The 70,964-nt window shown below is 46.0% G+C and overlaps 3 protein-coding genes across 18 annotated transcripts in view; 1 reads left to right on the top strand and 2 right to left on the bottom strand.

The window, feature by feature from the left end:
- LOC115408915 (uncharacterized) overlaps positions 1-7,105 on the top strand; it is a 13,635-nt gene extending 6,530 nt beyond the window's left edge. Inside the window, exon 3 of the mRNA XM_030119886.1 lies at positions 7,093-7,105. The gene's annotated coding sequence lies outside the window, so the exon portion shown is untranslated. The remainder of the gene's footprint in view (positions 1-7,092) is intronic.
- Positions 7,106-50,776: 43,671 nt separating this feature from the next.
- LOC115409226 (uncharacterized) lies at positions 50,777-56,427 on the bottom strand. 11 transcript variants are annotated; one of them, XR_003933924.1, is made up of 8 exons: positions 56,197-56,355; positions 56,079-56,117; positions 53,371-53,652; positions 52,700-52,939; positions 52,455-52,634; positions 52,301-52,381; positions 51,815-51,900; positions 50,777-51,337 (listed from the first exon to the last, which is right to left on the bottom strand). XR_003933924.1 is itself a non-coding variant. In XM_030120301.1 (6 exons), exons 2-6 carry the CDS (start codon positions 52,902-52,904, stop codon positions 51,388-51,390), a joined length of 795 nt encoding a protein of 264 aa, XP_029976161.1. In that variant the 5' UTR covers positions 52,905-52,939; positions 53,371-53,630; the 3' UTR covers positions 51,353-51,387. The 11 variants fall into 11 exon arrangements, 1 of the variants encoding a protein (XP_029976161.1); XR_003933925.1 differs by having other exon boundaries at positions 53,371-53,649; XR_003933927.1 differs by having other exon boundaries at positions 52,455-52,468; positions 53,371-56,117; positions 56,197-56,427.
- Positions 56,428-65,321: 8,894 nt separating this feature from the next.
- On the bottom strand, positions 65,322-70,762 carry LOC115408967 (uncharacterized). Of its 6 annotated transcripts, none has more exons than XM_030119920.1 (8): positions 70,653-70,762; positions 70,535-70,573; positions 67,788-68,066; positions 67,117-67,356; positions 66,824-67,051; positions 66,670-66,750; positions 66,301-66,386; positions 65,322-65,892 (listed from the first exon to the last, which is right to left on the bottom strand). In XM_030119920.1, exons 1-8 carry the CDS (start codon positions 70,672-70,674, stop codon positions 65,854-65,856), a joined length of 1,014 nt encoding a protein of 337 aa, XP_029975780.1. In that variant the 5' UTR covers positions 70,675-70,762; the 3' UTR covers positions 65,322-65,853. The 6 variants fall into 6 exon arrangements, with proteins under 6 accessions (XP_029975780.1, XP_029975773.1, XP_029975792.1 ...); XM_030119913.1 differs by having other exon boundaries at positions 67,788-68,069; positions 70,653-70,755; XM_030119932.1 differs by having other exon boundaries at positions 66,824-66,837; positions 67,788-68,069; positions 70,653-70,755.
- Between the last annotated feature and the right edge of the window lie 202 nt (positions 70,763-70,964).

Genomic DNA, 70,964 nt, shown 5'->3' with positions numbered 1-70,964 from the left:
ACACTTCATATTGATTTGACCGAGCCAGTGGAGTTTGCTGTTGTTTTTTTAAGCATATAATAGACTGAAAACTTTATTTATTAATTTTTTGGACTGAGGGGGCGAGGCAGTCTGCCCCCCTTGATGCCTGGTCCGCAGCAGCAGCACGCTTCACATAACAGAAGCCAAAACGTAACTTAAAATTATTTTGTTTTTTTAAATTTTATTCATTTCAGTTAACTGAATATGAATTAACACAATGTGACACACACAAGAAATTATGAATTCTTTTGTTTTTAATAAGAAAAACAAAATTACCCCTCTGACAGCCAGGGGGGGCAAGGAGGCACAGGCGGGGGGGGGGGGGGGGGGGGGGGGGGGGGGCATTGCCACCCCGGACGCCGGGCCTGTAAACACCCCCCACAGTGGAGTCATGAGAAACACCAACATGGAGAACATAGGGTTGTCCGACTTGGAGGCAGACTGATAACTCCGCCCCACGGCTGCGCCGTCTGCTTCATCTAGCTCCGTCTACCTCTGGCTTTGCCATCGTGAACGCACCTGGTGATTCTGTGTTGTCGAGCCATCTCTGTCAGCTCATTGGCCACAGAACGTCAGAGAGCCGCTGAACAATTTACCGTAAGTTTTCAAAAAAAAAGCGCAAGTTCCATTGCTCACGTGTTGACTCTCACAGAAATACGGAACAAAGTGCGTTCCTTTTAAGCTCAATACGGAACGCACACTTTTACATCCAAATACGGAACGATTCCGTTTTTCAAGGAACGGTTGGCAACTCTATGTTGGATCTTTAAAAACTGGACCTGCTGTTTCACTCTGATGAGAAACATGTTTCTCAGTCTGTGGACTCTTCCGTCCCCTGCTGGTGGATCAGGAGAACTGCTGCACATCAAGCTTGTTTATTTTAAACTTCCTTCATTGTTACTGTTTTTTCTTTGCTCCTTTTTGTTTTTTCTCTTTCTATTTTAGAAATAAAGATTGTGTGTGTATATGTACGCGTGTATACACACACACACACACAGATGAGTAACAATTTATAGTGACAGGGAGCAAAAAGTCACAAAGTCTTCCAGACTCAGTCCTTTCACTCTTTTCTTTCTGCTCAAAGCCCCAGAACTGCTCAGAGTCTCAGCAGTCAGAGATTAATGATGATTGTTTAGCTGTTGTAAGTCTTAGCACTGCATGCATGTACACACACACACACACACACAAGACTGCACCTTGCCCCGCCAAGTGTGTGTGTGTGTGTGTGTGTGTGTGTGTGTGTGTGTGTGTGTGTGTGTGTGTGTGTGTGTGTGTGTGTGTTCTCGTATTTCTATCCTTGTCGGGGCCAAATGTCCCCACAAGGATAGCAAAATGTGGAACGACGTGCCTTGTGGGGACCTTTTTCCGGTCCTAAGTAGGAGAAACAGTGTTTTCTTGACCATGTTGTTGTTACTGAAAAAAGTAAAAGTGCAAAAACATTTCTTTAGGGTTAGGCTTTGTTGTGGTGTGGGTTAGGGTTAGGGTAAGGGTCAGGGTTAGGGGCTAGACATGAATGGGAGTCAATGGAAGGTCCCCACAAGGATAGAAATACGAGACTGTGCGTGTGTGTGTGTGTGTGTGTGTTAACCACATCCTAACCACAATAAGTCAAACTTTCCATCTGATGTTTGTCTGAAACCACACAGAGACTCTGAGACCAACGTTTATTCTTCACCAACAGAAGCTTCAGTTCAAATCCTCCTGATCTCTGAACATGTTTCTCAGCTTTTATCTGGATTTCCTACAAAACCAGTGAAAAAACAGAAAATCAGCCAAAAACCAGTGGAACACAGAAACTGGTTGAAAATAAAATCAGAAAACATTAGAAATAAAAAGCACAGCACGTTCAGCCAGCACTTGTGAAAAACCTTCAGAAGGCTGAAGAAAGAACAATCTGAATAAAAAGTTAATTTTTGGTTATTTAATATGAGGAGTGACTGTTTAACCACCAGAGAGACGACAGATAGAGAAAAAAACTGAATACATTTCAATGAAAACTATGAAACTAAATAAACTTAAACACCTGTTCAAACTAAATACCAACAGTCCAAGAAAAAGAAATCTCAATACAATCTTAACTCAGTAATAAAACTCAAGAAAAAGCAGTTGAAATTCAATAAAAAGCAGCCTCGCTTCCATCAGTCTGCCCAGGACAGCTGTGGCTACAGTCATAGCTTACCACCACCCAGTAGGGAAAGAATGAATAATGCAATGTAAAGCGTCTTTTAGTGTCCAATAAAGCGCTATATACAACCTATGCATTATAATTATTATAAGAATCCAGTCTGAACTCAATAAAACTCAATAAAAGACCAATAGAAATCATTATGAACTCAGTAGAACTCAGTAGAACTCAGCAGAACTCAGTAGAACTCAGCAGTGTGGAGGTCTGGGTCTGGATGGGTCTGGACTGGGGGGTCACCTCAGGGAGGAGTAGACCACGTCAGGCTCTGGAGGAATCTCTGAAAACACCAACAGGAAATAAACCAAGTGAAACATTGAGACATTTGATTCAGAGTTTGATCCTGAAGAGAAAAAGTAGAACCAGAATCCAGACTTGATTCAAACCAGAATGTTTCCTGTGAAACAGGAAGAAGCAGCAGGAGGCGGCTCCATCTGTGAAAACACTCTGAGAGCAGCTGATACACACTAAAGCACAGGAGCTGCTTCTACTGGACTCTACTGCTGATTCACTCTGACAGGAACATCTGGAAAGACTCTGCTCTGATCCACTGGTCCACACTTTATCTGAGCTCTGGAGCAACAGAACCACAAGCAGGAGAACCAGGGTCAGACTGACAGGAGAACCAGGGTCAGACTGACAGGAGAACCAGGGTCAGACTGACAGGAGAACCAGGGTCAGACTGACAGGAGAACCAGGGTCAGACTGACAGGAGAACCAGGGTCAGTTCTTACCTGACTTCTTCCCTTGGCTTCGTTTCTCTTTGAAGACTATTTCTCCGTAAGAAACATCTGGAACTCTGACATCTGAATACACTGGATCCACATCTGGAACACAGAACACACACTGTAACACAAACTGAAACACATTGTAACACAGGGCCGGTTTTAGCTATGGGCAATGTGGGCGACCGGCCAGGGCGCAATCTATGTGAGGGCACACTGGCGCTGTGCGCACGAGAAAAAAAAACAAAAAAACGCCAGTTTTCCACACTTGCACTCATTTCCATGTTAAGTTAGTAGCGTGGGTGCTGGGGCGACCTCATTTGTAACGCTTGTGTGTCCGTTCAGGCTGTCTGAAGAGGCGGGGAGTTAGATTGATGCCAACACACACTGCTTCAAAATTAATTGTATTTCATAATTAATACAGACCCACAGAAACTGATTGGGTTATGTGAAAAAAAAATTGAAAAAAAAATCTACGTAAATTTGTTTACGTCACGTGACTCCGGACTCGGGTGAACTGTGACCGGAAGGTTCTGGCGAAAGTTAATGTTTTGATCATGGATCCAAGTAAAAGACCAAAGAAGCTACTGTATCAGGGGCCCAGTTTAGAAAAAGCAGAAAATAAGAACAGGAGAAACTGGCAAAAGATAAAGGTATTCATATTTTTACGAGTGATGTGAGTGAAATTATGGATTTTGCTAATATGTTGCTAAGCCACAGAAGACCACTGTATCTGGTATTTAGTTTTGCTGAACTACCAACTATTGTAACTGAGGCATCATGTCATGCAGCTAATTTCACCCAGAGGGCAGCCTGGTATAGTTTGTGTTTCAAGTACAACAAGAAGTGCAAATTCACACAGGCATCCTGACTGTGGACTTATTTTTATTCCTATCTGCTATATGCTAAAATCAGTAACTTCATAAATTGACATGGCATTTTGTAAGATACATGTGAGATGGCTTTTTAAATAATTTGCAGTGTGTCCTGCTCAGCTAATACGATGTTGACAAATTTTAATAAAATGTGCATTATGGTCATTTCAATTAAGTAACTGATGCATGTGGGATGTCAGTGTGATCTAACATACATATTGTGTCTTAATTGTAAATTCAGGGGCAATTCTGAAATATTTTGGGGCTGGAGCCACTGACCGAGACGAGCACAGCAGCCACAGAGCTGGTCCTGGAGTCTGGTGAGGAGCCATCGACTGTACCTCCTCAGCCACATGTTCTTTGCAGGACTCCTCAGGTGTGTGCGTGTGTGTGTGTGTGTGTGTGTGTGTGTGTGTGTGTGTGTGTGTACACTTGTGCAGCTATAGTTGTGAGGACCTTTTGTGAGGACCATGGGTTTATAACCTTACAAGTGAGGACAATTTTGGAAAGTGAGTTCATTGTTGCTGGTCCTCACTTTTCGACAGACCTTTTTTCACCTTTTTGAGGGTTAAGACTTGGTTTTTGGTTTCGGGTTACAAATGGGTTTAGGTTAAGTTTAGGGTCTGGGTTAGGGTTAGGCATTAATTTTTGATGGTTAGGGTAAGGGGCTTGGAAATGCATTATGTCAATGAGTGTCCTCACAACTATAGCTGTACAAACGTGTGTGTGTGTGTTGCAGATAAACCACCATGACCTGAAATACCCCCTCCACTGACTGAAAACCTTTGTTGCCATGGGAACACTTTCAAAACAGGACAGAGTCAACGAGTGGTCTCTGTGTGACTTCCTGCTTTTGATTAAATGTGAAGTCAGATTACCACAGGCCTTGTCACCACACACACACACGCGCGCTCATATAGAAGCGCTGACTGTGTGTATTTACAAATGTTTAACAAGACCTCTGATCTGAAAAGAACTGGATTGTGACTTTGGACCCTGAATGCCTCACAGCTGAGCGACCTGCAGCTCCTTCACTCCTGAGAGCAACACGATGATCCTTAAACCCCGGTGAAAAAAATCCATCACCGCTCATAACCGTTCACCACCATTCACCACCGTTTAACAGAAGTTGGCCTCCGTTAAAGCAACGCCGTAAACGCTCGGCCACCGCTGATGTTACACCCCCTCCAAAGGCTGCAACGGTCAGCCAGACCATCATACATTGTTTACTGTTTTTGTGCAGGAGCACACCAACAGGTTGTTTTTCTGTAATCTAATGTATTAGAAATTAACATAAATGAACAAAATATTAAGTCAAGAGGATCAGCAAACCTTTTAATGCCTCATGTCTGCTGTATTAATGCCTCAAATCAGGTTTGAAAATTTATTTGACTTTTTACAGCGCATTTGTGCAGCGTCACCTCTCACACTCCGCGCACTCGTTTCCTTGATAAACACGCACACACACACCAACACACACAAAACAGTTGTGTTATTAACCGTCAATAATAATCAAGAACATATTAAAATTTGTAAAATAAGTCTCCCCGGCTGCGCACCAGGACGGACACCTTCCCACACCGTCCCGTCCTCACTCTGTTCATTTGATTCTGGGACTGCAGGCTCGACAGGACAAAGGTATTTATTCAGAAAATATGTTCGTTCTAAAATTAATTTTTGGAAATGAAAAACACTTGGTTTGCTGTGCTTTGATGGAGGATATAATATTTTACCCGAATCTGTAACTGGCCCCTCTGGAGACGCTGCAGTGCTCCAACTACCGTGTTCACTGTTGTGTAGAGATTTATTACATTAGTTTATTTTTTTCACACTGTGAAGGCAGGATTTAATGGGCCGGCCGTCCTGGCTGCGTAACTCGCCCTCACCCATAGACACACTTTATTTGTGGGGTAGCTGGGAGTATGTTTAGTTTGTTTTGTTGTGAAGAATTAGGTTTGTTTATAGGTTACCATAGCTTATTATATTTGGGATTGGCCAATCAATGTAATCATCATCGTCACTCTTATTCTGTATTAACGTTTTCCCATCATTGCATCTTTTTCCGCAGTTGTTATGACCGGGAGAGTCAAACATATTCTTTAAGGACACAGGACAAAACATCGATAAGGGTTCAACTATTTATTTAATGTTCTCCACCGAGTCGGTGTCTTCATGTGATGAGTTGACGGAGCTCTGGAAGAGAAACGAACCCTTTTCACCCATACCCGAAAAGTTACATCAAAATGAAACAAAGTATCAAACGAAAGGAGGCCCAGATGCGCCAGCCAAACTTAAGAAAAAGACGAGTTCACAGCCCAGCTGCGATGCAGCCATCGAAGCTGATCCCTCGTCCAAACTAAAGACAAAACCCCAACTAAACCCGATCAAAAGAAAGGCGAAAACGGGACGGCTGGTCACACCTGGACGGAAAAGACAGCGATCAGAAAAAAAAGGAAAAAAAAAGAAACGGGAAAAACATGAAGCCGGCTAGCTGGCTAGCATGTCCTGGCCAGCAACATACTTGCCTGTCGGAGCCAGAGTCCAAGGCGCACCGGCGAGCGCACCTGGCGACAGGTGTAACGAGGTGGGTGAGCGAGCGAGAGAGAGACCGAACGACAACCAAGAGCGCCGCCTCCACGCTGCTATTTATAGCACGGCGGTGCGACTCGCTCCAATCAAAACCGAACAAAAAAGGAAAAAGATAATTACTTCAGAAAAGTAACAAAACACAAAACAGGATAAATATTCCCTAAATATCTGAAGGGAAAAAAATTGGAAACTGTCTGTAAAAAAAAAACCACGATGTGCCCGCAGCACATCACACCCCCACCCAGAGACACTGAATAGGATCGAGCAAGGCAAAAAAAACCCCCATAATGATCGACCTATTCAGTGCAAAACAAACATCTACAGGTGTGAGAGAGCATCGGCCACCACGTTATCTTTCCCGCGAATATGCTTGATAACGATGTGAAATGATTGCAGCCGCAAAGACCAGTTCATGAGGCGCCGATTTTTTTTCCTCATGTGGTCCAGAAACACCAGTGGGTTATGGTCTGTGAAGACGACTGTGGGAGCACTGGAACCACCGACATAAACTTCAAAGTGTTCCAGTGCCAGGACCAACGCCAGCGCCTCCTTCTCAATGGTGGAGTACCATTTTTGATGTTTATTGAGTTTCTTTGAAAAATATGAAACTGGATGCTCCACCCCATCAGATCCACCCTGCAACAGGACAGCGGAAATCGACTTTCGGACTAAGCAAGTCCGTCAAAGGGCCACAGCCGAGAAGTTTTTACAAAAACCCCTGTAGTAGCCCACCATCGCCAGATACCGGCGCAGCTCAGTCCGTGTGGTGGGAACCGGAACAGAGAGAATGGCCCCCACCTTCACCTGAACAGGGCGCACCTGACCTCCCCCAACTCTTTTTCCCAGATAAGTCACCGTTGCTTGACCAAATTCGCATTTGGACAAATTAATGGTCAGATTAGCCTGACTCAGACGCGCAAAAACAGAACTCAAATGGTTCAGGTGCCCACTCCATGTGGCAGAACAAATAACCAGATCATCAATGTATGCCTCACAAAATGGTAAACCAGACAAAACGACATTCATAAGCCGCTGAAAAGTCGCCGGGGCATTGCACATCCCGAAAGCCATGACCGTGTACTGAAGGAAGTCGTCGGGTGTGACAAAAGCGGAGATCTCCTGGGCGCGTGCAGTAAGAGGCACCTGCCAGTACCCCTTCAGCAGATCCAGTTTGGTCACAAACCGGGCAGCCCCAACATGGTCCACACAGTCCTCCATCCGAGGCAGTGGATAACAGTCCGGCTTAGTCACCCCATTGACCTTCCTGAAATCCGTGCAGAAGCGGTCTTCTCCATTGGCTTTGATAGTTAGGAGACATGGCGAACTTCACGCACTGCTGCTCTTCACAGCAATTCCGTGCTCCACCATGTACTCCACCTGACTCCTCAAACGGCTACGCTTGTCTAGATTCACCCTGTAAGGATGTTGCTTTATGGGTTTAGAATCACCCACATCGATGTCATGACTGAGCACACGCGTCTGAGTGGGAATATCGGCAAACAGCGACTTATAAGACTGGATCAAATGAGTGACGTCAGCCTGCTGAGAAAAATCAAGGTGGGAGAGCAAGAGAGGCAGGTTCTCCAACGCCACCGAATTAGAAAACCGTCCCTGCGTCAAAGCTGCCGAAAACCCGTCAGTGTCAGACTCAGCTGCGGGCAGCTCCTCCCGATTCGCAGCCAAGCTCACACGCGGCTCCGACACGGTGACGTCATCTTCCCGCCCTGCCGCCGAACTACCGGACGAGGAAGACGCGTGCTCGACATACGGCTTCAGCATGTTGATATGACATAAGCGGGACCTCTGTCGTCTGTCGGGCGTGGCAACTAAATAATCCAAGTCCCCGACCTTCCTCTGAACGGAATACGGCCCGCTGTAGCGCGCTTGTAAGCTTGACCCGGGAATAGGTAGTAAAACCAGAACTTTGTCACCGGGCTCAAACACACGCTCCTTCGCACGCTTGTCAAACACTGCTTTCATTCTTGCCTGTGCCACCTCGAGATTCCCCTTTGCGATCTCACATGCACGGCGCAACTTCAGTCTGAAATTACTGACATAATCAAGGAGATTCTGCTCGGATTTGCCGCACAGCCCACTTGTCCCGCAACAACCGTAACGGTCCGCGAACGGTGCGCGCAAAAACCAGCTCTGATGGACTAAAGCCCAGGGACTCCTGAACCACCTCCCGAATGGCAAACATCTGTAAATGCACCCCCTCATCCCAGTCCTTCTCAAATTCCAGGCAGTAAGTGTGAAGCATAGTTTTCAGCGTCTGGTGAAAGCGCTCGAGTGCGCCCTGACTCTCCACTTCCAACTCCTTCAGCCGGACAGATTCCTCTCTGGTCGAGGACAAATGAGGACTTTTTGGGAGCACTTGGGCAGGAATTAAACCATGCTCAACCAGTGACTCAAGTACCGCGGCTTTAACAGTGTTCTTTTTATCCTGCTTCGAAACAAGCACCTTGTAGTGATCAGCAAGCGCCAATAAATCTTCTTTGGAACACTTGTGAATAAGATCTAAATTAGGCGTCTTAACGAATTCCTCAAGGCTAAAAATGAACGACATAACAAAGCCGATGATAGAGCAAAAGCACTGAGAAAAAAAACTATCGCGCAGCAAACTGCCTACTACTCCACAAAAAAAAACTCCACAAACTTCCTCACTCAAACACTCAATACAACCCACACGCAGCCGAAACGGAATGCCCAAAAACCAAAAAGTTACCACTGCACAAAAAAAACCCAGATCACAGGGCCAAAAAAACTACAATGGTAACAAAAGGGCAAACATGGCTATCTGCCAGGGTTTTAAGTTTGAACGAGCCCCCAAAAATATGTTATGACCGGGAGAGTCAAACATATTCTTTATGGACACAGGACAAAACATCGATAAGGGTTCAACTATTTATTTAATGTTCTCCACCGAGTCGGCGTCTTCATGCGATGAGTTGACGGAGCTCTGGAAGAGAAACGAACCCTTTTCACCCATGCCCGAAAAGTTACATCAAAATGAAACAAAGTATCAAACGAAAGGAGGCCCAGATGCGCCAGCCAAACTTAAGAAAAAGACGAATTCACAGCCCAGCTGCGATGCAGCCGTCGAAGCTGATCCCTCGTCCAAACTAAAGACAAAACCCCAACTAAACCCGATCAAAAGAAAGGCAAAAACGGGACGGCTGGTCACACCTGGACGGAAAAGACAGCGATCAGAGAAAAAAGGAAAAAAAACAAACGGGAAAAACACGAAGCCGGCTAGCTGGCTAGCATGTCCTGGCCAGCAACATACTTGCCTGTCGGAGCCGGAGTCCAAGGCGCACCGACGAGCGCACCTGGCGACAGGTGTAACGAGGTGGGTGAGCGAGCGAGAGAGAGACCGAACGACGACCAAGAGCGCCGCCTCCACGCTGCTATTTATAGTGCGGCGGCGCGACTCGCTCCAATCAAAACCGAACAAAAAAGGAAAAAGATAATTACTTCAGAAAAGTAACAAAACACAAAACAGGATAAATATTCCCTAAATATCTGAAGGGAAAAAAACGAGAAACTGTAACGCAGCACATCACAGCAGTCATCAAGTTATGGTATGTTAAAGGGGAATGGTTTATTAGTTTACTTTCTGAGAGAGTGGGGATTAATTGGAGCACCTGTGGGGAAACCATAAAGAGGGAGGTGTGGCTGCAGGTGAGGAGTCCTCTCCAGAGCTTGGAGCTGGTGAGGCAGGTGAGGGAGAGATCTCCGTGAGGAGCTCTTCCTGTGCATCTGTCCTGTGAATGCTGTTTTCCACAATAAAGATCTGCGTCCAGATGAACTTGAGATTTCTCGCACCTGTCTGTTGAGTCGGGACTTGACAAGTGGTGGCAGTGGTTTTGGGAGCAGCGGTGCGCAACAGCAAAACACACGGACACCATGGAGCCCAAGGAGGAGGAACTGCTGGAAATGACGGATCCAGGAGCAAAAACGAGCAGGGCAGTGAGAGTGGCGCTGGAGCGAGGTGAGCCCGCACAGGAGATGTTGTGGAGCGGGTTGGAGACGCTGCGGAGAAACAAGCCGAAACGCGCGGTGGCAGCCGAGCCGATCGACCCGCAGCCCGACCCGCAACCCGACCCACAGTCCGACCCGCATCTCATGATGTTGGAGCTGGCGGAACTTCTGAAATGATCGATCAGACAGAGTGAGCAACGGGAGGAGAGATGGGAGGCTCGTTTACAAGTTTTGGAAAAGACTTTGATGGAACACAGAGACAGCACGGCTGTGCTGAGTGAGGATCAGCGTGGTGCAGTGGGAGGAGCTGTCGGCGGAGGCCCGACTCCTGCACCAATCATGGAGGAGGGCCCGGCTCTTTCCACCAATCAGGTACCTCTAGCGGGAGCTCCGGTGATGTTTCTTCCGATGAAATTGAGGTCTATTTGGCCACTTTTGAGAGACTGGCTATGATGTGTGGCTGGCCGAGAACCGAGTGGGCTATCCGCCTGGTTGGTTTGCTCACTGAGAAGGCCAGAGAAGCATATGTAGCCATGGACATTAACTCAGTGCATAATTATGATCAAGTGAAACGCGCAATTCTGACCAAGTATGAGATAACAAGAGACACCTACTGACGGCGTTTCAGAAGTGCGAGAATGAGAGCCAGAGAAAATCCTCATGAACTGTGTGTGCGTCTTCGGGACATGGCCAGGAGGTGGATTCCTCCAGGAGAGCATACTGTGGACACGGTGATTGATGTGGTGGTTATAGAGTTATAGATGTGGTGGTTGTGCAGTTCCTGCACATGCTCACACCGGAGATGAGAGTGTGGGTGCGGGAAAGAGATCCAAAGTCGGCAAGTGACGTCGCACATCTGGTGGAGATCTACATGTCGGCGCGGCAGGATCCAGGGGCTATGTGGATGCTGGTTCTGCTAGACCCTTTAAGTTTGGGATGCATACTGATGTACTGCGTAAAGATGGCAGAGACCACGCAAATAAAAGTCCTCTACATGCATTTCAGACTGACAAAAAGGAGATTCGCTGTTATTCATGTGGGAAGTCAGGTCATAAAGCAGCTCACTGCCTGTTACACAAAAGTAAGACTAATTTTTGCTACGCGCCCAAGGCCTCCTTACCCTTGCAGAAAGAGAGGTTGTGTGATGTTGAGGTGAATGGTGCAGCATTTAGAGCTTTGATTGATACTGGCAGCACACAAACAGTAATTAAAGAGGGGGTAGTGGGTATGTGTGAATGTGGTTCAGAGGTGCAAATTGAGTGTGTGCATGGGGATGTGAGGCCATATTCCACAGCTGAAATTGTGTTGACAGTGCAGGGTGAGAGGTTGAAGCTTCAGGTGGGCGTGGTTGAAAGGCTTCCATATGATGTTGTGCTGGGAACTGATGTTCCACTGGTGGCTCAGCTGTTGAGAGCAGCACAGCAGCAGTGTATGGTGGTGACACGCAGCCAGGCCAAGGGTTTGGTGCAGCCTCTTCCAGAGGAATGGTTGTGGGTGCTGCCATTTTGGGACGTCAGTATAGCGGGTGAGGATTTACCAAGCAGGTACCGTAAGTCGAAGCGTCAGCGAAGGGAGGCGAAACAGATGGGAACGGTCAGGAAGTTGGAGGCACTACTGCCTTCAGCAGAGTCACTGGGGAAGGATTTTGTGCAGCTCCAGAGGGAAGATTGCAGCTTAGCAGGACTGTTTGACAGAGTTGACAAGGGTCTGGAGAAAGGGACGAAGCCGCAGTTCACAGTGATAGATCAGCGACTATATAAGCTCGGGGGAGGTGTGAAGTAGTTGGTGGTGCCGAAGCAATTCAGGATTTCTGTGATGGAGCTGGGCCACACTATTCCTATGGCAGGTCATTTAGGTCGGGAAAAGACCTTATCACGCATCCAACAAAGGTTTTTCTGGCCTGGTATTACACGGGATGTGGCTGAGTTCTGTAGCTCCTGTCCAGAGTGCCAGGTCACTGCTGGTATCAGAGTGTCAGACAGAGCACCTTTGTGTCCACTGCCAGTGATTGAAGAGCCTTTTTCTCGAGTTGGTATGGATATAGTGGGACCATTGCTACCTAGCAGTTCAGGAAACTGGTATATCTTAGTCATCTGTGACTATGCAACTCGATACCCGGAGGCGTTTTCTCTTTGATCAATAAAGGCCAAACAGGTAGCTAAAGCACTCGGGCAGCTCATCACACGAGTAGGCATTCCTAAGGAGATCATCACGGACCAGGGAACAAACTTCATGTCCACACTGTTAAAACACACTTATAAGTTTCTGGGCATCAAGGCCATACGTAGTAGTCCATATCATCCTCAAACAGATGGATTGGTGGAGCGGTTTAATCAGTCCCTCAAACAAATGCTCCGAAGATTTGTCAGTGAAACTGGAAAGGACTGGGATGCCTGGCTTCCATATCTCCTCTTTGCTTACAGAGAAGTGCCACAAGCTTCCACAGGGTTTCCCCCATTTGAACTGTTATATGGCAAAGCGGTCAGGGTCCCCTGGATGTATTGAAAGAGACATGGGAGGAACCATCAACTACCACCCCCAAAAATGTGATCTCTTATGTCCTGCAAATGAGAGATAAACTGGCCCAGTATGCAGTGATGGCGAAGGAAAACATGGTGGAAGCCCAAAAAGCCCAGAAAGGGTGGTATGACCGCCACAGCAGAGAGAGGGAGTATACACCTGGCCAGAAGGTGTTATTGTTACTGCCCTCCCCGGAGCACAAGCTGCTGGCGAAGTGGCAGGGCCCGTTTAAAGTGGTGCGTAAAGTGGGGCCTGTTACGTATGAAGTTAACATGGAGGAGAAGGGGAGAGCCAATCAGGTGTTCCATGTGAACCTCCTCCAGGCGTGGAAGGAGAGGAAGCAGGCTGTGGGGCTGGTTTGCAAAGTGGAGGATGAGGAAATCGCGGAGGGTTGTTTCCCGTCTGATGAAGAGGTGGAGTCTAAGTCGAGCCTGGATCATCTGTCGGAGGGGAGAAGAGCGGAGGTCGAGCAGGTGCTGAATAGGCCCGGATTGTTCACCAAGAAACCAGGACTGACTTCAGTGGTGGAGCATAACATACATCTGCAGGACTCCACACCAATCTGGCAACACATGTATCATATTCCAGAACGTTTGTTGAGCACATTAAAAGAAGAAGTTGATGCTATGTTGCGATTGGGGGTGATAGTGCCCTCAGAGAGTGCTTGGAGCAGTCCTCTGGTGCTTGTACCGAAGAAAAACGGCGAGATGCGCCCTTGTGTGGACTTTAGAAAAGTGAACAGTGTTTCCCGCTTTGACTGTTACCCCCTTCCGCGCATTGATGACCTTTTGGACCGCCTTGGTCCTGCCAGATTCCTGTCTACATTGGACCTCAGCAAAGGTTACTGGCAGGTGCCGTTAGCCAAAGAAGCAAGACCACTGACTGCCTTCAGGACCCCCTTTGGACTCTTTGAGTTTACAACAATGCCATTCGGCCTGCAGGGGGCGCCAGCAACATTCCAGAGAATGATGGACAAGGTGTTACGGGGCTGTGAGGAGTTTGCAGCAGTGTACCTGGATGATGTGGTTATTTATAGCCGCTCGTGGGAGCAGCACCTGAAACACCTTGAGACTGTTCTGGATCGGATTCAACAAGCTGGACTAACAGTTAACGGTTCTAAATGTGCTGTTGCCCACAAGGAGATCCAGTATCTTGGCTACACCATTGGTCCTGATGGTTTACGACCACAGGTGGACAAGGTGGCAGAAGTTCAGAACTGTCCAGTCCCTCGTGCACGGAAGGCAGTGAGGTCTTATCTGGGCCTCATTGCTGGTATCGTCGGTTCGTGCCAGATTTTGCAGACATTGCCTATCCTCTGACTGAACTGACCAGAACAAAAGATCAGAAACCCTTCCGGTGGACCAAGGAGTGTGAGGTGGTATTCCACAGGCTTAAGAATGTGATATGCAGCCATCCAGTGTTGTCAAACCCAGACTTTTCAAAGGACTTTGTTCAAACTGATGCTTCTCAGGTGGGGCTTGGAGCGGTATTAGCACAGGGAGAGTCAGGACAAGAGAAGCCAGTTCTGTTCATCAGCCGCAAGCTAAAACCCCATGAAATGCGTTATTCAGTTATTGAGAAGGAGTGCCTGGCTCTGAAGTGGGCTTTAGAGAGCCTGCGATATTACCTTCTCGGGCGTCAGTTTACAGTGGAGACTGACCACAGGGCTCTGAGGTGGTTGCTGCAGATGAAAGATGCAAATGATAGCATCACCTGATGGTACCTGGCCCTTCAGCCTTACAGGTTCACGATCAGGCACAGGTCAGGATCATCCAATGTGGTGGCTGATTATTTATCTCGTCACCCAGGCTCCGAGATAACTGATGGGGTGGGTAAAATGTGAAGGCAGGATTTAATGGGCCGGCCGTCCTGGCTGCGTAACTCGCCCTCACCCATAGACACACTTTATTTGTGGGGTAGCTGGGAGTATGTTTAGTTTGTTTTATTGTGAAGAATTAGGTTTGTTTATAGGTTACCATAGCTTATTATATTTGCGATTGGCCAATCAATGTAATCATCATCTTCACTCTTATTCTGTATTAACGTTTTCCCATCATTGCATCTTTTTTCCGCAGTCATCAAGTTATGGTATGTTAAAGGGGAATGGTTTATTAGTTTACTTTCTGAGAGTGTGGGGATTAATTGGAGCACCTGTGGGGAAACCATAAAGAGGGAGGCGTGGCTGCAGGTGCGGGAGTCCTCTCCAGAGCTTGGAGCTGGAGAGGCAGGTGAGGGAGAGATCTCCGTGAGGAGCTCTTCCTGTGCATCTGTCCTGTGAATGCTGTTTTCCACAATAAAGATCTGCGTCCAGACGAACCTGAGATTTCTCGCACCTGTCTGTTGAGTCGGGACTTGACACACACCATTTTATGTTATCATTATTTAGTTGTAAACTGACAGTAGCCTACAGTAATTCTCTATACCTGGAGGTGACGCGTGAGTGCTTCATGCGCCACTGCAGGTTCTGCTGGACTGTCCGACACGTCTCCGCCATCCGATTCCCCCTCACTGACCTCCTGTATCATTGCTAAAGCTTCTTCCACTTTATATCTCTTATGCCTCTTTTTATTGTCTTTTTTTTTTTTTTTTTTTTGGGGGGGGGGTGTTTGGTTGATATTTTTGGCCGTCTGTCTGATTGTCTGCTGTCAGAGCTAGCTCCCTTTTAAGATGCGCGCAAATGAACTAAAACAAATCAATCACAGAAAAAAGCAACACGAAGTGTGTCTTCTTTATCTTTTGGAGGTATAAATGCTTTGTAATATTATGTGTGTCATTGTTAGGATCTTATTTGCTTCAGAAACCTTATTTGCTTCAGAAAAACATACAAGACACATATTTAGGAAAAGTCAAAGAATTAGAAGACAGGGAAATTATTTTAACAGATTTATTTGAATTATAAAAACCCAACCGGTCTGTCAGACCGTCGTGGCTGTTCTGGTGTTAACAACTGTGAAAAAAATACTGTTTTATATATATCACTTCAACCTTTTTCATTTATTATTCCATTCCACCATTCCAGCAACCCCGTGTCCGCCCGTAAAACGCTTACAACCGCTCCACCGACGTTTGTGCAACATTTAATCGCCGCCCGGGCAGCGCAGCGAAGCAGCGGTGGTCCAGCGTTCAAGATTGCGTTGGCCTGGCGGACCCGAGCGTCCACGAACTTGCGTCTAGCGGTGCCAAACTTGGACTGGGCGTTGGTGGAGCGGGGGTGAACGTTGCTGGGGCGGAAAATTCAACGCTCCTCACCGCTCAGAATATTTTGTGCAGCTCAAAACTTTCAGAGCGGTAGGAGGGCCCCTCCGGTAACATCAGTGGTGGCTGAGCGTACACGGCGTTGCTTTAACGGAGGCCAACTTCTGTTAAACGGTGGTGAGCGGTGGTGAACGTTTACGAGCGGTGATGAAATTTTTTCACCGCTCCAGGGACGCTCCAGCAAAGTTCGGGCGGTGTGACCGGGCCCTTAACAGGAAACAGCCAGAAACCCAGAAATTAAACCTACCAGAACAATGTTTCTCTCCTTCTCTCCAAGCCGCCGCTACGCCACTCAGACACTTCCTCTCAGAACTGAACTGTCCGTCAACAACCTTTCCTGTTCTGTCCGATAAGTTCTCTCCTCTAGCTGCGTTTAAGTCTCCTTTCCAGCGTCTCAGAAGTTGAGATCGCGCCCCGCTGACTGATGTTGGAGCACGAAGGAATGGTTCAAAGTGAACTAGTTTGTCAGTGGTGGGCTGGTGTGGGTTTGCTTATAGCCCCACAGCTCAGCCGCCATGTGTTGGAGTTCACCCCAGTGAACCAGAAGGTCTGGTCCCTGGTCCTCCGGATCGGGGACAGGTGCCTCACTGTTGTTTCGGCTTACGGGCCGAACAGCAGTGCAGAGTACCCGGCCTTCTTGGAGTCCCTGGGAGGGGTGCTGGACAGTGCTCCGACTGGGGACTCCATGGTTCTACTGGGGGACTTCAACGCCCACGTGGGCAGCGACAGTGAGACCTGGAGGGGGGTGATTGGATCGCACAGCCTCCCCGATCTGAACCCGAGTGGTGTTCTGTTATTGGACTTCTGTGCTAGTCACAGTTTGTCCATAACGAACACCATGTTCGAGCACAGGGGTGTCCATAAGTGCACTTGGCACCAGGACACCCTAGGTTGGAGGTTGATGGTCGACTTTGTTGTCCTGTCATCTGACCTCTGACCTCGTGTCTTGGACACTCGGGTGAAGAGAGGAGCAGAGCTGTGGACCGATCACCACCTGGTGGTGAGTTGGATTCGCTGGTGGAGGAGGAAAGCGGACAGACTTGGCAGACCCAAACGTGTTGTGAGGGTCTGCTGGGAACGTCTGGTGGAACCAAGCACCAACCTCCGCTCATAAAACATGAAGATAATGTGGAAGTGCAAAAAAGCTGTAATTTTGGGGAAATTCCACAAGGGAACGATGATGTTCAAATTAAAAAAAAAACTTTATTTGTCCCCAAGGGGCAATTCAGAAGGCAGGCAGAGCAGGCAGTACAATAAATGGCATAATAAAATATGTACCTATTTAAAATTAAAATTAAGTTTGAAGTGACAAATACCTTAATATCATACAAGTACTATGCTAGTGCAAAATAAAAATACTGTCGGCAATCCCAAACAGAGTGCAATAAGGCAGAGAGGGAGGTACAGTAATATGTATGATATGTCAGTGCAGATGTAAGATTTCAGAGTGTAAAGTGGCAAAGGTCAAAGGGTCCATGTTAAGTTCCATGTAAAAAGTCAGGGGGGGGGGTTTTGAGTTGAGGAGTAGGACTGCCTTTGGTACGAAGGTAGCCCTTCTCCTCTGAGTCCTGTATGTGGGGCAGCGAAGCTGTTGACCAGAAGGGAGCCACTCGAATGCAGAGAAGAGAGCATGTGAGGGGTGTGCGATATGACAATATAAGATCGTTAAGGATTATAATGTCTGGACGATCTCATAAATCAGAAAGATCATTAAATCGTCTATAGGGCACCTTCTCCTCCTCGTTCTTTTTTCACCTACCGTATTTTCGCACTATAGGCGCACAGTCAATGAATGGTTTTTATTAAAAAAAAAATTCATACATGGGGTGCACCACATTTTAAGGCGCATAGGATGTATAGAACAGTATGAGAGAAATACATATTGGCAGTCTAGGTGGTTACATTCTCGGTTGACAAGTGTGAGTAAAGTGACATATCAGAGCGAGTTTGACTGAGGATCGCTCCTCTTCACGGATGTGCAGCTCAGAGCGGCCACGACTGGTCGAACTCGCTTGGTCACCGGGGTTCAGCCAGCTGCCGTCTCCTGAGTGAAGCGCCCCACCGACAGCTCAGCCGCAGCCGGCCAGCCGCTCCCGGCGGGTGAGCTGTCGGGCAGGGGCGGCCGTTCTCAGAGTTGCAGTGTGCAGGCTGCCGCCCAGCGTCCAACCGCTCCCCACGTGGGCCGGCTGTGCAGCCGCGTACCGTGCTCCGTTCTGTTTAAACTAGCTAGCTTAGCAGCTTAGCAAACAGGGGTTGTGTGCGCCTATGATCAGGGTGGTTACCGTAATTCCCGCAAAAAAGGCGCATCGAATTATAAGGCGCTCTGTTGGATTTTGAGAAAATTACAGGCTTTTACGTGCACCGTATAGTGCGTAAAATACGGTATATATAATAATTTTGGAGTGATGATGTTACCTGACAGCTTCAGATAATATTAACTAAATATTCCCTCTAGTGCAGTTATCCACAAGCATACTAGATACATGCGGAGCAACATTAACGATGATTAAAAAAAAGAAAAAAAAACAAAAACCGCAGCCACAGCCAGTGCTGGGTTCAGGGACTCAAAGGCAGCTAACAGCGAGCGGAGCGCTGTGGAGCTTTTCTGAGCTGCTGCTGGGTGGAGGCTGTGTCAGGCAGAGCTGGTTTACAGCAGCAGTACGGGATCTACAAGAGACCAGCTGCCATAGAAACACCCCGAAAAGCTGGACGAAGAGATGCTGAAGCGAGCAACGATGCTAATGCTAGCTGGCGAGCTACCGCTAGCAGTTCACAAGCTAGCATGAGGGATTTTAGATACAACAAATCACAGAAATGTGAAAAGACACTGAGTGAACACACCATCAAGTTAACAGCTGAAATGGTCCTTTTGTCTAATAACTAGTGGAAAGTCTTTGATTTCATGGGATTATGAGGGGCTGTATTTCAATGGAGACAGAGCCCTCTAGTGGTCATATAGCGCACCTATTAAAACTATATCCTATTAAAACTGCTAAAAAGCTATTTGATATGTTTAATTATTTGTTTTACAAAAGTGTACTTTATTGTTCATTATCTTTTACCTCATTTTTAAAAGGAGATAAAAGCTTAGATCTCTGAACAAAAAATAGTTCTCAAGCAGCTGTATTATTCACTCAGGTTATAGATATTAAAGTTAAATTGTTTTTGTTCTAAATTGTTGCCCTTTAAGAGGTAACCAGCTGAGTTTGCATTTTTATTGACCCTTTTTAGTAATCTATTTGGTGTGTTTAGTTTTTGTGTTACAAAAGTGCACTCTACTGCTGTTCATTACTTTTTATGTTTGTGTTCATTGCACATTTTGATAAAAAAAAACAGCACTATTTAAATTAAAGCCAGTTTCTTTAGCTTAAATTGTCTTTTTTTTTCTTTTAGGGTTTTACATGTTTAAATACATTTAATACGTTTTATATGTTTAACATTGGGTAAATAAATGGTCAAACTTGCAAATCAGTCTAGAAAAATCAATATAAAAAAGAATCGTGATAAAATAGTGATATTCATTTTAAAAAATCGTGATATGACATTTTTGTCATATCGCCCACCCCTATGTTCATACACTGCAGACAGGCTTCTGAGAGGCAGTCCAATGATTTTAGAGCAGACAGTGACAGTTTCTGCTCTGGAGGCTGATGGAGTAGAACCAACAGGTGATGGAGAAGGTGGTGGTGCTCTCTCAGAGTAGTAGAATGTTCTGAGAATGATCTGACTCACTCCAAAACAGCTGAGGTTCCTTAGGAGGTACTGTCTCTGGTGACATTTAATAATAATAATAATAATAATAATAATAATAATAATAATAATAATAATAATACATTTTATTTATAGGCGCCTTTCAAGACACTCAAGGTCACCGCACAACAAAACAAGATAAAAACAGTTTCAAATACATAGGTTAAAACATAAAAAAGTGTTAAAATGAATTTACGAATACAAGTTTACCGGATTAAAACAGAAGGAGGACTGAAGATCAAAGTGAGTAAGCTTGTCTGAACAGGTGGGTTTTAAGAGTGGATTTGAAAATGAGTAATGAGTTGATGTTTCTGATGTCAGGTGGGAGGGAGTTCCAGAGGCGGGGAGCAGCACGACTAAAGGCTCTGGAGCCCATGGTGGTCATGCGGGCAGGGGGGATGGTGAGACTGAGAGATGAGGAGGATCTTAACGACCGGCTGGGTGTGTTTATGTGGAGTAGATCAGTGAGGTACGGAGGGGCGAGGTTATGGAGGGCCTTGAATGTTAACAGAATGGTTTTGTAAATGATACGGTGAGTGACTGGAAGCCAGTGAAGCTGTTGGAGAACTGGGGTGATGTGGTGAGAAGAGGGAGTCCTGGTGATAATTCATTTCCTGATAATCTCCTCTGTGTTGGAGCAGAATTTCAGCTGTCTGTCAAAGATGGTACCCAGATATTTGTACTCCTCCACCAGCTCAACAGGCAGTCCATGGATGGTGGTGGTGACAGCTGTAGCCAGCACCATCTGCCTGTTGGAAAAGGTCACTACCATCTCCTTGTTTTTTTTTATGTTCAGCTCCAGACAGGAATCATTACACCAGTCCATGAACTCCTGGAGGACTGAGCTGTGGGACTGAGATGGTGCTGTCAGCAGAGACAGGAGGACCGTGTCGTCTGCATATTTGACCAGGAGGGAATTTGGCTGTGTGGATCTGCAGTCATCCGTGTAGAGGATGAAGAGAAATGGAGAGAGGACACAGCACAGCCTTGAGCTGTCAAGCTGAAGAAGGAGTCCTATCGAGTCTTGTTGGTTCGTGAGACTACAGAAGCAGCTGAGAGGTACCGGCAGGCCAAGCGAACTGCAGCCTGAGTGGTTGTGGAGGCAAAAACTCAGGTCTGGGAGGAGTTCGGGGAGGCCATGGAGGACTCACTTGTCGGCCTCGAAGAAATTCTGGCAAACCGTCCGGCGCCTCAGGAGGCGAAAGCAGGTCTCCGCCAACACTGTTTACAGTGGAGGAGGAGCTGCTGACCTCAACTGGGGATATTATGGGGCGGTGGAAGGAATACTTTGAAGACCTCCTCAATCCTGTCGCCATGTCTTCGTGGAAGAAGCAGAGGCTGAGGTCTCACAGGTGGACTCGTCCATCACCCAAGCTGAAGTCACCAAGGTGGTTGTTAAGCTCCTGGGTCTCAAGGCACCGGGGGTGGACGAGATTCGCCCTGAGTATCTTAAGTCTCTGGATGTGCAGGGACTGTCTTGTTTGACACGTCTCTGCAACATCGCGTAGCGGTCGGGGATGGTGCCTCTGGATTGGTAGAATGGGGTGGTGGTCCCCCCTGTTTAAAAAGGGGGACCGGAGGGTGTGCTCCAACTACAGGGGGATCACACTCCCCAGCCTCCCTGGGAAAGTCTATTCCAGGGTACTCGAGAGGAGGGTTCGACCGAAAGTCGAACCTTGGATCCAGGAGGAACAGTTTATTTTTCATCCTGGTTGGGGAACACTAGACCAACTCTATACCCTCAATAGGGTGCTCGATCAGCCTCCTTGCTGGCTTCATTTTCTGAGATCAGAAACTGAAGGAGGGGTTATGAATGCTCTGTCCATACAGTCAATAAGACAGACACAGAAAGGGACACATCCACAAATCAGATTTCCCCAAATCCAGACTTTGAATAGAAAGTTGTTGGACCTCTGACACCACGTGAAAGTGTTGAAATGATGTAGAAAATGTAACCTTTATGACAGGGGTATGAAACCCTGGTCCTGCAGGCCCAGTGTCCTGCATGTTCTAGGTCTCTCCCAGTTGCAGCACACCTGAGCTCAATGAGGGCTCATGATTGGACTTCTTCACAAGCATGATGGAAACGTCAACACCAGACTGAGGAGTGCGGAAGCAGGGAGAAAGCTGAACCATGCAGCACATTGGAGGCATGGAGTTGCATTCCCCTACTTCACAGTCAAATATTTCTGGGGCTTTGGGATTCCAGAAAACCACATTGAGAACCATGATCCACGCATGGAGAGGACTTGGAACAGAGGAGAACCTTCTTGAGAGAGGCCTACAAAGATTACTCCATGAGGAAAAGAACCCAGAACCTCGAAAGACTTGGAGGCCTCACTCATCCAGGAGGACTAAACAACCCAGAATGTCTGAAGAACTGTTCTGTGGTCTTGTGAGACAACAGTTGAATGTTGAGGATAGAGTGTGTTCTGTCGCATGTGGTGTACGTGGTACGTAATGCTCGTTTTACATGCAATATATGTTCATACGGCAGTGTTTACTGCAAGGAAAGAAGTTTGATCGGGGGGGGGGGCGGGGGCGTGTGGTGTTGTTGCTAACGCTACTAACGGCTAACGCTGCTAACACTGCCGTGTTCGACTGTCAGAGAGTTTTTTTTTCTCTCTCTCTGGTGGAAACCCTGATACGTCTTCTCTTCAACGTCCCCTGATATTATTTACCGTTGCGTGTTAAAGTAATATGAGGAGAGGACTCTATGTTAGCAACAGTAACTTACGTTAGCTGCCATGCTAAAACCACTTTCAACAGGCTACAACACTCGGAAGGACGATATAGTAAAGCAACATAACATGGTAAATCTTACAGCTTCCACGTTTGTGGCTTGGTCGCGGACAGTTGGAACCGATCCAGGCTTTAGCTTCAGCTTCTTGGCGAATCCTGATGTAAACTGGCCCTCGTTGTGAAAGCAGTCCGGAGTGAAGTGGTGAGCACACACATACAACTTCTTAGGCGTTCTTGCGGGTGCATCTCCCTCGAAAATGAAATGAATCCACTGGACCCTCAAACCCTCAGACGAAGGAGGCAAAAACAGACTGCGGTGCTGGCTAGTGCAGCCGACAACAGAGCAGCTGCCGGGCTTCGCATGTTCCTTCGCCATGTTTACTGAACCAGCAGCGTTTTCCGGGGTGCTGAATAAACATTAGTGTGGCGGTGTTACCAACCCCGAGGAGGAGCGCTTTGGGTTTATGACGTCACAAACCAGGGAATTTCAAAACGGAGCGTTTGAGCACACATTTTCAGAAAGGTGGAGCAAGCAAGAGAAGGAGAGAATAGATTTTTCTCATTTTGGGGGGGGTTTGTGCACAGGCTCAGGACGCATATTACTGTTACAAAACCATTGTAAAGTGGATTTTGCATAATATGGGACCTTTAAAGAACATAGAACCAACAGTCAGACCAGTGAGGAACATTCTCGGAAGAGGAAGGACCGTAGTGGTCTGGTTCTGTTTTGATTTTTCAGGACCTGGAAGACTCGTCACAACTAACAGTATCTGAAGTTCCCCTGTCAGTTGGTGACCTGGAGCTGAAACCCAATGGGGTTGTGCAGCAGAACAGTGATCCAGAACTCAGCAGCCAGTGTTCTAGTGAAGCGGTTCTAGAGGGTCTGGGTGGAGGTCTGGTGGAGGTCTGGGTGGAGGTCTGGGTGGAGGTCTGGGTGGGGGTCTGGTGGAGGTCTGGGTGGAGGTCTGGGTGGGGGTCTGGGTGGGGGTCTGGGTGGAGGTCTAGTGGAGGTCTGGGTGGAGGTCTGGTGGAGGTCTGGGTGGGCGTCTGGGTGGGGGTCTGGGTGGAGGTCTGGTGGAGGTCTGGGTGGGCGTCTGGGTGGGGGTCTGGTGGAGGTCTGGTGGAGGTCTGTTGGAGGTCTGGGTGGGCGTCTGGGTGGGGGTCTGGGTGGAGGTCTGGTGGAGGTCTGGGTGGAGGTCTGGTGGAGGTCTGGGTGGGCGTCTGGGTGGGGGTCTGGGTGGAGGTCTGGTGGAGGTCTGGTGGAGGTCTGGGTGGGGGTCTGGGTGGAGGTCTGGTGGAGGTCTGGGTGGGGGTCTGGGTGGGGGTCTGGGTGGAGGTCTGGATGGGGGTCTGGGTGGGGGTCTGGGTGGGGGTCTGGGTGGGGGTCTGGGTGGGGGTCTGGAGCTCCTACCTCTGCTCCGTCTGACCGGCTGCTGCTGACGCTGCAGGATGTTGACGTCGCTGTAGGTGACTTCAGGTTCTGCTGCCGAGCCTGAACACAGAACGTCCAGAACGTCAACAGTCGTCCGTCTGAAGAGACAAACCTTCAGGAGTCTGCTGCTCACCTTCAGGGTTCCTGCTGCAGAACCGGACCAGCAGGAGAACCAGCAGGAGAACCACAACGAGAGAGGAGAGGGAGATCCACACAGGGAGGAGACGGGAGGAGGAACCAGGAGGAGGATCAGAGGAGGAACCAGGAGGAGGATCTGTCTTGAGGTTCCCTGAAATCAGTCTCAGTTGAAGGAGGTTCTCAGCAGCAGACCTGCAGCAGGTTCGTCCTCCTCACCTGAGACAGAGATCCAGCTGGGTGGAGACTCTCCAACACCTCTGAAGCTACACCTGTAGAGGCCTTCAGCAGAGCGGGAAACATGGCGGAGGGTCATGTGACCTGTGGACTCGGTCCCGATGGAGACGCCGTCTTTAAAGAACTCAGCTGAGAGGGTGGAGGGAGCGCTGGTTCTACAACCCAGAGTGACGTCCTGTCCCTCCATCACAGGGAGGACTGGACCCTGGAGGACCACTGTATCTGGACACAGAGAGCAGAGTCCAGCATCTGAGAGAGACAGAGAGACAGACAGAGACAGAGACAGACTCTCTTACCAGCTACAGTGATGTTGATGCTGATTCCAGCTGCTCCCTCTCTGGACTCACACCAGTAAACTCCACTGCCTCTTGTCGTCATGTGACTGATTCTACAGGAGGAACCAGTTGGGTTTCCCCACCCGTCTCCACATGAACTCCTCTGTCTCCTGCTGGTCTTCCTCCAAACTGTCCATCCGTCCTCCTCACAGCTCAGAGACACTGAGTCTCCTTGAAGGAACTGAGATCTGCTGGGACTCACAGTCAGTCCTGCTGAGAACGCTGAAACAGGGACCAGAGCTGCTGAGAGAGGAACATCTTCATCTGTCTGGAACGTCTGTGAACCTTCATATCATCAATAATGTCACTCTGTTCTGTTCACTTCATGCAGTCAATGCATTTCAAGTCTTTTCCCCTAAAGCGCTTTAATCAATAATCACATTCTCATTGTTAATTATTAACATCAGTATCACACGTCTCTTGAGCAAGGCAGGAATCCTTCTTTAAGTCCTGGAGACTCAGTGTGTCCATCCTGTTTCAGGAGAAGGTTCCTGAAGAATTAAAGCAACATTTCAGGAAAACTTTCAAATAAATGACAATGGAAGGTCTCACCACCAACTCTGTGGGAGGGAGGAAAAACAGTTATAAGAGGGAAAATAATCAAAATAAAATCCAGATTGAAAAAAGATAGATTGAAACAGCAATTAAAGCCAGAAAAAAAAAAAACTCAGAGAGTTGGAGTTAGAACATAAATGGACATCCAACAACATCTGGATTCTCCTTGAATTAAACATTTTGCCCACTCCAGGCATCTCAACTGTGAAAAGTTCAAAGAGAATAACCGCAAAAATAAGACACCCAGGTCCAAGTCAGTCACAGCTAAGCTGACAGAGAAAGCAGAAGCCTCTGCAGAATATTCTGAAAATGTAAAGAGTGACTCATTTTTGGTCAAGAAATTATATTTGGGGGTGAAATGGCTCTTCCAAAGCAAGGCCTCCGAATCAGCCAGGACACATCTCCCATTGTATTCCATGATAATTTGAGGTATTTTGAACCTCCTGTTCTCACAGCGCAGGGCCGAGGGGGAAGATTTAGAAAGCATTCTAGCAAAATTGATTTTAACTCAAACAAGAGACGTTGAAATAGTTCCAGAGCATTCCTTGACCCACAAGGAATGCCACTCCTCCCCTTCCTGACAGCAAGATGGCAGCACACCACTCGTCTCTGTCTGTTCTCAGTGTTTTTTCCTAAATATTTCTATCTGTTTTCAGTGGGATTTTGGAATATACTGTTGGACACTTTTTTCCAAGGCTCTTTGGATATATTGTGGTAGTGGATTGAAAACCTTAACCGTGATATATATTGGATTGGCATTAGGCCTGGCTAGCAGGTATTGCAAAAGTCCTGCTCTAGCTACCAGGCCCAGGCCCAGACTCAGCCATCCATCCACCCACCCACCAGTCTCAGATCCAGGCCCTGCTACAGCCCATCCACCAGGCCCAAGCCCTGCTGTGGCCTACTCACCAGCCCAGGCCCAGGCCCTCGAGCCTCTGCCCCCTGAGTGTGTGGGCCTGTGTGCTAACAGGCTAGCACACAGGCCGAGGACACGGAGCCGAGCAGCTAGCCACCAGGCTACCAGCTACCACCAGGCAGCAGCAGCAGCAGCTAGCCACCGGGCCATCAGCTACCACCAGGCAGCAGCAGCTAGCCACTGGGCCACCAGCTACCACCAGGCAGCAGCAGCAGCAACTCGCCACCGGACCACCAGGTAGCAGCAGCTTGTATCCAGAAGGTGTATTGTGACTGATACATTGTGGTAAGATATCTAATCATATCATGCCTCCCACAGGTGCTAAAGGCCTCTCAGTACCAGAGGAAGAGGCACCTCTAACAATGAGTGTGGTCTCCCAGCTACTTGAACAACAAAAGGAGTTTTACAAAGAAATGTTACAGCAGCAACAGGAAAACTTTAAATGTTGTGTGCAAATAATGATTGAGAGTGGAAACAAAAGAATGGATGATGTAATCAGAGATCTGCAGGGGGTAAAATCCAGTTTGGAATTTACCCATGCAGGTGTGGACGAGATGCCCAAAGAGCACAAAACAACAGTAGCAAAAATAAAACAACTTGACATTGCCATCAAGAAAGTAGAGGGGGACCTGGCTAGGATTCCTTCACTAGACTGTTTTGAGAAACTGGATTACATTGAGAACCAGACCAGGAGAAACAATATCCTGGTGGACGGAATCCCAGATGAAAAGGGTGAAAACTGGGATGAGTCAGAAAGGAAAGTCAGAGCTGTGCTTCAGAGGAACATGGGCTTGGACACCAAAAACACTGAAACTGAGCGTGCCCACAGAGTTGGTACATACAAAGAGGCTAAAAGGCCCAGACCAATGATTGTCAAACTTTTGAGGTTCAAAGACAAGCAGACCATTAAATCATGTGCAAACAAGCTTAAAGGCTCAAACGTCTACATTAATGAGGACTTTTCAGACGTTGTCCAGAAAAAGAGGAGAGATCTCCTCCCAGAGCTAAAGGCTGCCCATGAGAGAGGTGACATAGCCACCCTAAGGTTTGACAAGCTGATCACAAAGCCCAAAGGCGGAAGTGCAGGTTCAACATGAGGCTGAGTTTGATTTATGTGTTGTTTTTGTTTTGTCAAGATTAAAGCCTTACTAGTTCTGAATTCAAAACAATGGATGAAGCTGTTTTAGTCCTAGACCCTGAACCCATGGACTCTAACTCAGCTGACTGCAACATCGCCTTGGAAGATCAGACTTTCAAGCCCTTTGTTGGTCCTAAGTTTGATGCCTACAATGGTGATGTTGACCCAGATCAAAACTGTTTTTACACATTTGACATTTGTAACCTCTGTAATTATTATGTTGAATCTCAGTTCAATGAGTTATGTTCTATGGCTGTATCCTGCTTTTTTAGCTTGTCCAAACCCTAGGAATGGCATTAACATAGTAATAGTTTATTTTTGGCGCGAAGGAAAAGTCATTTTGTGTGAAATAAAAGATTTTCTGGGGCTAATTCTCAAACCCAGAAGAGAAAATGCTCTGTTTCACTGAAAATCCCACCTCTCCCCCTGTGGACTTTGACTGACAGCTACTTCAACCAATCAGAGCTTCAAAACAAATAAGCTAGCTAGCTTTAGCTCTTTAGCTCTAGCTTCTCTACATGCAAAAACGTCTTTTCCTGTTAGAAACTCACCAAGCGCAGACCCTCCAGACCCTCCAGACTCTTGCTCTTGCTTGATTGTTGCTTTCAGACGATGGTTAAAGTTTATCTCCGTAATCAGAGTTAGAAAAAAGCGGCAACGCTGATTGCCGAGGGCCTGCGGGAGGGGGGCTCAGGGGAGCCATCTTCACAGTGTGATGTGAACGTGGGAAAACAGAGAGTTTTCATGGGTGCGGGAGGGGCTGCCTCTCTGAGCAGCACAAACAGGGGGAAAGCTCAAATACGCAGGCACAAAGGAAAAAAATGCTTTGGGGGTGTTTTTGGTGAGTACATAACTATATAACAAGGTTAAAACATACAAAAAGTGAATTTTGCATGATACAGCCCCTTTAAAGCTAGAGTTGGCGATCTTGGAAAACTAGCGTCAGCATGTAGCATCTCCCCAAGGCTCCGCCTAGCTAGCTCCGCCTAGCTCCCACCCCATTGGAGGAGCTCCCGTTGGGAGCAGAGACGAGGAGATGCGGAAACGTTCGCGGCGCGCACGGCACTTCTGCGGCCAGTGCGTTCCTGGCGTAACCTGTCCTCAGCGCTTCGTTTCTTCGTTTTTCTTTATTTCCACTACGCCAAGTTATGGCGCATTGAACGGTAAGTAAAGCCCCAAACATTCTTCTCCGCCATTGTGCAACGACGCTCTGTCCTTCTACGCGCGCACTGAACCAGGGTCAGTGCACGCCATTGACATGTACGCGCAGGGGGCAGGTCGAACGGCGAAGGGATTTGATTGGTTTAAAAAAAGGTGTTCCCTCAAGACTATTGGTTGCTGTTTTTCCCGTTTTACTTCTGCTGTAGATCGTGGATATTTTCCAAGCTACTTTAAGAACACGCTATGAATTGCTTCCCATCGGGTCATAAAGATCATTTTAACCAGTATTTAAAAAAATGTATCTCATTCAAATCGCCAACCCTAGCTTTAAGCGTGATTTTTCAGTTAGCCCTAATGGAAACATGGCTTACAGAAGACTCTAAAGAAGCATTTAAACTTCAAAATTACAATTCAGTCATTATGTAAGAGAAAACATAATTAGAGGGGGAGTTTCTCTGTTTATTCATTCTGATTATGATTTCAAAATAAGACATGATCTTTCTCTGAGAACAGACATGTCCGACGTTGAGTCTATTTTTGTTGAACTTCCTGTCACTGGTGGAAAGAGTATTATTGTTGGAGCAATATACCGCCCTCCAGATTCTGTCATCAAAGACTTTAATGAAGGTTTGCTTTGTTTACTTGACCGTGTTAACAGTGAGAATAAATATTGTTTTATCTTAGGTGACTTTAACTTAAATCTCCTTAAACACAAGTCAGATACCCTTGTTGAGGACTACCTTGATGTTTTGTATTATAATTATTTTTTTCCCTCTTATTCATAAAGCAACACGAGTTAAAGAGACATCAGCAACTCTTATCGACAACATCCTCTCAAACTCTCTGACTGGTTGTATGAAATCTGGTGTATTGCATCTTGATTTGTCAGATCATCTGGCTATTTTTCAGTTTTCTGAAATCAAGACAAACAAAGCTAAAAACTAGGGCTGTCAAAAATAACGGGTTGATTGCGTTAATTTATGTAATCAATCTCGTTAAAATTTTTAACGCAGTTTAACGCATGCGCATCATGACAAGCCTCACCTCTACCAGCGGGTGGCGGTAGTGCACCCGCGTGGAATGCAAGCTGCCTGCAAGCTGCCAGCAACCGAAGAAGAAGAAGCCTCACCTCAGCCTCTACTGATTGAGAAGCTTTTCCGGCACTACAGACTGTTTATCTGCTCCTTTATTACGGCTTATTTAGAGAAAATTAAGCACATACACCGTCAGTACATTATCATCAAGTATTACAGTTTATTTAGCCTTTTTTTCTGTTTCTGAATTGCGAGGGCGGCGCCGGAGCGATTAGTTAGTTTCGCTTCTGTGTGCAGACCTTCTCCTCCCTCCAGACAGAGTCTGCTCTGTTTTTCACCCTTTCCGTGTCTTTAAGTGGAGCCATCAGGCTGTAGCTCCGTCTACTTTCACTTTTACCGTCATGTTTTGTCTGCTGCGCGGACGTCCGCGGATCGTTCCGTGGACCCTAGCGGACAGGAATTCCATCCATCCATCCATTTTCTACCGCTTATCCGGGGCCGGGTCGCAGGGGCAGCAGTCTCAGCAGAGATGCCCAGACTTCCCTGTCCCCAGACACTTCCTCCAGCTCCTCTGGGAGGATCCCAAGGCGTTCCCAGGCCAGCCGAGAGACATAGTCTCTCCAGCGTGTCCTGGGTCTTCCCCGGGGTCTCCTCCCAGTGGGACATGCCCGGAACACCTCCCTAGGGAGGCGTCCAGGAGGCATCCTAAACAGATGTCCGAGCCACCTCAGCTGGTTCCTCTCGATGTGGAGGAGTAGCGGCTCTACTCCGAGCTCCTCCCTGGTGACTGAGCTCCTCACCCTATCTCTAAGGGAGCGCCCAGCCACCCTACGGAGGAAGCTCATTTCGGCCGCTTGTATCCGGGATCTTGTCCTTTCGGTCATGACCCAAAGCTCATGACCATAGGTGAGGGTGGGAACGTAGATTGACTGGTAAATCGAGAGCTTCGCCTTTCGGCTCAGCTCCTTCTTCACCACGACGGACCGATACAACGACTGCATCACTGCAGCCGCTGCACCGATCCGCCTGTCAATCTCACGCTCCATCCGTCCCCCACTCGTGAACAAGACCCCAAGATACTTGAACTCCTCCACTTGGGCTAGGGTCTCTCCACCAACCTGGAGGGGGCAAGCCACCTTCCTCCGGTCGAGGACCATGGCCTCGGATTTGGAGGTGCTGATCCTCATCCCTGCCGCTTCACACTCGGCTGTGAACCGCCCCAGTGCATGCTGTAGGTCCGGGTTCGATGAAGCCAACAGGACAACATCATCTGCAAAAAGCAGAGATGAAATCCTGTGGTTCCCGAGCCGGACCCCCTCCGGCCCCTGGCTGCACCTAGAAATTCTGTCCATGAAGATTATGAACAGAACCGGTGACAAAGGGCAGCCCTGCCGGAGTCCAACATGCACCGGGAACAGGTCCGACTTACTGCCGACAATGCGGACCAGACTCCTACTCCGGTCATACAAAGACCGGACGGCCCTTAACAAGGGGCCCCGGACTCCGTATTCCCGGAGCACCCCCCACAAGACACCACGAGGGACACGGTCGAATGCCTTCTCCAAATCCACAAAACACATGTGGACTGGTTGGGCAAACTCCCACGAACCCTCGAGCACCCTATGGAGGGTATAGAGCTGGTCCACTGTTCCACGGCCAGGACGAAAACCGCATTGTTCCTCCTGGATCCGAGGTTCGACTATCGGTCGGATCCTCCTCTCCAGTACCCTGGAATAGACTTTCCCGGGGAGGCTGAGGAGTGTAATCCCCCTATAGTTGGAGCACACCCTCTGGTCCCCCTTTTTAAACAGGGGGACCACCACCCCGGTCTGCCAATCCAGAGGCACCATCCCTGACAGCCACGCGATGTTGCAGAGACGTGTCAACCAAGACAGTCCCTGCACATCCAGAGACTTAAGGTACTCAGGCCGAATCTCGTCCACCCCCGGTGCCTTGCCACCGAGGAGCTTGCCAACCACCTCAGTGACTTCAGCTTGGGTGATGGACGAGTCCACCTCTGAGACCTCAGCCTCTGCTTCCTCCACGGAAGACGTGGCGACGGGATTGAGGAGGTCCTCAAAGTATTCCTTCCACCGTCCAACAATATCCCCACAGGAATTCAGGACGATTTTTACGTCACGCGGACCAACACGCAGCGCACACCCACGTGGACATGTGAAGCTGGACGGGCAGCAGACAGGAGGCAGAGGAGGCCTGGCGTCGATTCATTCATCAAAACAGAAGAAGAAAGCAATATGGAGGGAGATAAGCCGGCTGGCCCCATGGATTCTACTTGTTTGATTAAAAAAATGTTGAAGCAGTTTTCTGTTTTCCACATAAAGGAACACTGGCTTAGAATGCCCTGTTTAATTGTGCAAGAAAAAAGTGTGGTATCTCTTAGTTTTACTTTTCTTGTGATACTACATTTGTTACAGACCTGAAAATGTAACTCCTGCCAAAAGCCAACTTTAGAGGGACTGTAGAGGGAGCGCTGCACACACAGACATTAGGTTATGGTGTTTATGTTTTAGTTTTTTGAATATTTATTTTATTTGGAGCTTTAAATATAAACACATCATGTGCTAAATATACATAATCACGTCCTGTTGTTTTTTTGTTAATACAATACAGGAAAAAAGGGTATATTTTAGACATAGTTGGACATTGCGATTATTTGTGATTAATCATGATTAATATGTAAGCTGTGATGAATCTGATTAAAAATTTTAATCATTTGACAGCCCTACTAAAAACACAAAAGAAAAAAATTCTAAAAGAATAATGAGCGAGAAAAATATTTCCAAGTTTAAAGACAGGCTTGACTCCAAATCCTGGGATAACATATATGAGGTGAACAATGCTGAGTCAGCATATCAAAAATTCATGGATGTATTCAGCTCTTGTTTTGAGGAATGTTTTCCTGTCACAAGTCTTGTAAAGAAACACCACTCAGATTTCAAAAAACTATGGTTTTCACCTGATTTGTTGAAGTTGTTGAAGAAAAAGAACAAAGTATATAAAAGATATGTCAACATTCCCACTCCTCTCAATCACAGTGTGTATAAATCCCACCGAAATACATATATTTATGCAAGTAGATCTGCAAAACAAAAGTATTTCAGTGATGAATTTAGTAGGTGTTCAAGTAATATTAAATCCACTTGGAAAGTCATAAATCAACTGCTTCAAAGAGAGAGGGCTGCCACTAAACTGCCTTCTGTCTATCGAAATGGTGAAGAATCTTTAAACAACCCATTTGATATTGCCGAAAAGTTTAACGAATTCTTTGTAAACATTGGTGTGAAACTAGCAAATAACATCCCCTCCTGTGACGGAAACCCACTGGATTCCTTAAAAGGAACTTTTCCTGTTATTTCCAGCTTTGAGCTCCCCGACACCCAGGAAATAAGTGATGTAATTGACCAGCTGAAGTTGTCTGCACCTGGACATGACAATATTTCAGCTTTCCTTGTCAAGCAGGTGAAGCAATCAATCTTGCAACCTCTTCATCATATTTTTTCCCTGTCTCTGAAGACGGGAGTTGTACAATATGACGTAAAGATTGCAAAAGTTATTCCCTTGTTTAAAGCAAATGTTCCTTGTTGTTTCAATAACTACAGGCCTATTTCTATTTTGCCATGCTTTTCAAAGATTTTAGAAAAAATAGTTTACAAAAGGATTATTTTTCATCTAAATTCTAATGAAATTCTTTTTAAACATCAGTATGGCGTCTGAACAAATCATTCCACATCTATGGCTTTAATTTACCTGGTTGATAAGATTACATCAGCGCTAGAAAAGGGTGAGCTTGCTTGTAGTGTCTTCCTAGATCTTTCAAAAGCCTTTGATACGATAAATCACAGTATCTTATTGGCCAAGCTGCACAGATATGGCTTCCATAAAGATACCCATCAATGGTTGACAAATTATGTTTCAAACAGAACTCAGTTTGTTTGTGTAAAGGGCTGCCATTCCAACAGAGCACAACTTCACTGTGGAGTTCCACAAGGATCCATCCTTGGTCCACTATTATTCCTTGTTTACATAAATGATTTGTGTAACATCTCAAACATCGTTTCTCCAATTACGTTTGCAGATGACACAACACTGGCTCTCTCAAACCCAAACCACTCTTAAAAAAAATCTTAATTCTTTGGAATCGTTTTGTTAGACTTGCATCTCGATCTGTCTGGGACGGTACTGCTGCTCCCTTATTTAAAAATCTTCAGATTCTCACTATTTATGATATGAACAGTTATCAAATATGCATTTTTATGTACAAGATATTTTCTTCAGAAGACAAGGTCCCTGAGCATTTTAGGACATACTTTGCAGCAAATTCTCATTTTCATTCTTACTCAACACGACAGGCCTCAGCTCTACATCTGCCCAAATGTCTTAACTCTAGAAGGCAATTTTTGTTTAGGTATGGAGGTGTCAAAGTTTGGAACAGTTGGTACCACATTGCCAAAAATTGTAGATCTCTATCCATCCTCAAAGGTCGCGCAAGAGAGCATCTAATTCAAAAGTGTAGCTAAGAGAGTACTTTAGCTTTTCCGTAGACTGCTAACTTGATTTTTTTTATTTATTTATTTTTTTATTTTCAGTGTTGCCTATACTTGATTAACAAAATGTTCATTTTCATGAGCATGTCCTTATACCCAGATAGCATACGGATGTGGGCCACTTCAGGCAACAATCTGGCACTGTAGGCATTCTTCTGGGCCACAAAAAACAGATGTAAGCCTAAACTGGCCCATGTGATAAATACTACATTTGGCCCATAACTCATAAAACAAATATGGCCCATGTTTGGCAAATACGTGGCAGAGTAGGGAGTAGTTATTCTGTAGGTGAACCAAGGCTGGGCCACACATGGTTTGACACACGTGGCCCACCTTTGCTGAAACTCATTTGGGCCACTTTTGGCCAAAAGACGGCAGTCAGCATCGACTAATCTGGATGTGAGCCCACAGTGGCCCACATATGAGAAAACGCGCGTGGCCCACCTTTGCTGAAACACATTTGAGCCACTTTTGGCCGAAAGACGGCAGTCAGCATCGACTAATCTGGATGTGAGCCTAAAGTGGCCCGCATGTAACATGGTGGGGTCCTTTGTGAAGTACAAATGTTGCAGGGCAAGAAAAGACAAGAAAAGCTATGTTAGTTTGCTTCTCTCATTGAACAGCTGTCCACTATTACTTGCTCCTAGTTGTATCTACAATTTCAATTAGCAGACACTTTTGTCCAAAGCAACGTACAACAGATATAATATACAACCATTACACTCACATGTAAAACTAGGGACAATTTAGGGTGACCAATTAATCTAACTCCACACAGAAAAGCCCCAAGCCCTGGCCAGTACTTGAACCCATGACCCTCTTACTGTGAGACAAGACCATTAACTACTACGCCACCATGCATACCTATGCAAACTGCTACTGCTTTTCTTTTGTCCAGATCATCCGTTATCAACTAAACCATAAACATAAGATAAGATAAGATAAGATAAGATAAGATAAGATAAGATAAGATAAGATGACTTTATATTCCTTTTTCAGTGGAATGTTCCATGATGTACCTGAACATATCGCCCACAGTGACAGTTTTTTTTTGTTTTGTTTTATTTGTTTGTTTGTTTGTTTTTTTAGTTAATGAAGTCAACTACTAAGTCTGTATGCCGTGAAGGATCATATCTTTATTCAAACTCTACTTTCCGTTATGGTTTTTCCTGTTTCAAGTCGGAGTTTTCCAAATTACCGAGTCCTTTAAATGCATCATATTTGAATTGACGAATGGGCGCAAGGAAGCAATTGCTGCAATCATGCAGCTGTGACTTCTATCCAGAACAGAAGAGAAGTCATGGTGAGGTAAGTCCCTGAACAAAAAATAAAAGAATGAATTAATCTGTCTGTTGGAAACATTTAGCTCTTATTGTTGGAACGTTACATTGTTTTGTCAGGTTGCCAGTGCTGCAAAAATGTTAGGTAGTTAACATTCACTTTTATGTAAGGATAAAGTGACCAGTGCTGAAAAGGCGTGCCACACAGCTCACATGTAAGTCAGCTACAATACCTGTTTTGCAGTATACGTGTGAAGCTGTTCTACAGCAGAAATCAAGATGAAGCTGTCACCATATGTAAAAAAAAGAAAAAGAGGGTGAAGTACAGAACAAATCTCCCCAATTCTAAATGAATTGAACTCTATGTTTTATTACTGTAACTTCAGGTTAAATGTGAAGTTTGTCAGAGTGTTTGATCAAACTGCTTTACTCAAGTTCACTTGGCATGTATCAGTGCCATCTTTCATTGTTGTCTGAGCGAGCAGATACTGGGTCAGTGATCAGATGCCTTCAGATTCATTTAATTTAAAAAACCTTTTTTTTGTTTGGTTTCATGATAAGGTTTTTGTAGTTAGCACTTCACTGCAACCATGTCCAGTAACCACAGAACTGCTTTACTGAGTCAACAAAATGTTCTTTTGTGCATTTCTTAAAGGGCCAGATGAAGATGAGACGATGCTGGGGCCATGATTGTTTTGCAGTGAGCGTTGGAGGTCAACAAGTGTTCCACTGAGTCAGAATTTTGTTATTTTTTTATTTTGTTTTGCCTATTTTGGGGCACAGGTTAAAAAAAAAAAAAGGATCATTAGTTCTCTACTTTTCACAAGTTGTTTCTCGTGTCTGGTTATTTCTTCATTTCTTCAGAAGGTATCTTCATCTTTGACCCTGATGAGTCCCAAGACTGGACCACTGCATGCCACCATTTAACACAATATCTGGAGGTACCGAAATAATATGTAGCCACAAATTCACACGACACCAGTTCTGCTTCATTTATATGATGTGTTCATGTTTGACCTAGAACTTTGTCATGGTGTAGGCTCGACAAGATCTGCCCAGATAGCAAAAATTTTTCGGCCTATATCTGGCCCATACCGGACATGTTCATACGGCCCACGTACCACATGGAATGATGGCACTTGGGAGGTCCGCTCCTGTTTGCTAAAAGTGGGCCACAACCAAGCCTTCACACTGCCAGATGTCAACCATAAACCGGCCAAATAAACTTGCACTCAACCGAATGTGTGCCACTGTATGCTCTTCTTCCGGCCCATATACGAAATGGAATGATGCCACAAAGGTGGTCCACAGTTGTTTGCCAAAAGTGGGCCACAACCAAACCAGCACAGTGCCAAATGTCAGCCAAGAGGAGACCAAATAAATCAGCACTCACCCAAATTTGGGCCACTGTGCACAAAATTGTTTTGCTAGTGGCCCATATTCGGTTGAGTTTGGTCGATTTGGCCTGTTTATGGTTGACATCTGGCATTGTGAAGGCTTGGTTGTGGCCCACTTTCGGCAAACAGGAGCGGACCTCCCAAGTGCCATCATTCCACGCGGTATGTGGGCCATATGAACATGTCGGGTATGGGCCAGATATGGGCCATAAGAATTTTGCTATCTGGGAATGCTTTTATCTCTGTCCTCAACCCTGCTGTTTTAAACACATGCCCCTTCTGCCATCAGAGAGAGACTATTTAACACGTTTTTACTGAGTGTAAGAGGCTCACAGGCTTCTTCACTCTTTTAACGGCGGTTTTTAGTCTTTTTAGTGTTGCTTTTACTGAGAGAACTTTTATCATGGGAGCTGCTACAGACAAAAAGAAAAAAAACAAGTGGCAGCTCCTCAATTTTATGTCAGGGGAAGCCAAGATGGAGATTTATGTCAGCAGGAGGAACAAGGTTGAGGGCAGAGAAGGACAGGATGTCAAAGAAGTGTGGCAGGTCAATGTCAAATCCAGACTCTGTCAAATCCAAGACCGGTTTTTTAAACAAAACAAAGATATAAATGCTTTTAAGGAGGTCTGGTGTTTTAAGAGCATTCTGTGCTGTATGGTGAAGGGTGAAAAATACAATGGTGATACTCTGTACTGTTAAAAGAAGCTTTTGCTTGCTGATGTGTCCTGCTGGGATGGCAGTGCCTGCACGGCCTGGTACGGGTCATAATGGTACAGGTCATTATGAACCCTGCACAGGCTGCTTATTAAGGATTTGTTTTGCTTAATGCTGCTCTTCAGAAGATTCTTAGTAACTGATGTAATAGTGACCACACCTCAGAGAAGGTATAAGACAGTGATGGATGAGAACCGCTTCGGCTTTTTCACTGACAGACTCTGAACTGTGTGAATCTGCTCCCTGATTGCGCATCTTGTAATAAAAGACATCATTTCTGCTGGACTTCGGCTCCGACTGATTTCATCCTCTCCCAGACAGAGAAAAACCCTTCAATTGGTGACCCCGACGTGATTTTCATTGAACTGATTGGAAAAGAAGCGGTTACTGGGAGGAAGGACGTTCGGTACTCGGCGACGGAGCCCCGACGACGGTCTGCAAAATCACCCGGGTGAGCCTTAAAGGTAAGAAGGATGGGATGATATTGATCTTCCCTGATGGCTCCACCGTTCACTGCAGCCAGCAAACGGACAGCATGCTGATGATGGAAGCGAATGAAGAACTTCCTGAGCCAATGAGACCTTTGGCTGATGTTTACTGGGCTCTGATCGACTCTGCCACGCCCTCCTGGGGTTCATGTGTGGAGCTGCTCGACCTGTGGCGCCCGTGGATTCGCTCGCTCAGACCTTACCTCCCGTTGGTTGACCCATATCACTGTACATTGTTTTATGACAGGAATGAGGATCCAGTCTATGCAGATGAATTCTACAAGGTCGCAGGTCGTGTTTGGCCTCTATCGATACATCAAATGTATATTGGAAAACCAGGTGTGGCATTAGGAGTGACGCTTACACCTACCCAAAGAAAGTGGTACCGGATGGAGGCGCCCCAGGACCCAGGGGTACTTCCCTGTCACCCACACATCTCACTCCTCGTTGCCGCCACACACACCGCGAAAGACTTAGGGCCGTTCACTAAGTCCTGTGTGGAAGCTCCCGATTGGCGACCCACACCAATTCCTAACCTCCTGTACAGCTCCTCTCTTGATGCCTACTGTGTTTGTTGTACCTTTCATAATGTTGATGCTGTTCCAGAACATGTGACCATGGACAGATCTCATGGTCGTGAAACCACCGATACAGATGGAGCTCAGTCCATGTTGGACTCCCTCCCACCTTCGGTTTGGTCATCTTCTCCAACGGACGTTGGATTCTGTAATATAGAACCTGTCACCTTTTCTTTCAACCCAGAACCAGTCTATCAGAAGCAGTATCCCACCTCTCCGGCTGACGAGGAAGGGATATCGGAGACTATTGATGGTCTCCTAGAAGCCGGTGTTCTCGTTCCACTTTCGGAGCCCTCTCCGTGGAACACTCCCATCCTCCCCGTACAGAAGAAAGAGGGTAAGTACCGCATGGTTCATGACCTACGGGCCATCAATGCTGCGGTTACTACTCCCCAACTTCCTGTACCTAACCCATTCTCTGCTCTCGGAGATTTGACCCCCTCTCATAAATTCTTTACCTGCATTGACTTGGCTAACGCTTTTTTCTGTCTCCCGCTCTCTCCGACAGTCGCCCCCATTTTTGCGTTTACCTGGAAGGGACGTCAGTACTCCTACTCGCGTCTCCCTCAAGGTTTTGAACTCTCCCCAGGCATTTTCAACGCCATTCTGAAATCTCTCCTCACGGGTCTGGTTTTACCAGACGGTGTTCTTCTGGTCCAGTATGTCGATGACCTCCTGCTGGCCGCCCCAACTGAATCAACTTGTTTGGAGGCCACAAAATCTCTCCTCCTGTGGCTACATTCCAAAGGTTTCAAATGCTCCCGAGGAAAGGTTCAATGTGCCAGAGCACAGGTGTCTTTCCTTGGCCGTCTCATTTCTGCTGCTGGGACTGGCCTCTCGTCCTCCCATCGCTCATCCATTCTTTCTCATCCTCAGCCAGTCACTGTTAAACAGATGTTGAGTTTCCTGGGTCTTGCAAATTTTTCCAGGTACCACGTCCCAGATTTCGTTTCTCTGACATTGCCATTGCGCCAAATGGTCAATGAGGCTGGTATGCGTAACCTCTCAGCCCCTCTTCAGTGGTCTACTGATGCTCAACACTGTTTTATTGCCTTAAAACAGAAATTGTCCACAGCAGCTGACCTCGCTATCCCCGACTATTCAATCCCATTTCATCTTGATGTCTCTGCTAAGGCGTCCTCTGCTTCTGCTATTTTATATCAGAAGAAGGGGGAGAACAGAATAGTCTGTTTGTATGCGTCTACAGCATTACAACCCTATGAGAAACGACATCCTACTTGTGCAGCCTTTGCATCAGCTCTGGCGAGATTGGTGGAAAAAACATCGCATGTAGTGCTGAAACACCCACTACACATTCACACAGAACATAGTGTTATGCATTATGTCACAAGCAAACTGTTCTCCATGACATCCGGAAGACAAAGGAAGATTGAAGCGACACTGCATCAACCACACATTTTCTTCTCGTCATCCATTGTCAACATGGCTGATCTGATACTGGATGAGGAGGAAGGCCATCCACATAACTGCGTGGATGTAGCTGCAAAACAACAAACAATCAGAGAAGGACTGTTTGCAGATGCCATACAACATGCAGACATGGACATCTATACAGATGGATGCTGCTACAAAGGACCAGATGGTCTAATCTCGTCTTATGCAGTCGTCCAGGACATTTCCCCATCAGCAGACAGAACAGGACAATACAGGACATTACACACACAACTCGTTGAGGGTAAACAATCAGCTCAGAGAGCAGAAATTCTGGCTGTAACTAAAGCGCTCCAATTGGCAGAAGGAAAAACAGTGAACATTTACACAGATTCGGCATATGCATGTACCGTAGTACATGTGGCACTGAGTGAATGGCTGAGGGCAGGGCTTCTTACAGCAACAGGAACACCTATCAAGTACCAGGAGGAAGTGTTGCAGTTACATCAGGCATTGCTGCTCCCCTCAAAGGTGGCAATTGTAAAATGTAAGGGACATTCCAAATCCCGAGACAAGGTCTCTCAAGGTAACGAAGAAGCTGACAGAGTGGCAAAGCGGACTGCAGGCTACAGCCCAGCCGACGCTAACCAGATGATCCAAGCAGGTCCACACACAGAAGGACGCACATCATTCCCACATACACCAGAAGCATTAAAGGACTGGCAGAAAGAGGCGTCTCCTGAGGAGAAGTCGATGTGGTTACGGAGAGGAGCAAAGGTGAGTGACGAAGGACTGTGGACAGGTCACGACAAGCCAGCAATACCACAAAGCCGACTGATCTCCATGATCCAGGAGGCACATCTACCAGATCACTGTGGTCAAAAGGAAGTCAACATTGGTGGCACCCTTTCATGACCCATGTGGTTCATGAAGAACTGTCCAACTGTACTATATGTAAGTGTCACAACTCCAGACCTGCAACAAAACCTACTGAGAACAATGCGAGACCACATCTGACGAGACCTGGACTTGAGGTGATAATGGACTTCACTGACATGATCACCACTTGCAATGGGTACAGGTACCTACTGGTAATTGTGGACAGCTATTCAGGCTGGCCAGAAGCATATCCATGCAGGAGAGAAACAGCACAGAATGTGGTAAAAGCCTTGGTAAACCATTACATTCCAACCCATGGGTTCCCCAAACTAATAAGATCTGACAATGGTACACATTTCAAAAACACACACCTCCAAGAGGTGGAAAAGATGCTTGGGCTCAGGCACAAATTCGGTTCAGTGTACCATCCTCAGTCCCAAGGACTGGTGGAGAGAATGAACAGAACTTTGAAAGAAAAACTGGCTAAAATTATGACTTCAACAGGACTGACGTGGTTAAAGGCGCTCCCTCTTGCACTGATGTCTGTCAGAATGTCTTTAAGTTCTAGGAGAGGAATGTCTCCGTATGAACTTAACACTCAGCGGAGTTTCCCAGGACCGACAGGACCGTTGCCCACAAAGACTGGTGAAGGTAAGCATGACATGGCTGATGTTGTGAGTGCTTATAATTCCAGGTTCCAGAACGCCAGAGGTCCTGAAGAGTCACAATCAACGCCCCATGTGACTGAAGACGGTGGTGCGACTCACGTTCTGCTGAAGGCCTACAAGAGGAAGTGGTCTGAACCCCGTTGGACTGGACCATACGAGGTGACGGAACGTACCTCCCATGCGGTCCGGCTCAAAGGAAAGGGAGACACGTGGTACCATCTAAGTCACACCGTCCCGACTACGCTTCAACCGGACAACAAGGAGCCAGAATAACGCTCCCCTTAGCCTCAGAAGACAAGATTCCAGGAACATCGAGAGGTGAAAGGGGGTGAGGATACCGGAGCGCTCACCCTCCTCCAAGTAGCGTGCCAAGCGACCAACGCAAGAATTAAGTAGGGCAAGGGTGGAAGACCCTCCTACTTTGTATTTTGTTGTGTGTGTTCATTTTTGCAGGAAACTATGAACCGGTACACTGCATTAACGAGCAGATCCCGACCTAGGTGGGCACCTTGGGGTGACCCGTGGCTCACGCGAAGGACAATGTGGTTTGTATTCTTTGTATCTCTGTGTGTGGCTATAGCTTTGATCTGTCTGGAACGTCCCTGGGAAAGGTATCAGTCTACTGATACCGCACCTTCCCCAAGTCCAACCCCAACTACAATTAGTGATTCTGAATTCGCTACCAATTCGAACATAGCAGCCCGTGCTGCTCTCTAAATTTTGATTGGTGATGTTAAATTTTGATTGGTGGTGTGAGGTTCTAGTGAACCTCAAAGGGGGACTCACAAAATCAAAATTTCTGCTCATTTGCTGTTTTCTACTGGAAAATATATAATCTAATGCTCATTGCTGGAGTTGTGATCTGTGGTATTGTGAAGGTTTCAAGTTCCTGGAGGAAAGGTTTTCCATCCAGTACATATGTGAGATAACCCGGATAGAGAAGGCTACGCTTTTGCAACATTTTATATGGCTTTTATAACGCTTTTGTGACATTTATATGGATTTTATAACAATGCATTTTGTATGGGTTTTTTTAACATGCTATGTGAACTTTTTACAAAGTTCAAAGGGGGACTGAAGGGTGAAAAATACACTGGTGATACTCTGTACTGTTAAAAGAAGCTTTTGCTTGCTGATGTGTCCTGCTGGGATGGCAGTGCCTGCACGGCCTGGTACGGGTCATAATGGTACAGGTCATTATGAACCCTGCACAGGCTGCTTATTAAGGATTTGTTTTGCTTAATGCTGCTCTTCAGAAGATTCTTAGTAACTGATGTAATAGTGACCACACCTCAGAGAAGGTATAAGACAGTGATGGATGAGAACCGCTTCGGCTTTTTCACTGACAGACTCTGAACTGTGTGAATCTGCTCCCTGATTGCGCATCTTGTAATAAAAGACATCATTTCTGCTGGACTTCGGCTCCGACTGATTTCATCCTCTCCCAGACAGAGAAAAACCCTTCAATGGACAACAATGAACTTCATTTTGCACATTTTTTTAATCTGAATGATTGATTTTTAGTGTCTGACGCACTGTATCACTGCAATCTGTACATAAAAGCGTGTTTTAAAAATACCCCCCCCCCCCCCCCCAGAATTTTCCCATCTCAACAGAGAGGAAATTATGGTCTATCATGGACTCAGGATTTACCAGATGGACAAAGGACTAATATATATTGATCAAAGGTTTCAGGGACAAACAATGAAATCATTCACTCAACTTCAAAAAGAATTTAACCCACCAGCACATGACTTTTAGAAATTCTTACAACTAAGACATTTCCTACAGAAACAACAGGAGAGGGACAACATTTGAAAAGCACCACCTAAATTAGAGGAAGCACTGTGGTCATTTCAGAGGACAAGACAACAAACAGCTTTTAAACCAACAACCTGAAAGGATCGGACTTCAGGGTTTTAAACCACGTCTTTGGGACCTTCAGGACTGAATGGTTCTCTGTGAGGACTCTGTGATAGACTGGGGGTTCTCACCATGAAACACTGAGAACACGAGATCTGAAAATTGAAAATCAATCTGAGGCTCAACAGGAAGCCAAAGACGACAAGAGAGAGAACGAGGTAATGAGGGACATTCTCGGTGAACCTGTCAGTCTTCTGGCTCCAGAGTTTTGTATCATTTGAAGGTTGTTAAGAACAGCCATGTTGATAAAAGTGAAAAGCAGAATCACAGTAATCAGTTCATGATGAAATCCAAGCCTGAACGATCCGTTCCAGGTCGGACTGGGACGAGAGTTTTCTGACCTGAGAGACGCTGAGAGCTGCAGAGTGAGGAGGAGGAAGCAGACTGACCTGGAAGCGTTGCTGTGTAGATGATCAGAGAGGTCAGAGCTGAGGAGGACAGGCAGGTTAGTCAGACCTCCACCCGGCCTGACGGAGCAGACGTGGAGCAGAGAGGAGTGTGTCTCACCCAGCAGACGTCTGTCCTCCATGGTGTCCGCTCTCACAGTCAGCCTGCTGGCCGCTGTTCAACACAGTCATTGAAGCCCGCCCTCTTCCTCTGCTCTGTGGTTTCTCTCCTGAGCTGCTGAGGCCGTCTCTCAGTCTCTGTCTTCATGTGAGGACAGAGGACAGACGGGCCGTGCTGCAGGGTCCCCGGTTTGATCCCCAGCAGCCTCTGCTGGTTTTCAACCTGTTTTCAAACCCAGAAATAGAGAATCAGAAAAGCCACCAGGGTCCAGGACCCACCGAGGCCGGCGTGAGGGGGGAGGGCGGCGCTTCACGCTGCACAGGCCCTCAGGGTGTTGTGGGCCCCTCGTGGTTCACACCAACTGTTGCTTTGTGTTTCTCTCTGGGGACTCGGACCACTGATGTGGTTGATCTGGTCTCCATGGCAACATCAGCTCGCTTCTGCTCTGGTGGAGCAGAGTGACGAGGATCCAGGTGACTGAGGAGACTCTCTCATGTTGGTCTGGGGGGACGAGACGGTCACTGCTCTGAAGCCTGAAGTCCAGGAGGGAAACTCAGACCGAACTTTGTTCTTGGACTGAAGGGGTTCAACCTGGAAACGGTCTTGGAAGTGGTCCAGGTGCCGGACCGGATCATGTTAGACCTCCTTGGTCCAGTCTCCAGACTGTGACTGAAGGAACAGGATGCTCATTCTGAAAGCGACTTCCTGTCCCAGCCAGGCCTCCACCTCCGGTGGAGACAAAGGAAGCCAACGCTGAAGTGCAGAAAAGCTGTAATTATGGGACAATTCCAGCAGGGGGCGATGGTGATGGTTTAAAAAAGAGCTCGAGATGCATTAGAACCCATAAGAATCCATTGAGAAATGCTGAATTTCACAGTGAAATCATTGATTTCAGGAGTTAAAGTTCAGCATAAATCAGCCAATCACAGCTCCTCCTCTGTCCACGTGATGCAGTCATGTGACAGGCTGGACCAATCACATTACATCTGGTTCACAGTGCTCAGTATGAAGATTTCCTGTTGGAAGCTTCACGATCACAGAGGCCCTTCTAAATAAAGATTGATTTTTTTCCCCCACATTTCTCAATCTTTGATCTTTATTTAATTCTGAAATTAAAAAAAACACACAAAACAAACAGGATAAAAAACAGAAATGTTATCAAAATAAAATAAACAAAAGTTAAATCGAAATCTTTTATGGTCAATTTAAAATTTGTATTTCCAGGAATAAAGAAGTAAAACAGAAGTAAAAACAAACTTCATGTGCAGCAGTTCCCTGAATCACCAGCAGGAGGCAGAAGAGTCCACAAAGTGAGAAACCCGTTTCTCATCAGAGTCAACAGCAGGTCCAGTTTTTTAAAATCCAACATGAGAATATTTTCTAAAGTGGAGGAGAGGAGAGTCAGGAGAGACTCCAGGCTGATTCTCAGAGTGAACCTGACTCAACTTTATGTCTGGTTCTGGATCAAAGTGTCCGTCTCTGAATGATGGACAGAGTGATTCTCCTCCAGGTGAAGTCGATCGTCTCATCACAGTTTGCAGCTTTACATGGCAGAGAGACAGTTTGTCCTTCAGCTGAGATGATTTTCTGGACTGGAGCTGAGAAGAAACAGACAAAAAAAAGACATTTTAGCTTCTCGTATCACCTTAACTCTAATAATATTCACCATTTGTGATTGTAATTTGACAAAATGTGGAAAAGTTGAAAGGAATCAATCAGTATCAGTTTTTCTCATTTCTTGAAACAGAAACTAAATTCAAAGCAACATGGACAAACCTCCAAACTGTTGGCATCTGCTCACAACAGAACGGTGTTTCTCATTTATTTCATCAAACTGAAAATGTCTCAGTTCATGTCTCAGTGTCTCAGAGCATCTGTGAAAATGATCAAGAACAGTTAGCCTTCAGCTATCAGAGTTAGCATACATTTAGTACAATTTCTAAAACAGCAGATCAAGTTGATCTAACCTGGTTGATTCTCAGTCGATGAACCATGTCAGCATCTTTTCATTGCATCAGTAACCACATGACCAACAGTCTGATCAGCTGTCACAATGAGTCAAGAACAAACTGAAACTCCAGGAATACCCAGTGTTAGCAGCTCCCTGGTGAGGACGGCAGCTATTGACTGTGATCCTCCTCTGATCCTCCTCCTGGTTCCTCCTCTGATCCTCCTCCTGGTTCCTCCTCTGATCCTCCTCCTGGTTCCTCCTCTGATCCTCCTCCTGGTTCTTCCTCCCGTCTCCTCCCTGTGTGGATCTCCCTCTCCTCTCTCGTTGTGGTTCTCCTGCTGGTTCTCCTGCTGGTCCGGTTCTGCAGCAGGAACCCTGAAGGTGAGCAGCAGACTCCTGAAGGTTTGTCTCTTCAGACGGACGACTGTTGACGTTCTGGACGTTCTGTGTTCAGGCGCGGCAGCAGAACCTGAAGTCACCGACAGCGACGTCAACATCCTGCAGCGTCAGCAGCAGCCGGTCAGACGGAGCAGAGGTAGGAGCTCCAGACACACACCCAGACCTCCACCAGACCCCCACCCAGACCTCCACCAGACCTCCACCCAGACCTCCACCCAGACCCCCACCCAGACCTCCACCCAGACCCCCACCCAGACCCCCATCCAGACCTCCACCCACAGAACACACAGTCTAATACACACACAGTGTGTGTGTGTGTGTGTGTGGGAGGGGTTAAAAAGGCCCATGTCAGTCTGACTTCCTGTTTCTCACTAAAACCATCACAGTGACCACTCACTGCCTCGAGCATGTTTCGAGCATGTTTCCATGGCAACAAGGTTTTTTAGTACAAGAGGTGTTTCAGGATGTGGTGGCTTATCTTCAACACACACACACACACACACACACACACACACACTGTGTGTGCATTAGACTGTGTGTTCTGTGTTCCAGATGTGGATCCAGTGTTTTCAGAAGTCACTTTCAGACGTTTCTCAAGAAAATCGTCAAAGAGAAACGAAGCTGAGCGGAGAAGTCAGGTAAGAACTGACCCTGGTTCTCCTGTCAGTCTGACCCTGGTTCTCCTGTCAGTCTGACCCTGGTTCTCCTGTCAGTCTGACCCTGGTTCTCCTGTCAGTCTGACCCTGGTTCTCCTGTCAGTCTGACCCTGGTTCTCCTGCTTGTGGTTCTGTTGCTCCAGAGCTCAGATAAAGTGTGGACCAGTGGATCAGAGCAGAGTCTTTCCAGATGTTCCTGTCAGAGTGAATCAGCAGTAGAGTCCAGTAGAAGCAGCTCCTGTGCTTTAGTGTGTATCAGCTGCTCTCAGAGTGTTTTCACAGATGGAGCCGCCTCCTGCTGCTTCTTCCTGTTTCACAGGAAACATTCTGGTTTGAATCAAGTCTGGATTCTGGTTCTACTTTTTCTCTTCAGGATCAAACTCTGAATCAAATGTCTCAATGTTTCACTTGGTTTATTTCCTGTTGGTGTTTTCAGAGATTCCTCCAGAGCCTGACGTGGTCTACTCCTCCCTGAGGTGACCCCCCAGTCCAGACCCATCCGGACCCAGACCTCCACACTGCTGAGTTCTACTGAGTTCTGCTGAGTTCTACTGAGTTCTACTTAGTTCAGACTGGATTCTGTTGGGTTTTTAGTGATTTTCAACAGATTTTTATTGAGATTCACTGAATTAAGATGGCACTGTGTTTTTTTTCTTGGACTGTTGATATTGAGTTTTATTGAGTTTGAACAGGTGTTTATTTCGGTTTATTTAGTTTCATCAAGTCTTCATTGAATTTTATTCACTTTTCTTCTCTATCTGTCGTCTCTCTGATAAAACAGTCGCTGCTCATCTTCAACAACTAAAAAGTAGCTTTTGGTTCAGATTAATCTTCTGTTTTCTGGAGGTTTTTCACTCTTGCTGCCTCAAACTGCTGTGCTTTTAATTTCTAATGTTTTCTGACTTTATTTTCAACCAGTTTCTGTGTTTGACTGGTTTTGGCTGATTTCCATTTTTTCTATAAAGTTTCTTCACTGGTTTTGTAGGAAATCCAGATAAAAGCTGAGAAACATGTTCAGAGATCAGGAGGATTTGAACTGAAGCTTCTGTTGCTGAAGAATAAACTTTGGTCTCAGAGTCTCTGTGTGGTTTCAGACAAACATCAGATGGAAACTTTGGCTCATTTCGCTTCGGATGTGGTTAACACACACACACACACACACGCACACACTGCCACAACCACACGCTATGAACAGAGCTCAAAGTTCAATTTGAAGGTGCAATAAGCAGTGGAGTGTGAAAATACTTGGTGGGGCAAAGTGCAGTGAAGTGTGTGTGTGTGTGTGTGTGTGTGTGTGTGTGTGTGTGTGTGTGTGTGTGTGTGTGTGTGCAGTGCTGAGACTTACAACAGCAAAATAATCATCTAAACAATCATCATTAATCTCTGACTGCTGAGACTCTGAGCAGTTCTGGAGCTTTGAGCAGAAAGAAAAGAGTGAAAGGACTGAGTCTGGAAGACTTTGTGGCTTTTCGCTCCCTGTCACTGTAACAGGCTGACGGCCTGCTGTAAGTCACTGATCACAATATTCAGTGAAGCAGAGTGCAGTACTTTAGTAGACGTACATTTTAAAAACATATATTACATAACTATATGTTCAAGTGCTGCCAGTTCCAGATAATCCTGAACTCTGTGTCTTCCTACCACATGAGACACTTGTTCAAAGCTAATGTTCAGTTTTGCATCGTTTATATTCAAACCACCAAGAGCAGGCAGACATCCTGTGCTTTCAATCTAAAAACTCAGAATTTATTTTATTCTTCTGTCCTTTATCTTTCACTCATGTGTGAAAACACGAGGAGGAACCGAGTGGTCACCCCTGAACCCGGGATGTGGTCAGACCTGGAAGGCTGGGAAGGAAAAACCAAGGTGGAGATTCAGAGTTTCTCACATCCTGGTGGATTGACTCTACGAAGTCCTTTCTGCTGCCCCTAGGGGGCGCCGCAAGGTCCAGTTCAGGCAATCAATTCAGCAGCATCATCTGGTCAAATCTGCTCCAAACAAGTTGAGACTTCTTGAGGGATGTGTTCACACCTCTGGTTCAGAGTCACACAGAACTTGGAAGCCCCGCCTCCTTCCTGAAGCTACTTCCTGGTTGGGAGGAGCTTATGGAATATTTCCACCAGATTCTGATTCTATAGTTTCCAGAGGCCTCACAGTTCAAGGTTCAGGTCAGTGTCTGCTGTAGAGGTCAAATGAGAGCAACAGAGCTCCAGAGGTCAGAGGTCACAGCAGGCTTCGTGTCTCAGAGAGGCATGAAGCCTCTGATCAGGACTTCTGATGAGAAACAGGTTTCTCAGTCTGTGGACTCTTCCGCCCCCTGCTGGTGATTCAGGAGAACTGCTGCACATAAAGCTTGTTTTTTACTTCTGTTTTACTTCCTTTTTGTTCCTGGAAACACAGATTTTAAATTGATGAGAAAATATTTCCAAATGTAACAGTTGTTTCTTTGATTTTCATATTTTTTCTTTTCATGGAAGCTAAAAAGTTCTTTTGAAAGACAGATAGTGGTGAGAGTAAAGTTACCTCTACTAGTTTCGGTCACATCCGGATGTGCCTCCTCGGAGCCTCCTGAGGAAGGTCACCGGATGTGACGGAAACTAGTGGAGGTAACTTTACTCTCACCACTATCTGTCTTTCAAAACAACTTTTTAGCTTCCAAGTTGAATCGAAGACAGTATGAACCTTTACCAAACGTTTTTTCTTTTCATTATACATTTTTACATTTTCTAAATAAAGATCTAAAGATTGAAAAAATGTTAAAAAATAAGTGGACCAGTGCGTGCCCGTGCACATTCACAGCCTGCAGCTTCTTGTAGATCACGTGACTCAGCAGCCTGGTGTCGTTCAGGGTGTCTTCAGTGAGAATCTTGTGTTTGAATATTCAAGGAGAGACAGAAGGCAGTGCTGTAAGAGGCTCAGAAAGGTGCCGTACTCTCTGCTGCATGAGTCAATCTTTAAAAGACAAACTAAAACGTCATGTTCCAAGAGCACGTAGAGCTGATGGAAGATGATTTAAAGTTAAAGGTTGAAACACACACAGTCAGTTCCAGTTGAAGCAGACTGCTTTGGATGTGAGATCTCGCTGATCAGAGCTGATGAGGAAATGAAGGTTGTTTTCTCAGGGTCTGTTGTTGAGATCTGTCTCTGATGTTCCTGTGAAGAGGACCATGTGGAAACAACCACCTGGAGGGCAGAGGAGCCCGGGACACGACTGATGAGGAGAGGACTGACTGATCTGAGGACAGCGGCCTCTTGAAGGGGACCTGAGAGAAGCTGGACCTGGAACCAAGAAAGACTGAGGACAGACTGGCTGAAGGACGGACTGCAGGAGGCTGAGGTGGAGTGTGTGTGTGTGTGTGTGTGTGTGCGTGTGTGTGTGTGTGTGTGTGTGTTCTCGTATTTCTATCAAGTTCTATCAAGGCAAAACGTGGAACGACGTGCCTTGTGGGGACCTTGTTCCGGTCCTAAGTAGGAGAAACAGTGTTTTCTTGACCATGTTGTTGTTACTGAAAAAAGTAAAAGTGCAAAAACATTTCTTTAGGGTTAGGCTTTGTTGTGGTGTGGGTTAGGGTTAGGGTAAGGGTCAGGGTTAGGGGCTAGACATGAATGGGAGTCAATGGAAGGTCCCCACAAGGATAGAAATACGAGACTGAGCGTGTGTGTGTGTGTGTGTGTGTGTGTGTGTGTGTGTGTGTGTGTGTGTGTGTGTGTGTGTGTGTGTGTGTGTGTTAACCACATCCTCACCAGAGCATTTCAAAGTTTCCATCTGATGTTTGTCTGAAACCACACAGAGACTCTGAGACCAACGTTTATTCTTCAGCAACAGAAGCTTCAGTTCAAATCCTCCTGATCTCTGAACATGTTTCTCAGCTTTTATCTGGATTTCCTACAAAACCAGTGAAGAAACAGGTAATCAGCCTAAAACCAGTGGAACACAGAAACTGGTTGAAAATGAAGTCAGAAAACATTAGAAATAAAAAGCACAGCAGTTTGAGCAGCAAGAGTGAAAAACTTCCAGAAAACAGAAGAAAGCAAATTATACTGAATAAAAAAGCCATTTTTGGTTATTTAATATGAGGAGTGACTGTTTAACCACCAGAGAGACGACAGAGAAGAAAACTGAATAAAACTCAATGAAAACCTGTTAAAACTGAATAAAATGAATAAAAAAACATGATCAAAGTCAAATAAAACTTAATAAAAACCAGTTCAAACTCAATTAAAACTCAAGAGAATCCAGTCTGAACTCAGCAGAACTCAGTAGAACTCAGCAGTGTGGAGGTCTGGGTCCGGATGGGTCTGGACTGGGGGGTCACCTCAGGGAGGAGTAGACCACGTCAGGCTCTGGAGGAATCTCTGAAAACACCAACAGGAAATAAACCAAGTGAAACATTGAGACATTTGATTCAGAGTTTGATCCTGAAGAGAAAAAGTAGAACCAGAATCCAGACTTGATTCAAACCAGAATGTTTCCTGTGAAACAGGAAGAAGCAGCAGGAGGCGGCTCCATCTGTGAAAACACTCTGAGAGCAGCTGATACACACTAAAGCACAGGAGCTGCTTCTACTGGACTCTACTGCTGATTCACTCTGACAGGAACATCTGGAAAGACTCTGCTCTGATCCACTGGTCCACACTTTATCTGAGCTCTGGAGCAACAGAACCACAAGCAGGAGAACCAGGGTCAGACTGACAGGAGAACCAGGGTCAGACTGACAGGAGAACCAGGGTCAGACTGACAGGAGAACCAGGGTCAGACTGACAGGAGAACCAGGGTCAGACTGACAGGAGAACCAGGGTCAGACTGACAGGAGAACCAGGGTCAGTTCTTACCTGACTTCTCCGCTCGGCTTCGTTTCTCTTTGACGATTTTCTTGAGAAACGTCTGAAAGTGACTTCTGAAAACACTGGATCCACATCTGGAACACAGAACACACAGTCTGATACACACAGTGTGTGTGTGTGTGTGTGTGTGTGTGTGTGTGTGTGTGTGTGTGTGTGTGTGTGTGTGTGTGTGTGTTGAAGATAAGCCACCACATCCTGAAACACCTCTTGTACTAAAAAACCTTGTTGCCATGGAAACATGCTCGAAACATGCTCGAGGCAGAGAGTGGTCACTGTGATGGTTTTAGTGAGAAACAGGAAGTCAGACTAACATGGGCCTTTTTAACCACACTCACACACACACACACACACATACACACACACTGTGTGTGTATTAGACTGTGTGTTCTGTGGGTGGGGGTCTGGGTGGGGGTCTGGGTGGAGGTCTGGGTGGGGGTCTGGGTGGGGGTCTGAGTGGGGGTCTGGAGCTCCTACCTCTGCTCCGTCTGACCGGCTGCTGCTGACGCTGCAGGATGTTGACGTCGCTGTAGGTGACTTCAGGTTCTGCTGCCGAGCCTGAACACAGAACGTCCAGAACGTCAACAGTCGTCCGTCTGAAGAGACAAACCTTCAGGAGTCTGCTGCTCACCTTCAGGGTTCCTGCTGCAGAACCGGACCAGCAGGAGAACCAGCAGGAGAACCACAACGAGAGAGGAGAGGGAGATCCACACAGGGAGGAGACGGGAGGAGGAACCAGGAGGAGGATCAGAGGAGGAACCAGGAGGAGGATCAGAGGAGGAACCAGGAGGAGGATCTGTCTTGTGGTTCCCTGAAATCAGTCTCAGTTGAAGGAGGTTCTCAGCAGCAGACCTGCAGCAGGTTCGTCCTCCTCACCTGAGACAGAGATCCAGCTGGGTGGAGACTCTCCAACACCTCTGAAGCTACACCTGTAGAGGCCTTCAGCAGAGCGGGAAACATGGCGGAGGGTCATGTGACCTGTGGACTCGGTCCCGATGGAGACGCCGTCTTTAAAGAACTCAGCTGAGAGGGTGGAGGGAGCGCTGGTTCTACAACCCAGAGTGACGTCCTGTCCCTCCATCACAGGGAGGACTGGACTCTGGAGGACCACTGTATCTGGACACAGAGAGCAGAGTCCAGCATCTGAGACACACACACACACACACACACACACACACACACACACACACACACACACACACACACACACACACAAACTGTCTTGTATTTCTATCCTTGTGGGGACCGTCCATTGACTCCCATTCATGTCTAGCCCCTAACCCTGACCCTTACCCTAACCCTAACCCACACCACAACAAAGCCTAACCCTAAACAAATGTTTTTGCACTTTTACTTTTTTCAGTAACAACAACATGGTCAAGAAAACACTGTTTCTCCTACTTAGGACCGGAAAAAGGTCCCCACAAGGCACGTCGTTCCACGTTTTGCTATCCTTGTGGGGACATTTGGCCCCGACAAGGATAGAAATACAAGAACACACACACACACACACACACACACACACACACACACACACACACTCTTACCAGCTACAGTGATGTTGATGCTGCTTCCAGCTGCTCCCTCTCTGGACTCACACCAGTAAACTCCACTGTCTCTGGGGTAAATTCCTGAGAAGTTACAGGAGGAACCAGCAGGTTTTCCCTACCCGTCTCCACATGAACTCCTCTGTCTGCTGCTGGTCTTCCTCCACACTGTCCAGCCGTCCTCCTCACAGCTCAGAGACACTGAGTCTCCTTGAAGGAACTGAGACCTGCTGGGACTCACAGTCAGTCCTGCTGAGAACGCTGAAACAGGGACCAGAGCTGCTGAGAGAGGAACATCTTCATCTGTCTGGAACGTCTGTGAACCTTCATATCATCAATAACGTCACTCTGTTCTGTTCACTTCATGCAGTCAATGCATTTTAAGTCTTGTCCCTGAAACAGCTTCCTTTGCAGAAAATTCTAAAAATGGAAACAGTGACTCATTTTTGCTGAAAAGATAGTTTTGGGGATAAAATGGCTCTTTCAAAATAAGACCAATGGGAAACATCTCCCATTGGATTCCATGCCAAATTGAGGTATTCTGAACCTCCAGTTCTCACAGCGTAGTGCAGAGGGTGAAGATTTTACAAAGCATTCTGGTAATATTGGTATTCACTCAAACAAGAGACTTGGAATAGTTCCAGAGCATTCTGTGACCCACAAAACAGAAATCTGGACAATCGGGACACTTGTGGTCAAAAATACAAGGAAAAGTACGTTTGGCGTTCATCTTGGATTCTGTCCTGAATCACCACTTTATCTTGAAAGTGATTTCAAAACCCAACTATATTTGAATCCAGCACCTCTTGAAAAAGCAAATCTGTCGGGAACATAACAGCAGCCAGACTCCCATTCTGCTGCCTCCATGCTGGACAGGACAGGTAAAAAAAACAAACTCATGATAAAAAGTAATGAACCTGGTCACATAGAGCTATTATATGATCAATCACTGAGGAACTGGAGTCAGATTGTAGCAAAAAATACATTTGGCGGCCATTTTGGACGCCATCTTGAATTTACTGACGAACATACAGAGATTATGAAGTAGAATTATCAAACTTCTAATCAATGAATTCTCTGTTCTGGAATAAAATTTGTTTTTCATCAGGTTTACATTAAATTACATCCCAGAATTTCCATCTCGGCCAGGAGCAGTTTATCCATTAAGATGGTGCCAAACATGGCGTTACATTTCCAATTGTAGAAAAAAAATAGAGGAAGTGTTTCACTGAACGGCGTCTTAATTTAGAAAGTTGAGTAATCACATGACAAGAATGTTTTGTAAAATCTTCACCTTTGATGCTGCGCTGTGAGAACAGGAAGTTCAGAATATCTCAGTTTAACATGGAATCCAACGGGAGACGTTTCTCAGCCCTTATTTTGAAAGAGCCATTTCAATCTGTAAAACTATTTTTTGACCAAAAATGACTCTACCCCATTCCTTCAATGTATTTAAAGTCAATGAACCCAGTGTCACGAAAGTCTGAGACCTGCCATGTTCCACCCCTCATTTCCTCAGACGGCTCATTAAGAAGCAAAGAAATCAAACTGTTCATCTCCTGGAGACCAGCGGCTCACGACACCAGGAGAGCATTAAATCTTATATCACCTAAAATAACCGTCAGCCTCCCAGGCTGCTTCGCCTCGATGCTCAAAAGGCGTTTGACTGCATGAAGTGGAACTTCTTCTAACACTGGAGGTTTTTGGGTTTCATTCAACGTCTAAAAACTGTTAGAAATCTGTTCATAAAATCCCAAATCATGGATCAGAATCGATGGATGTTGCTCATGTGGAGGAAAATAATGTTGAGGGAAATATGATAAAAGTAGAAATTAAGTGTTAGAATAAAACGTAATGTTGTTTTGCATTGTTGCTCTCTCTCTCTCTCTCTCTCTCTCTCTCTCTCTCTCTCTCTCTCTCTCTCTCACTGCAGTGGACACACCCTCTTTATCCTGCAGCTACAATCAGCTGTGGCTGCTCTCACCTGGAGTCCATGCAGGAAAATCATGTTTCAGTCAAAACACTCACAATTTTTCTGTCTCAACAGAGAGGAAATTATGGTCTATCATGGACTCAGGATTTACCAGACGGACAAAGAACTAATATATGTTCGTCACAACTTCAAAGAGAATGTAACCTCCCAGCACATGACATTTATAAATTCTTACAACTAAGACATTTTCTACAGAAACACCAGGAGAGGGACAACAATTGAAAAACACCATAAATTAGAGGAAGTGCTGTGGTCATTCTCAGAGGACAAGACAACAAACGGGTTTTAAACCAAAAACCTGAAAGGATCAGTCTCCAGGGTTTTAAACCACGTCTTTGGGACCTTCAGGACTGAAGGGTTCTCTGTGAGGACTCTAATGGACTGGAGGTTCTCACCATGGAACACTCAGAACACGACGAGAACTGAAATTTAAAATCAATCCGAGGTTCAGCAGGAAGCCAGTGACGACCAGAGAGAGAACGAGGTAATGAGGGACGTTCTCGGTGAACCTGTCAGACTTCTGGCTCCAGAGTTTTGTATCATTTGAAGGTCGTTAAGAGCAGCCATGATGAAAAAAGTGAAAAGCAGAATCACAGTAATCACTTCATGATGAAATCAAAGCCTGAACGATCCGTTCCAGGTCGGACTGGGACGAGAGTTTTCTGACCTGAGAGACGCTGAGAGCTGCAGAGAGAGGAGGAGGAAGCAGACTGACCTGGAAGCGTTGCTGTGTAGATGATCAGAGAGGTCAGAGCTGAGGAGGACAGGCAGGTTAGTCAGACCTCCACCCGGCCTGACGGAGCAGACGTGGAGCAGAGAGGAGTGTGTCTCACCCAGCAGACGTCTGTCCTCCATGGTGTCCGCTCTCACAGTCAGCCTGCTGGCCGCTGTTCAACACAGTCATTGAAGCCCGCCCTCTTCCTCTGCTCTGTGGTTTCTCTCCTGAGCTGCTGAGGCCGTCTCTCAGTCTCTGTCTTCATGTGAGGACAGAGGACAGACGGGCCGTGCTGCAGGGTCCCCGGTTTGATCCCCAGCAGCCTCTGCTGGTTTTCAACCTGTTTTCACACCCAGAAATAGAGAATCAGAAAAGCCACCAGGGTCCAGGACCCACCGAGGCCGGCGTGAGGGGGGAGGGCGGCGCTTCACGCTGCACAGGCCCTCAGGGTGTTGTGGGCCCCTCGTGGTTCACACTAACTGTTGCTTTGTGTTTCTCTCTGGGGACTCGGACCACTGATGTGGTTGATCTGGTCTCCATGGCAACATCAGCTCGCTTCTGCTCTGGTGGAGCAGAGTGACGAGGATCCAGGTGACTGAGGAGACTCTCTCATGTTGGTCTGGGGGGACGAGACGGTCACTGCTCTGAAGCCTGAAGTCCAGGAGGGAAACTCAGACCGAACTTTGTTCTTGGACTGAAGGGGTTCAACCTGGAAACGGTCTTGGAAGTGGTCCAGGTGCCGGACCGGATCATGTTAGACCTCCTTGGTCCAGTCTCCAGACTGTGACTGAAGGAACAGGATGCTCATTCTGAAAGCGACTTCCTGTCCCAGCCAGGCCTCCACCTCCGGTGGAGACCAAGGAAGCCAACGCTGAAGTGCAGAAAAGCTGTAATTATGGGACAATTCCAGCAGGGGGCGATGGTGATGGTTTAAAAAAGAGCTCAGATGCATTAGAACCCATTAGAATCCACTGAAAAATGCTGAATTTCACAGTGAAATCATTGATTTCAGGAGTTAAAGTTCAGCATAAATCAGCCAATCACAGCTCCTCCTCTGTCCACGTGATGCAGTCATGTGACAGGCTGGACCAATCACATTACATCTGGTTTACAGTGCTCAATGTGGAGATTTCCTGCTGGAGGCTTCAGAAGCTTCACGACCACAGAGGCCCTTATAAATAAAGATTGATTTGGTTTTTTTTTTCCACATTTTTCAATCTTTTGATCTTTATTTAATTCTGAAATAAAAAGATGCAATACAAGCAGGATAAAAAACAAACAATATCAAAATAAATTAAACAACAGTTACATCGAAACATTTTATGATCAATTTAAAATCTGCATTCCCAGGAATAAAGAAGTAAAACAGGAAAACAGAAGTAAAAACAAACAAACCCGCAACCGAACCGCAAACCCGCGCATCAGCCCGATGAGTACCGCGACCCGATCCGACCTGTTGAAGCACGACCCGCAGCCCGACCCGTAACCTGTATTTAAAGTCATCATTTTGGGTCATATTGTCTGCATGCATACAGCACATCACCACAGTTCAGCTGCCAGTGACTAAATAACACCTGAATGAAGCAGCTCTTCCAATAACAGCCTGACTTCAGTCCTGAATCATCAGCCCTGCTGTTCTTCTCCCATACAACTGGAAAAACACTCGTTTGTTACGTTCAATGCTTTTAAACTTTTAATCCCATAAAGGTAACTTTACATGTGTAATAGACTTACTTTCTGTCCAGACTTCAGCAGTTACGAGCCGTGACATGTTTAGAATCCATGGAGGAGAAAAGTAATCCATCAGGGAAACACTGTGATGTTTGAACACTTCAGCAACATTACAAAGTGATAGTTGTACGTTTTATCCATTTATTTCTCAAATATCTAAATAGCTATTAACTGTTTTGGAAGTGGCGCTTGTCAGACGGCGGCAGACCGTTTGATGCTCTCGTCCAATCACAAATTGTGTTATTAGATGGTGAAACGTGTTTAATCAGCTGAGCCAATGACTGTCACAAAATAGCGGAAGCGACCCTCAGAGAGTAAACAATGACCAAGTAGGGCTGGACGATATGGCCAAAAATGTTATCACGATATAGTTCATAATTTCGGTCGATACGATATAATTCCAATAGATATGAATAATACAAAAGCATCAGAAAAACTGTTAAGAATCATGTACATAATGTACTTCCTGTAAAACTAGAAATTATCTATCCAGGAAGCTCCTCCAGTATAAACATTTTAGAAATAAAAACTACAATAAATTAAATGTTTACCTTTTATTTAATAAATATGAAATCACTGTCAAATAAACGTAAGTTTCACCTTTTTCAACATAAATAGCTTTAACTTTACACTTAAATACAGTTATGTTATTGTTATAGATTCAAACAAAGCTGCTTCAACCAGGAAGAAAAATAAAAGTGCTCAGAATTACTGCAATAAACAGAAAAAAGAGTGAGCAACTACAAACATAAAAATATTACTGGGACAGGGGATTGAAATAACTGCCATACACTCACCTTTTCAATATTAACAGCTTTAACTTTTAAACTACAACACAGTTTTTATTATAGATTTAATGAAAGGTGCTTCAACCAGGAAGAAAAACAAAAGTGCTCAGAATTACTAAGGTTAACTACAGAATTACTTAAGGTTGTAGTGATTATGGTGACACTGCAGCGAATCCCTGTACCTTTTTTTCTTCTTTTTTTTGTGGTGTTTGTCTTCACTGTTGCAGCGTCTTGTACATTGTAGACGGTCCCTGAACCCCGCAGCTCCACCGGCTGCTAATCGAAATCAGTATTGCTTTTGAGGCTTGATAGACAGATACTTTTAATAAAAATGAGCTTGCAGCATGTCGTCCAGCTCACAGCGATGGGATGGAGGCGCCCTGTGTGTGTTACTGATGGTTTGTTAAAGAGTCATTGAGACCTAAATCCGTATCTGTCAACATGCTGCTAACTTTAACAGACTGTTCAGTGAATGATATTCCGAACTCGTGGCCACGAATTATATTTAGTGCGCACGATTTATTATTTCGCGGCCACAAATTAGCTTGTGGAAGCTTGTTCAGTGGCGTTTACATCACCAGTTCTCATTTTGGAGCTCAAAGTCACCGCGGTGGAGCTCAGCTTGTAGCTTGTAGCTTGTAGCTTGTAGCCTGAGCTGAGGACAGCAGCTGTGGCTGCAGAGCTCTGATCACTCTCTCGTCTCGCGGCGCTTTCTGCTCGGCTTGAATCAGCTGCGCCGCGAACATCAGAGTGACTGTGAAACGCAGACTGTAAAGCACTACATCCAAAATGTGTTTAAAATTCATATCACCGTTATTGGATAAAAATATACCGCGGTATATATTGCTATCGAAATTTTGTCCAGCCCTATGACAAAGATAGTTTTCTGTGGTTTGCTCAACAAACTGAAAAGCCCGGAAATGGATGCAGAAGAGCAGGTGCAGCTGCAGACAGTCACAGCAGATGGATCACGTCACAACGTTTTTATATTATTATTTTACATTGTTTCTCATGAGTCAATCTACAACCCGCAAGCTATTTTTCCCACCCAGATCCGAACCCGAGAAAAAAAAAAAAGCTTTTAAAAAACCACCAGCAAATCAGCTGTTTTTGCGGGTACCAGTCCCAGTGCAGGACTCTGGTCAAGGAACCATGTCAGAAGCTTTTCATTGTATCAGTCATCACATGATCAACAGTCTGATCAGCTGTCAGAATGAGTCAAGAACAAACTGAAACTCCAGGAATACCCAGTGTTAGCAGCTCCCTGGTGAGGACGGCAGCGATTGGCTGTCCTCAAAGTCTCTACAAGTCGCTCAGAGACGTTATTGCCTAATTTGAAAAATCGGTAGTTTGCGTGAGATTGTAATGGACACAGCAGGAGAGAAGAACAAGGTTGTTGGAGAGACAAAGTTTGTGAAAGAACATCCTGAATATGTTCAGAACTGCAAATGAGCTTTTAGTTCGACTGTTTTTTTAATTTTGCCCTTGCAATAAGCCATCATTTCTCAAAAAGACTTCAAGACTTAGGGCCATTCCCAATTCTCCCCCTTCCCCTCCCCCTCAGCCCTTGGCCCTACCCCTATCACTCTCCTACCCCTTTTAGAATAGGGCTGAGGGCTCAGGCTGTCTTTGCAGCACCACGAATTGGGAAACCCCTTTAAAATAAGGCCATTTTGCAGCAGTGGTTTCCCCCTCCTCTGTGCCAGAGCCAGATTTTACAAGTTTCAGGTCCTATAGCAACACAAAATTATGGATATTAGAAATGATAGAAATTACATTGGAAATTACTTTTATTTTTGTAATAACGGTATTATTATTGACCTTGTATTTCTTTTTGAGTTTTCCCCACTTTTTTTAAGCTTGCTGGTCTGTAACTTCCCCTTCCAAGCCATTGTCTTTTATGAATTTCCTAAAGTAATACATATATATTTCTACAAACACGTTTTATTACTGACATATTGTAGCTTAGATGAATAATATAATTTACTCCCATTGTGTTTTGGCGCTGTATTTTCATTTCAAAATCTTTTCTTCATTTTCACCTCTAAACTGAATCAGCAGTCGGGTTTCATCGGGGTCCCTGTGTCAAACATATTACGTTTAAAACATGATAAAAGATGACATTAATACAGTGGTTAGTGCTCTTCAGAAGTTACATATTAATGATTGGAAACGGTGCTACGCAGCGCTAAAACGTTAATCCATGACTGGGACACTGTCACATTAGTATATCTATAAATTTCAGAGAAACAAATACACTTTCATAGCTTTTTAAATAGTATACAGAAAGCAAGCTTACATTTGTGCGACTCCGTGGTGGGCGCCATGTTATTTTTTACTGGCCAATGTGAAACTCTACCTACCCCTATAGAGAACAGGGAGCATCGATGCAGACTTCGCTGGTAAGGGTGAAATAGCCCTCCCCCTTTCCCCTCCCCCTATTCAAAAAGTAGAATTGGCATAGCCCTGAAGCCTCGTGAACGCGCATGTCATAGGGGGAGGGGGAATGGGGGAGAATTAAGTAGTTTGTCGAGACCCAAATTACGCAAAACAATCTTGTTATGTTGATATCAGATGTTAGAAAATCAAATTCAATCAAAAGAATTAACTGTACCTGCAACCCTCCATCTGATCTGGGCTTAGAACCAGCAAAGTGACCCAAAGCAGACACTTTGGAAGATTTGCTTATTTATTCAATTGTTTCAATTCCAAAAGTTTGATTTAGTTTCTAAACTCTTCTGTCTCTACTATGGAGCCTTCAACAAATGCGGCGCTACAGTCCCACTTTTAAGTGTCCAGAGGGAGGGTCTCAGGTTTGGGAGGGGAATGTATTGAGTGATAAGTGAGCTGTTCATGAGTTGCTGGGGCAGAAACAGAGGAGCAGCTGCAGCATAAGCGTCCTACCAGCCCGACCAGAGCAGAGCAGGTTCCACGCCTGGGTCAGCTTCCCAGGCACATCTTCATGCTGTTGTGCCTGGACGAGGCCTTCGGGCTCGCCGTTAACCTGGCCTGCATTGAAACACATCCAGTAGGCGTCTTGTGTGCACACAGTGTCAATATTCAAACTCCAGCTAAATAACATGCTTTTCTGTGATCAGAGCAGAGTCTTTCCAGATGTTCCTGTCAGAGTGAATCAGCAGTAGAGTCCAGTAGAAGCAGCTCCTGTGCTTTAGTGTGTATCAGCTGCTCTCAGAGTGTTTTCACAGATGGAGCCGCCTCCTGCTGCTTCTTCCTGTTTCACAGGAAACATTCTGGTTTGAATCAAGTCTGGATTCTGGTTCTACTTTTTCTCTTCAGGATCAAACTCTGATTCAAATGTCTCAATGTTTCACTTGGTTTATTTCCTGTTGGTGTTTTCAGAGATTCCTCCAGAGCCTGACGTGGTCTACTCCTCCCTGAGGTGACCCCCCAGTCCAGACCCATCCGGATCCAGACCTCCACACTGCTGAGTTCTACTGAGTTCTACTGAGTTCTACTGAGTTCTGCTGAGTTCTACTGAGTTCTGCTGAGTTCTACTTAGTTCTGCTGAGTTCTACTGAGTTCAGACTGGATTCTGTTGGGTTTTTAGTGATTTACAACAGATTTTTATTGAGATTCACTGAATTAAGATGGTACTGTGATTTTTTTTCTTGGACTGTTGATATTGAGTTTTATTGAGTTTGAACGGGTGTTTATTTTGGTTTATTTAGTTTCATCAAGTCTTCATTGAATTTTATTCACTTTTCTTCTCCATCTGTCGTCTCTCTGATAAAACAGTCGCTGCTCATCTTCAACAACTAAAAAGTAGCTTTTAGTTCAGATTAATCTTCTGTTTTCTGTTTTCTGGAGGTTTTTCACTCTTGCTGCTCAAACTGCTGTGCTTTTAATTTCTAATGTTTTCTGACTTTATTTTCAACCAGTTTCTGTGTTCGACTGGTTTTTGGCTGATTTTCTGTTTCTTCACTGGTTTTGTAGGAAATCCAGATAAAAGCTGAGAAACATGTTCAGAGATCAGGAGGATTTGAACTGAAGCTTCTGTTGGTGAAGAATAAACGTTGGTCTCAGAGTCTCTGTGTGGTTTCAGACAAACATCAGATGGAAAGTTTGGCTCATTTCGGTTCGGATGTGGTTAACACACACACACACACACGCCCACACACACTGCCACAACCACACGCTATGAACAGAGCTCAAAGTTCGATTTGAAGGTGCAATACGCAGTGGAGTGTGAAAATACTTGGTGGGGCAAAGTGCAGTGAAGTGTGTGTGTGTGTGTGTGTGTGTGTGTGTGTGTGTGTGTGTGTGTGTGTGTGTGTGTGTGTGTGTGTGTGTTCTCGTATTTCTATCCTTGTTGGGGCCAAATGTCCCCACAAGGATAGCAAAACTTGGAACGACGTGCCTTGTGGGACCTTTTTCCGGTCCTAAGTAGGAGAAACAGTGTTTTCTTGACCATGTTGTTGTTACTGAAAAAAGTAAAAGTGCAAAAACATTTCTTTAGGGTTAGGCTTTGTTGTGGTGTGGGTTAGGGTTAGGGGCTAGACATGAATGGGAGTCAATGGACGGTCCCCACAAGGATAGAAATACAAGACTGAGCGTGTGTGTGTGTGTGTGTGTGTGTGTGTATGCAGTGCTAAGACTTACAACAGCAAACAATCATCATTAAACTCTGACTGCTGAGACTCTGAGCAGTTCTGGAGCTTTGAGCAGAAAGAAAAGAGTGAAAGGACTGAGTCTGGAAGACTTTGTGGCTTTTCGCTCCCTGTCACTGTAACAGGCTGACGGCCTGCTGTAAGTCACTGATCACAATATTCAGTGAAGCAGAGTGCAGTACTTTAGTAGACGTACATTTTAAAAACATATATTACATAACTATATGTTCAAGTGCTGCCAGTTCCAGATAATCCTGAACTCTGTGTCTTCCTACTACATGAGACACTTGTTCAAAGCTAATGTTCAGTTTTGCATCGTTTATATTCAAACCACCAAGAGCAGGCAGACATCCTGTGCTTTCAATCTACAAACTCAGAATTTATTTTATTCTTCTGTCCTTTATCTTTCACTCATGTGTGAAAAGCCGAGGAGGAACCGAGTGGTCACCCCTGAACCCGGGATGTGGTCAGACCTGGAAGGCTGGGAAGGAAAAATCAAGGTGGAGATTCAGAGTTTCTCACATCCTGGTGGATTGACTCTACGAAGTCCTTTCTGCTGCCCCTAGGGGGCGCCGCAACGTCCAGTTCAGACAATCAATTCAGCAGCATCATCTGGTCAAATCTGCTCCAAATAAGTTGAGACTTCTTGAGGGATGTGTTCACACCTCTGGTTCAGAGTCACACAGAACTTGGAAGCCCCGCCTCCTTCCTGAACCTACTTCCTGGTTGGGAGGAGCTTATGGAATAATTCCACCAGATTCTGATTCTATAGTTTCCAGAGGCCTCACAGTTCAAGGTTCAGGTCAGTGTCTGCTGTAGAGGTCAAATGAGAGCAACAGAGCTCCAGAGGTCAGAGGTCACAGCAGGCTTCGTGTCTCAGAGAGGCATGAAGCCTCTGATCAGGACTTCTGATGAGAAACAGGTTTCTCAGTCTGTGGACTCTTCCGCCCCCTGCTGGTGATTCAGGAGAACTGCTGCACATAAAGCTTGTTTTTTACTTCTGTTTTACTTCCTTTTTGTTCCTGGAAACACAGATTTTAAATTGATGAGAAAATATTTCAAATGTAACAGTTGTTTCTTTGATTTTCATATTTTTTCTTTTCATGGAAGCTAAAAAGTTCTTTTGAAAGACAGATAGTGGTGAGAGTAAAGTTACCTCTACGAGTTTCGGTCACATCCGGATGTGCCTCCTCGGAGCCTCCTGAGGAAGGTCACCGGATGTGACCGAAACTAGTGGAGGTAACTTTACTCTCACCACTATCTGTCTTTCAAAACAACTTTTTAGCTTCCAAGTTGAATCGAAGACAGTATGAACCTTTACCAAACGTTTTTTCTTTTCATTATACATTTTTACATTTTCTAAATAAAGATCTAAAGATTGATAAAATGTGAAAAAATAAGTGGACCAGTGCGTGCCCGTGCACATTCACAGCCTGCAGCTTCTTGTAGATCACGTGACTCAGCAGCCTGGTGTCGTTCAGGGTGTCTTCAGTGAGAATCTAGTGTTTGAATATTCAAGGAAAGACAGAAGGCAGTGCTGTAAGAGGCTCAGAAAGGTGCCGTACTCTCTGCTGCATGAGTCAATCTTTAAAAGACAAACAAAAACATCATGTTCCAAGAGCACGTACAGCTGATGGAAGATGATTTAAAGTTAACGGTTGAAACACACACAGTCAGTTCCAGTTGAAGCAGACTGCTTTGGATGTGAGATCTCGCTGATCAGAGCTGATGAGGAAATGAAGGTTGTTTTCTCAGGGTCTGTTGTTGAGATCTGTCTCTGATGTTACTGTGAAGAGGACCATGTGGAAACAACCACCTGGAGGGCAGAGGAGCCCGGGACACGACTGATGAGGAGAGGACTGACTGATCTGAGGACAGCGGCCTCTTGAAGGGGACCTGAGAGAAGCTGGACCTGGAACCAAGAAAGACTGAGGACAGACTGGCTGAAGGACGGACTGCAGGAGGCTGAGGTGGAGAGTGTGTGAGTGTGTGTGTGTGTGTGTGTGTGTGTGTGTGTGTGTGTGTGTGTGTAACCACATCCTCACCAGAGCATTTCAAACTTTCCATCTGATGTTTGTCTGAAACCACACAGAGACTCTGAGACCAACGTTTATTCTTCAGCAACAGAAGCTTCAGTTCAAATCCTCCTGATCTCTGAACATGTTTCTCAGCTTTTATCTGGATTTCCTACAAAACCAGTGAAGAAACAGGTAATCAGCCTAAAACCAGTGGAACACAGAAACTGGTTGAAAATAAAGTCAGAAAACATTAGAAATAAAAAGCACAGCAGTTTGAGCAGCAAGAGTGAAAAACTTCCAGAAAACAGAAGAAAGCAAATTATACTGAATAAAAAAGCCATTTTTGGTTATTTAATATGAGGAGTGACTGTTTAACCACCAGAGAGACGACAGAGAAGAAAACTGAATAAAACTCAATGAAAACCTGTTAAAACTGAATAAAATGAACAAAAAAACATGATCAAAGTGAAATAAAACTTAATAAAAACCAGTTCAAACTCAATTAAAACTCAAGAGAATCCAGTCTGAACTCAGTAGAACTCAGTAGAACTCAGTAGAACTCAGCAGTGTGGAGGTCTGGATCCGGATGGGTCTGGACTGGGGGGTCACCTCAGGGAGGAGTAGACCACGTCAGGCTCTGGAGGAATCTCTGAAAACACCAACAGGAAATAAACCAAGTGAAACATTGAGACATTTGATTCAGAGTTTGATCCTGAAGAGAAAAAGTAGAACCAGAATCCAGACTTGATTCAAACCAGAATGTTTCCTGTGAAACAGGAAGAAGCAGCAGGAGGCGGCTCCATCTGTGAAAACACTCTGAGAGCAGCTGATACACACTAAAGCACAGGAGCTGCTTCTACTGGACTCTACTGCTGATTCACTCTGACAGGAACATCTGGAAAGACTCTGCTCTGATCCACTGGTCCACACTTTATCTGAGCTCTGGAGCAACAGAACCACAAGCAGGAGAACCAGGGTCAGACTGACAGGAGAACCAGGGTCAGACTGACAGGAGAACCAGGGTCAGACTGACAGGAGAACCAGGGTCAGTTCTTACCTGACTTCTCCGCTCAGCTTCGTTTCTCTTTGACGATTTTCTTGAGAAACGTCTGAAAGTGACTTCTGAAAACACTGGATCCACATCTGGAACACAGAACACATAGTCTGATACACACAGTGTGTGTGTGAGTGTGTGTGTGTGTGGGTGTGTTGAAGATAAGCCACCACATCCTGAAACACCTCTTTTACTAAAAAACCTTGTTGCCATGGAAACATGTGCCAGTCAGAGAGTGGTCACTGTGATGGTTTTAGTGAGGAACAGGAAGTCAGACTAACATGGGCCTGTTAACCACACACACACGGAAGGTTGAAGAGGGTCTGGGTGGGGGTCTGGGTGGGGGTCTGGGTGGGGGTCTGGAGCTCCTACCTCTGCTCCGTCTGACCGGCTGCTGCTGACGCTGCAGGATGTTGACGTCGCTGTCGGTGACTTCAGGTTCTGCTGCCGAGCCTGAACACAGAACGTCCAGAACGTCAACAGTCGTCCGTCTGAAGAGACAAACCTTCAGGAGTCTGCTGCTCACCTTCAGGGTTCCTGCTGCAGAACCGGACCAGCAGGAGAACCAGCAGGAGAACCACAACGAGAGAGGAGAGGGAGATCCCCACAGGGAGGAGACGGGAGGAGGAACCAGGAGGAGGATCAGAGGAGGAACCAGGAGGAGGATCAGAGGAGGAACCAGGAGGAGGATCAGAGGAGGAACCAGGAGGAGGATCAGAGGAGGAACCAGGAGGAGGTTCTGTCTTGTGGTTCCCTGAAATCAGTCTCAGTTGAAGGAGGTTCTCAGCAGCAGACCTGCAGCAGGTTCGTCCTCCTCACCTGAGACAGAGATCCAGCTGGGTGGAGACTCTCCAACACCTCTGAAGCTACACCTGTAGAGGCCTTCAGCAGAGCGGGAAACATGGCGGAGGGTCATGTGACCTGTGGACTCGGTCCCGATGGAGACGCCATCTTTAAAGAACTCAGCTGAGAGGGTGGAGGGAGCGCTGGTTCTACAACCCAGAGTGACGTCCTGTCCCTCCATCACAGGGAGGACTGGACTCTGGAGGACCACTGTATCTGGACACAGAGAGCAGAGTCCAGCATCTGAGACACACACACACACACACACACACACACACACACACACACACACACACACACACACACACACAAACTGTCTTGTATTTCTATCCTTGTGGGGACCGTCCATTGACTCCCATTCATGTCTAGCCCCTAACCCTGACCCTTACCCTAACCCTAACCCACACCACAACAAAGCCTAACCCTAAACAAATGTTTTTGCACTTTTACTTTTTTCAGTAACAACAACATGGTCAAGAAAACACTGTTTCTCCTACTTAGGACCGGAAAAAGGTCCCCACAAGGCACGTCGTTCCACGTTTTGCTATCCTTGTGGGGACATTTGGCCCCGACAAGGATAGAAATACAAGAACACACACACACACACACACACACACACACACACACACACACACACACACTCTTACCAGCTACAGTGATGTTGATGCTGCTTCCAGCTGCTCCCTCTCTGGACTCACACCAGTAAACTCCACTGTCTCTGGGGTAAATTCCTGAGAAGTTACAGGAGGAACCAGCAGGTTTTCCCCACCCGTCTCCACATGAACTCCTCTGTCTGCTGCTGGTCTTCCTCCACACTGTCCAGCCGTCCTCCTCACAGCTCAGAGACACTGAATCTCTTTGAAGGAACTGAGATCTGCTGGGACTCACAGTCAGTCCTGCTGAGAACGCTGAAACAGGGACCAGAGCTGCTGAGAGAGGAACATCTTCATCTGTCTGGAACGTCTGTGAACCTTCATATCATCAATAACGTCACTGTGTTCTGTTCACTTCATGCAGTCAATGCATTTTAAGTCTTGTCCCTGAAACAGCTTCCTTTGCAGAAAATTCTAAAAATGGAAACAGTGACTCATTTTTGCTGAAAAGATAGTTTTGGGGATAAAATGGCTCTTTCAAAATAAGACCAATGGGAAACATCTCCCATTGGATTCCATGCCAAATTGAGGTATTCTGAACCTCCAGTTCTCACAGCGTAGTGCAGAGGGTGAAGATTTTACAAAGCATTCTGGTAATATTGGTATTCACTCAAACAAGAGACTTGGAATAGTTCCAGAGCATTCTGTGACCCACAAAACAGAAATCTGGACAATTGGGACACTTGTGGTCCAAAATACAAGGAAAAGTACGTTTGGCGTTCATCTTGGATTCTGTCCTGAATCACCACTTTATCTTGAAAGTGACTTAAAAACCCAACTATATTTGAATCCAGCACCTCTTGAAAAAGCAAATCTGTCGGGAACATAACAGCAGCCAGACTCCCTTTCTGCTGCCTCCATGCTGGACAGGACAGGTAAAAAAAAAAACTCATGATAAAAAGTAATGAACCTGGTCACATAGAGCTATTATATGATCAATCACTGAGGAACTGGAGTCAGATTGTAGCAAAAAATACATTTGGCGGCCATTTTGGACGCCATCTTGAATTTACTGACGAACATACAGAGATTATGAAGTAGAATTATCAAACTTCTAATCAATGAATTCTCTGTTCTGGAATAAAATTTGTTTTTCATCAGGTTTACATTAAATTACATCCCAGAATTTCCATCTCGGCCAGGAGCAGTTTATCCATTAAGATGGTGCCAAACATGGCATTACATTTCCAATTGTAGAAAAAAAATAGAGGAAGTGTTTCACTGAACGGCGTCTTAATTTAGAGAGTTGAGGAATCATATTACAAGAATGTTTTGTAAAATCTTCACCTTTGATGCTGCGCTGTGAGAACAGGAAGTTCAGAATATCTCAGTTTACCATGGAATCCAACGGGAGACGTTTCTCAGCCCTTATTTTGAAAGAGCCATTTCAATCTGTAAAATAATTTTTTTAACAAATATGACTCTACCCCATTCTTTAAATGTATTTAAAGTCAATGAACCCGGTATCATGAAAGTCTGAGGCCTGCCATGTTCCACCCCTCATTTCCTCAGATGGCTCATTAAGAGACTTCAGCAGCAAAGGAATCAAACTGTTCATCTGTTTGAGACCAGCGGCTCACGACACCAGGAGAACATTAAATCTTATATCACCTAAAATAACCGTCAGCCTCCCAGGCTGCGTCACCTCGATGCTCAAAAGGCGTTTGACTGCATGAAGTGGAACTTCTTCTGACAGTGGAGGTTTTTGGGTTTCATTCAACGTCTAAAACTGTGAGAAAACTGTTCATAAAATCCCAAATCATGGATCAGAATCGATGGATGTTGCTCATGTGGAGGAAAATAATGTTGAGGGAAATATGATAAAAGTAGAAATTAAGTGTTAGAATAAAACGTAATGTTGTTTTGCATTGTTGCTCTCTCTCTCTCTCTCTCTCTCTCTCTCTCTCTCTCTCTCTCTCTCTCTCTCTCTCTCTCTCTCTCTCTCTCTCTCTCTCTCTCACTGCAGCAGACACACCCTCTTTATCCTGCAGCTACAATCAGCTGTGGCTGCTCTCACCTGGAGTCCATGCGGGAAAATCATGTTTCAGTCAAAACACTCACAATTTTTCTGTCTCAACAGAGAGGAAATTATGGTCTATCATGGACTCAGGATTTACCAGACGGACAAAGGACTAATATATGTTCGTCACAACTTCAAAGAGAATGTAACCTCCCAGCACAGGACATTTATAAATTCTTACAACTAAGACATTTTCTACAGAAACACCAGGAGAGGGACAACAATTGAAAAACACCATAAATTAGAGGAAGTGCTGTGGTCATTCTCAGAGGACAAGACAACAAACGGGTTTTAAACCAAAAACCTGAAAGGATCGGTCTCCAGGGTTTTAAACCACGTCTTTGGGACCATCAGGACCGAAGGGTTCTCTGTGAGGACTCTAATGGACTGGAGGTTCTCACCATGGAACACTCAGAACACGACGAGAACGGAACTTTAAAATCAATCCGAGGCTCAACAGGAAGCCAAAGACGACCACAGAGAGAACGAGGTAATGAGGGACGTTCTCGGTGAACCTGTCAGACTTCTGGCTCCAGAGTTTTGTGTCATTTGAAGGTCGTTAAGAGCAGCCATGATGAAAAAAGTGAAAAGCAGAATCACAGTAATCAGTTCCTGATGAAATCAAAGCCTGAACGATCCGTTCCAGGTCGGACTGGGACGAGAGTTTTCTGACCTGAGAGACGCTGAGAGCTGCAGAGTGAGGAGGAGGAAGCAGACTGACCTGGAAGCGTTGCTGTGTAGATGATCAGAGAGGTCAGAGCTGAGGAGGACAGGCAGGTTAGTCAGACCTCCACCCGGCCTGACGGAGCAGACGTGGAGCAGAGAGGAGTGTGTCTCACCCAGCAGACGTCTGTCCTCCATGGTGTCCGCTCTCACAGTCAGCCTGCTGGCCGCTGTTCAACACAGTCATTGAAGCCCGCCCTCTTCCTCTGCTCTGTGGTTTCTCTCCTGAGCTGCTGAGGCCGTCTCTCAGTCTCTGTCTTCATGTGAGGACAGAGGACAGACGGGCCGCGCTGCAGGACCCCCGGTTTGATCCCCAGCAGCCTCTGCTGGTTTTCAACCTGTTTTCACACCCAGAAATAGAGAATCAGAAAAGCCACCAGGGTCCAGGACCCACCGAGGCCGGCGTGAGGGGGGAGGGCGGCGCTTCA

Source organism: Salarias fasciatus, chromosome 3 (assembly GCF_902148845.1).
Source record: "Salarias fasciatus chromosome 3, fSalaFa1.1, whole genome shotgun sequence".
Lineage (NCBI taxonomy): Eukaryota > Metazoa > Chordata > Actinopteri > Blenniiformes > Blenniidae > Salarias > Salarias fasciatus.
Note: the sequence above shows the minus strand (reverse complement) of the source record. Positions and strands in the feature narration are given on the sequence as shown.

Bases quoted from the DNA above. Each gene is read 5' to 3' on its own strand.
- LOC115409226 (XM_030120301.1), bottom strand. From the start codon at position 52,904: ATGGAGGGACAGGACGTCACTCTGGGTTGTAGAACCAGCGCTCCCTCC. The intron at 52,382-52,454 runs GTGAGCAGCAGA...TTCTGTGTTCAG, and splicing joins CTGCAGCAGGAACCCTGAAG to GCTCGGCAGCAGAACCTGAA. The intron at 51,631-51,814 runs GTAAGAACTGAC...CTGTTGCTCCAG, and splicing joins AAGCCGAGCGGAGAAGTCAG to AGCTCAGATAAAGTGTGGAC.
- LOC115408967 (XM_030119913.1), bottom strand. From the start codon at position 70,674: ATGGAGGACAGACGTCTGCTGG. The intron at 68,070-70,534 runs GTCAGTCTGCTT...TTCCTCTCTCAG, and splicing joins CTACACAGCAACGCTTCCAG to CAGCTCTGGTCCCTGTTTCA. The intron at 65,893-66,300 runs GTAAGAACTGAC...TGGTGTTTTCAG, and splicing joins AAGCTGAGCGGAGAAGTCAG to AGATTCCTCCAGAGCCTGAC.